This window comes from Diaphorina citri, unplaced genomic scaffold (assembly GCF_000475195.1).
Source record: "Diaphorina citri unplaced genomic scaffold, Diaci psyllid genome assembly version 1.1 scaffold2073, whole genome shotgun sequence".
Classification (NCBI taxonomy): domain Eukaryota; kingdom Metazoa; phylum Arthropoda; class Insecta; order Hemiptera; family Psyllidae; genus Diaphorina; species Diaphorina citri.
This window is the reverse complement of record NW_007379498.1, coordinates 1-51132: the sequence shown is the minus strand read 5'-3', so window position 1 is coordinate 51132 and position 51132 is coordinate 1. Positions and strand designations below refer to the sequence as shown.

Below are 51132 nucleotides of genomic sequence, written 5' to 3'. Positions count from 1 at the left end.
TCTAGGGTCTACATCAAATCGACTCACCTCTGAATCTAGGGTCTACATCAAATCGACTCACCTCTGAATCTAGGGTCTTGTTGAGCACGTAATCTCGCATACTGTTCCGGTGTCATGCAGGTGCATTGGGGTTCTCGGGACCGGTTGGGAGAGGCTGGGGTCGAGAGGGGTTTACGTTTGGTCTTGATCTTGTTACTTTTGCTAGGCGGATCGAGTTTGAGGGAGTAAGACGAAGAAGCTTTGCGCGAAAATTTGAAAGACGGTGACTGTGGGAAAGACAGAAATGAAACGAAAGTTAATAAAGGTAACGCGTATTTTCCTGTCCCATTTGTGTCAATCGTGGGAAACAGGAAAATGGAACATGGCCCTGCCATTGTACGGATCGAGTTTGAGGGAGTAAGACGAAGAAGCTTTGCGCGAAAATTTGAAAGACGGTGACTGTGGGAAAGACAGAAATGAAACGAAAGATAATAAAGGTAACGCGTGTTTTCCTGTCCCATTTGTGTTAATCGTGGGAAATGGGAAAATGGACCATGGCCCTGCCATTGTATTCTCCGGATTCGAAGTCTACCGTGCTAACCACTACAATCTACATGACTACACTTCTGAGGTTGGCATCATTATATAATTTTAATTTCAAATTTCATTTTAACATACGAATTTTATTATTTATACTGTTGGCTAAAACTAAAAAAAAGGTCCCACATTATTCTAGCAATTTGAAAAGGCTTCATGAGTTAATGTCATTTATAATAATTTCGACTTTAATATTTTTAAAAATAATTAATAAACATAAAATGATGATAATAATATTCCAAGTAGTCTTCTCTCATCACATCGTGTTCCCCAGAGGCTCTGAATATGTCAGTGCTTCGGTGGGGTTAAGTAGTTCGGTTTGTTTGATTTACTGTGAGAATATGATCAAGAACCGTGTAGAAATTTATACTGGGTGAATAATCACGAATAAATTAAAATATTATGATGATAATATTGATAAAAGTCCCAGAAGTTCAGTTGCTAAAGCATTGGATTTATTACCGAGGGAACTGGGGTTCGAATACCAGAAACTCCAATTTTGAGACAGATAAAGTCACAGAAATGTCATGCTCAAACTAATTATTTTTATGATGATGCTATGATAAATAAATCAAGTGCATATTACACCTTGCGTATTATGATAATTTATTGCAATATTAAACTGTTGCACTGTTGAGTGTTAAGTAAGAATACTCAGCTTGTTCCCCATCAGGTCGGGAGGGGCGTCTCGTCACCAACTTATGTTTCGGCTGCTCCCAAAGTGCATCTGAGGAGGAATCGGTATTGGTAAAAGTAGGGCCTAAAGGTCAGACACTCACTATCAGGTGGACCTGACAGGTACACCTGATCAGTTCACCATCAGTTCACCTGGTCACGTATACTGGGCACTTGATGAGCACACACACTATCAGGTAGACCTGACAGGTACAGTTGAAAAGGTCTGTTTGTTAGGTCTACCTGATGAGCACACACAATATCAGGTGTACCTGTCATCAGGTCTATCTGAGAGTGAGTGGCTGGCCTAAGTCGCGGAAACAGAGATTTTAAATTGCTCCATACATTTGTAGATTGGTAGAAGCTTAACCCATCCTTTAGGGCTGTCCAGCCCCTACACCTAAGCCTCAGATTGGGCTTTTTAAGTATGGGGTTAAGCTGTTTCCTAGCTAAGCTCTAAGATCCGAGCGATCTTCAGAAGCTCTTTAGTTAGGTTATGGACATCTTGCTGAGGGTTAGCCAACCCTACAGTAAGTCTCCATATTGTGAGGGAGTTACATTCGAAGATGACATGAGTAGCCGTCCATACATAAAAAGTAAACCATAATATTAGTATGATTGTATCATAACAGTATCATATTATGATACTTAATGATATTGAAATGGTTGCGTATACGAGTATGAAGTTTGAAGTGTGCGGAGTTCTTTCTGGAATTGGGGCCAAATAACGTCTTTTGTGGGAATCCCACAATGTCCCATTCCATGTGAAGTTACAAATTATTATTATTATTATTATTATTATTATTTACTCTTTACAGATCTCACAATAATATAGCTACGGAAATACTAGGATATGGATGGTATGAGCTTGGGAAAATATTGAGGGCATTGTTGAACTTTCAGAGGTAAAGTACATCTTGTTCGCCTTATCGAGGTCGGCTTTTTTTCATCAGCTTCTCAATCAGCCCTTGGGTGATTGCTGTTTGGCTGACATTGAGTTTTGGCAACAAAATTCATGCCCATCGCACTCAATCTTTGCTATTTCTTTAGCAAGGGAAATTTCAGGCTGGTATACTTCCTGTTTAAAGCTCCCCAACCAGACTTGCGTAAAATAGGTACATAACATAATAGTAAAAAAAAAAAAAAAAAAAAAACAAACTTTTGAACCCAAATTTTTTCAAGATTTCCCTTGTTTTTTCAGTTTGAAGTTTCTTTCACAGTCAAAAATCCACAATCAAATCGACCCACCTCTGAATTTGAGGGTCTACATCAAATCGACCCACCATCTGAATCTAGGGTCTGACATCAAAGATCGACCCACCTCTGAACTTAGGTCTAACATCAAATCGACCCACCTTCTGAATCTTCAGGGTTACGATGCAAATCGACTCACCCTCCTGAACATCTAGGGGTCTACACAAGAATCGGACTCACCTCGAATCTAAGGAAAAAAAAAAAAAAAAAAAAAAAAAAAAAAAAAAAAACGATACTCTTGAACTCAAATATTCTCGATAGTTTTACAAACTTGATTTTTTAGGACATTTTCAAGATTTCCCTTGTTTTTCAGTTGAAGTTTTTCACAGTCAAAATCCACATCAAATCGACCCACCTCTGAATTTAGGGTCTACATCAAATCGACCCACCTCTGAATCTAGGGTCTACATCAAATCGACCCACCTCTGAATCTAGGGTCTACATCAAATCGACTCACCTCTGAATCTAGGGTCTACATCAAATCGACTCACCTCTGAATCTAGGGTCTTGTTGAGCACGTAATCTCGCATACTGTTCCGGTGTCATGCAGGTGCATTGGGGTTCTCGGGACCGGTTGGGAGAGGCTGGGGTCGAGAGGGGTTTACGTTTGGTCTTGATCTTGTTACTTTTGCTAGGCGGATCGAGTTTGAGGGAGTAAGACGAAGAAGCTTTGCGCGAAAATTTGAAAGACGGTGACTGTGGGAAAGACAGAAATGAAACGAAAGATAATAAAGGTAACGCGTGTTTTCCTGTCCCATTTGTGTTAATCGTGGGAAATGGGAAAATGGACCATGGCCCTGCCATTGTATCATTCCCCCATTTGCGTTTCTTGTCAGCCTCTCTATCAGCCCTAGCTAGGGTGATTGTTTTGGACTGGGCTGACTTTTGATTTTGGCTACAAAATTTTTACTAGTGGATTCCGTCTGCACTCAACCTTTGCTGTTTCTTTACCAACGGAAAGAAATTGATTGAAAATTAATACTAAAAATTAAAGAAATTTATTTCGGAGTAAACTACGAGTGAACTTGAACAATATATAAAATGTAATTGTACTTACGCAACACTCTCTGAACTGTCTAGCATCGATAGGAGAGGTGAAATTCAAGCCCCATGTATCGTTTGTATTGGGATCTTTCCAGTAGACAAAACACTCTGAAGCTTGTCCAATGCGGGTGCCTGTAAGAAAATCACAGAGGAAACAGTTAACTCAACTGACAACAGTTTATGTCAGTAAGGAAGACGTGAACTCAATTAAAAACATGGAACACCAAAGCAAAACACTCTGAAGCTTGTCCAATGCGGGTGCCTGTAAGAAAATCACAGAGGAAACAGTTAACTCAACTGACAACAGTTTATGTCAGAGAGGAAGAAGTGAACTCAATTAAAAACATGGAACACCAAACACCTTAGTAGTCATACAGTGACTTTCAAACCTCTATTAAAAGTATGGTAAGTGTACTACTTACCTGCCTACCATTACATTGAAATGGGGGTCTTTTCTGACCAAATTCTTCTCCTTCAAACATTGCTGTGTCTCTTATGTTCAGCAATGTTTTTATCGGAGTTTACTTACCAGGTTGGACAAGCTTAACGTCCAGGATCTTATCCACTTGACTGTTGTACGCTGTGATGAGGAAGATACAGTTGGGAGCATCCTGAATACAAGTGATGTTGACGGGGACCAAATCTTCCGAAACCTGTTGCCATTTGACGCTCCCCGCCCCACTGGCGGAAACGTGAAACACTTCAGCCCATAGCCTGGGGATGAAAAAGAAAGTCATGAACATGAAATAAAAGAAATCAATAAGAATAAACAATCATGAGCTATAAATTGATAGTAAAATCATTACTAGAGATTTTTTATTATTATTATTTATCCGTTCCGAGAACGAACATTATCCGTTTAGAACAAAATCCGCCTCGGGCGGGAATCGAACCCGTGGCCCAGCGCTTTTAAGGCAGACGCGCTATCAACCAAGCTAACTAGGCTGGCTCTATCAGGTGAAACACAGAACATGTATAAAGGTAACACTGATATTTACCTCAACAAATGGCCATCTCGTCGTTTGGAGGTTTGCCAAGGGGAATCCTCATAGCGGTAGGCTTTCCGCATGAGGGGAGCACAGGAGCAGGCACTCAGCTTGTTCCCCATCAGGTCGGGAGGGGCGTCTCGTCACCAACTTATGTTTCGGCTGCTCCCAAAGTGCATCTGAGGAGGAATCAGTATTGGTAAAAGTAGGGCCACTAGCTATTCAAGTCCTAAGGTCAGACACTCACTATCAGGTGGACCTGACAGGTACACCTGATCAGTTCACCTGGTCACGTATACTTGACACCTGATGAGCACACACACTATCAGGTAGACCTGACAGGTACAGTTGAAAAGGTCTGTTTGTTAGGTCTACCTGATGAGCACACACAATATCAGGTGTACCTGTCATCAGGAGAGTGAGTGGCTGGCCTAAGTCGCGGAAACAGAGATTTTAAATTGCTCCATACATTTGTAGATTCGTAGAAGCTAAACCCATCCTTTGGGGCTGTCCAGCCCCTACACCTAAGCCTCAGTTTGGGCTTTTTGTGTATGGGGTTAAGCTGTTTCCTAGCTAAGCTCGAAGATCCGAGCGATCTTCAGAAGCTCTTTAGTTAGGTTTTGACCATGGACATCTTGCTGAGGGTTAGCCTTCGATCCTGATTAGGCCATTTAATGAGGTTAGGGAACGCAACTAGCACTGCGGCAATCAGATTGGTTAGTGGATGTGCCAAATTTCTAAATGGTGAATTCACAGAAAAAGAAGGGGTGAGAGAAAAAAGTGTTTTTAGTGGATGTGCCAAAATGTGATGAAGAATAGAAGGAGAGAGAGAGAGGAGGAGGAGGAGGAGAAGGAGAAGAAGAAGAAGAAGAAGAAGAAGAAGAAGAAGAAGAAAAAGTTATAGCGAAATCCTTTTTGTCTGGCAATGACCTCTGGTCGTTTGAAAGTGGCCACAGGTCGCCACGCACTCAATAGTCCTTACCTATAAGGCTCAGTGCACCGTAACATTCAATCAACTTTTACCCCGCCGGGACTCGAACCCAGGACTTCCGGAGTGCAATGTGTGAGGCCAAGGAGGTAGCTGACACAAACTTTTCTTAAGATTTTTAGCTGATTTTTCTTTTGCCCTTGGTTGCTATTTTCTATACTATTCTAGAGCAAAACCGGATGAAAAAATGGCCTTATAAGCTTATTCCTGCGTTCCACCTAACCACGTTCCACCTCGAATACACTACGAGATATAGCCCTTTATAAGTTTTATGACTTTACTCTTGAACCACAGCTTCTCAAATATCGAACTCTCTGGATTAGAGCAAAACCGGATGAAAAAATGGCCTTATAAGCTTATTCCTGCGTTCCACCTAACCACGTTCCACCTCGAATACACTACGAGATAAAGCCCTTTATAAGTTTTATGACTTTACTCTTGAACCACAGCTTCTCAAATATCGAACTCTCTGGACTACAAGTCAATCGTACTACCACTACTGATCTACTGAGGCTTGAGTTTTTATCCCCAACCTAACTTAATGCTCATACCAACACCAAAGTTCAAAAGTCATGAGACATAACTTCTCGAACAAGCGTGTTCACATATCTACCCCACCTTCTTGTGTCTGAACTCGTATATTAGAAAGCTTTATGCATAGGTACCTATGTATATTGTATAAATGTATATGACATATCTACCCCACCTTCTTGTGTCTGAACTCGTATATTAGAAAGCTTTATGCATAGGTACCTATGTATATTGTATAAATGTATATGGTTACATAGGTATCTATATTCTAGAGGAAGCAAAAGCTTAGCCACGCCAAGAAAAATGCAGAGCGTGTTAAAGAAACTTAAATAATCTCGTCAAATCCGTAATCACATGCTTTCAGCTGAATGAGTAGCGAAATATAAAGCTGTAAACTACATCGACATGAGTTTCCGTGAATGAAAAAAGCCGTGTCGGTTTTCCTTTCATGTTCATGCTGACCGCCCCACACGCCAAGTTCATTATATAATAAGCTTTATTTACATTAGCAAATTACTAAATGTTTTTTGATCTATGTGAAGGCGCATCAGACAACTATCAGAGCCTAAAACTATTTAAAATAATAATAATAAAATATTGTGAGGGAGTTACATTCGAAGATGACATGAGTAGCCGTCCATACATAAAAAGTAAACCATAATATTAGTATGATTGTATCATAATTTGTATCATAACAGTATCATTTGTATCATAACAGTATCAGATACTTAATGATATTGAAATGGTTGCGTATACGAGTATGAAGTTTGAAGTGTGCGGCGTTCTTTCTGGAATTGGGGCCAAATAACGTCTTTTGTGGGAATCCCACAATGTCCTATTCCATGTGAAGTTGCACTAGTCTTATTGCTAATTGCTCCATGCTCACAATATTGTCATGCACAACTTTTAACAAAGTATAGCTACAACCAGAAAAAAATATAGCACTATGGCTCCAGAATTTACTGAACGGAAACAATATCAATAGATCCCTGTTTATTCAAAGTAGATATTTAATTGTCCTTGTGAGACCAAGTGCACCTCACCTTCCAAGCACGGAGTCTAAAAACATTGAATTTGCCAGGAATCGAACCCGGGACCTGCAGTGCCTGTGTGGAAGGCTAGTGTGATACCCTCAGTCATTTGATCCTTTGATAAATTCTGACATCCGCCATATTTTGATAAATAATAACATCCAAATATGTGAAAATGGCACATCCACTAATTTGCATTGAAACAAGAGTGTGAAATCTGTTCCCTGGGAAATTTTCAAAATCCAAGATTCTATTTTCCCTTTTTTGCCCTTCAGCCGCTCCTCCTCTACCCTCTTCCCTCCCCACCCTTATGATTTCTGACCCCTTGTAGCAGGAGCTATGACCCTATAATAATAGGTTGGACAGATAATGTTACTTAAATGGGGAAATGATTGAAAGTATTAGTTCCCTTTGCAGGAAATTTCGAGACCACTTGAATAGACAGTTTGATTTGAGATTTGTTAGTTTGTCAAAGTGGTTAGGGCTGGGAAGACCCTGCCTGGTAAGCACCTCTGAATTTTTGCTATTACTCTTTTCACTTTGGTAATGCCACCACTGGGTCTCTACTCGATCAAAATAGCTACTCGGTTGTCCTCACGAGGCGAGGTGCACCCTGTATTCCGAGTACAGAGCTAAAAAAACTTCGATTCTGTCTGTAATCGAACCCAGGACCTCCTTCAAATTACACATTTCATTTTCAAAAGCTGCACATACATAATTCATTTTGATTGATGTAGAAAGAGCCTGTTCTAAGCCACATTTAAGTTCTAATTAATAAATCTTCAAAAAATGCATTAATCGTTCTAATGTTTCACCGTAAATAATTACTTCAATACATGGATCCTTGGTTTTCATTCAAATAAACAATAGAATTCAGTGCGGAAAGAACAATAACTGACATTTTTATTAATTTTGTTTTCTCTTTAATTGACAAGCAAACTTGTCTCAACACTCATATAAATTTTCGAATATTTAATTGTTAATTATTTCTCACTCACTCCTCACCTAATGCTGATCATGCTTCTTACTTGCTGCTTCAAGATTCCTTGATGCCTCTCTCCCATTTACGTCAGCATTATTAACCCTTTGATATTGGGCGGAAATATACGGTCGACTCGAAAAATAAATCGTTGACGAACGAGAAACAGGCAAGTTTTAAATTAGAACGAAGAACGATGGAAATATAAAATTGAAGAAGAGATAGCCTAAAGAAAAATCTAAATTGATGAAAGAAAAAAATCTTCAAAATGAGATCAATAAAGAGGAAACTGGCGGAAATATACGGTCGACTCGAAAAATAAATCGTTGACGAACGAGAAACAGGCAAGTTTTAAATTAGAACGAAGAACGATGGAAATATGATGAAATTGAAGAAGAGATAGCCTAAAGAAAAATCTAAATTGATGAAGAAAGAAAAAAATCTTCAAAATGAGATCAATAAAGAGGAAACTGATGTCTAGGTGCAATGGAAGACTCACAAATTGTTTGTTTTGTCGCAAGAGGGTTAAGTCGATACTTGTGTTTTTCAAAACGATGCTAAAAGCATTAAAATGTAACGAGATTTATCCAGTTTTTTGTGAGAAGACAATATTGGGTAAAAAAAGAAAGGAAAATTTAATTATTCATGATATAATGAGAGTTTCAGCTCCGTTGTTTACATATACCAGCATCCAGCACTCAGCGTTGGGAGTTGTCCCTACGTATGAGTCCTATATGACCACATAAAGATACTTACATCGAATCAAGCAATACACAAAACAAGAAAAATTAAAAATAAAGGATTTTCCTACCTGCTCATGGGTTGAGCTGTTGCGAGAATTGAAGAACTTGGCCTGCTGAGCAGAGCTGGTATTTGCTCCCATATCTGAGAACAAAAAAGAACTTTTCTCACTGGAAAAAAAGGGAAAAAATAAATGAAATGAAAATTTCAACACAGAAAGCACGTTTGAAATTTTCTTCACTGCTCACAGACTGAAATGTTGTCAACTAACAAGTAAAGCAGTCGATTTTTCAATTTTCCGCTGGTAGCGCTTTTCCTTACGCATGTCTATTTCGCCAAAGAACTCCTCCCTTACACCAACCTTTTTTTTTCGTTATTTTTTTTCCAAGTTTTCACTACTAAAATTTATGTATACGTTTTATCCTCTTTCGTCCTGGGACTCCTGAGAGTTTTCCTGGAAATCTGTGCTGTACATTTTCATCCTGTAGATATCTGCATCAAGCTCTCATCTATCTTCTCTCGGACACTCCCAGATAATAGAACGACTTGCTTAAAACAAGGATATGGTTCCCTTTTGGTTAAATTTGATTTTTTTTCTCCTGTGCCCTACATATGAGAACTTAGGTAGGTTCAACCTTAGATTCCCATTTTTGGTGTATAGAGTAAACCTCTCTCTCCTGATTCAAAATTGCTGGATCCCATTTGGAACTCGAAGCCTAGAACGACCACTATGGTAACTCTGAAATATCAATGCTCTCCTGCTTCTCAGTGGGACTCGAAATTGTCCCTGTCGGGGGAATAAACGAAAATCCCTGTGCAGTCAGAAGACACAAAACAATATCTACAATACCTCCATAGGGTCCTTTTTTTAGGGCCTCGTTGGTTTTTTTTTTTTTTTTTTTTTTTTTTTTTTTTTTCAGGGTGAGTTCTGCAGTTCATGAACTAGTAATTCATTAGGTGTGGTTCAATTCACAACGTGAAAGTACACCCTTGCTTTTCTATTTAGTAATTTTATAACAAAAATCCGAGTTTTTCTTATCGAATATTCGTACTGCTCTCTCTTCTTCCCTTTCTTCCTCACAGCATGGTCTCTTCCTGCACGTCTCTCCCTTCCTCCTTTTATCAATTTCTCTTTCTCTGCATGTCCTCTAACCTTTCTACACATAGATGTCTCTTTCTTTTCGCACACTGATGTGGTTATCAATTTTCTTCTGTGTTGATTGTAAGCATCTTATACACAACACTATTGTAGATATTGTTTTGTTTCTCCTGACTGCACAGGGATTTTCGTTTATTCCCCCGACAGGGACAATTTCGAGTCCCACTGAGAAGCAGGAGAGCATTGATATTTCAGAGTTACCATAGTGGTCGTTCTAGGCTTCGAGTTCCAAGTGGGATCCAGCAATTTTGAATCAGGAGAGAGAGGTTTACTCTAGACACCAAAAATGGGAATCTAAGGTTGAACCCACCTAAGTTCTCATATGTAGGGCACAGGAGAAAAAAAAATCAAATTTAACCAAAAGGGAAACATATCCTTGTTTTAAGCAAGTCGTTCTATTATCTGGGAGTGTCCGAGAGAAAATAGATGAGAGCTTGATGCAGATATCTACAGGATGAAAATGTACAGCACAGATAACACCCCCAAAAAAAAAAAAAAAAAAAAAAAAAAAAAAAAAAAAAACCCTACGTGGCCCTGAAAAAGGACCCTATGGGGCCCTATTAAAGGACCTTATCGATCCTCCATTAAAATAGTGTTCCCTAAATTCTTATGAGCAATTTGTGTACGGAATTTCGTAAAAACAGCGATCGCAAAACAGGCTGACAGTCTAACCAAAGGATAATTCGTTGATTGAAAAACTTAGTTCAGTTACAAGATGCTAGGTAAGTTGGATTTTCCTTTTCGAAACTGAGACAATTTCCCCTCTTTTAAAGGGAAAATGCGGAAATTAGTTCAACCACTAGGTGGCCTGGTAGCGCCTGTGCTAAATCCAAGACGGCCCGTTCCCAACCATCAAAGATCAATGTTTGAACTGGTTCCAATTCCGAAAGTTTCCCGAAAGGAAAATGCACCTGTACGGCAACTTTCACTCACAAAAAGGATCACAACAGGCCTTCAAAAGGTCAAAGGACCAAAAATTTTAACGGGCAAAAACTTCTTTATGGTTACGGGTGAAGGATATTTCTTAAATTTTATCCAAATAAGACAAACCATTCGTGAATTATGATGAACCAAACAAACAGGCAGACGGACAAACTAAAGAAAATCGAGCCAGAGGCCAGGCATCTTTTTACAGTGTCTTAAAATTCAATCATTTTCAGAAGAAGAAGAACAACAACAACAACAATAACGAGAAAAAGGAAGAAGAAAAAAAGGAGAAAGAAAAAAAAACTAATTTTAAAATTGTATCTTTTCATTCAATTAAAAAAAGTGCAGTCGCGGTGGGGTAGAGAGTAGGTTTTTTAATCAGTAGCTACTGACGCGACTAACGACCACTGGCGGCATTATTGGTGCACAAAGAGTTACTGAAATAAAAAGAATTGCAAAGGAGGCACTTGGCAATCCTGTAATATCCACAAAACCCGTGAAAAAGTTCCTATCGTCCCTGCAAATAACTCACGAGTTATTTTTGAGAGTGTATGAGTGTCTTTTTACACTTCGATCCTGATTAGGCCATTTAATGAGGTTAGGGAACGCAACTAGCACTGCGGCAATCAGATTGGTTAGTGGATGTGCCAAATTTCCAAATGGTGAATTCACAGAAAAAGAAGGGGGTGAGAGAAAAAAGTGTTTTTAGTGGATGTGCCAAAATGTGATGAAGAATAGAAGAAGGGAACTTCTTCATAGTTTTAGAACTGTTTGGTGGGAGACCTATAAACAATGCAGGAGTTGTATTATTTTTGTATACTTATTATATATAAGTAGTATTGAGAAGATTTACTTTATTTCTTCTATGTCCCTTTCGTTCTAAAATTCTGTAAATGGGAAATTGCTCAGTGAGCATACACAAGAGCCGATTTTGTTTAATACATGTAAATGAGATGGATTTGCTATTAGCAGGTATACAGACAGCAAAAAGGAGAAGAGAAGACAAGCAAAACTTGACACTGTATATCCGATTTACCTAATTATTACCTATGGTCTCTTTGTTTGAAGAAAATCTGGAACTAGCTTTTGGACCACTTTTTTACTGGGCCGATTGACTTGAATTGAACTTAGAACATCCTACCGAAGAATTCGATGATTCAGTACTAATTAATAAACAGCTGTTTCCCCTTTTATTCTTCTTTTGTAACTACAAGAATTTGGATTAACCCTTTGGAAAAAGCAACTTTTCTATCGCCATCGAAAGCGACCCTCGTCATTGCAAGGGCTACTCGGTCCGCTCATTTTCTTAGTAATTCGCTCCCTGTTGCTCTATGGATTTCATTTGTTCTAAATGGGTTTCAAATCGACATTGTTTTTACATTCTTACCCCCATTCATTCTTTTCTAAAAACAGACGATTTTTATCGTTTCTTATTCAGTCATTATTGGAGGATTTTGTAAGATAGTAGCACTCCTTAAAGGATTTACAAAAGGGTTTTGTGATTGTTGAACTTTTTCAGGAATCAGGCTGGTTCAAACTCAAAGAGAGCTTAGCTTGGGTTCGATTCCTATAAGCGGAAAAAAAATTGAACTTGTTTTTTGGAATTCGACTGCATTTTTATGGGTAATCAGTAGCACTCCTTAAAGGATTTACAAAAGGGTTTTGTGATTGTTGAACTTTTTCAGGAATCAGGCTGGTTCAAACTCAAAGAGAGCTTGGGTTCGATTCCTATATTCGGAAAAAATTGAACTTGTTTTTTAGAATTCGACTGCATTTTTATGGGTAATTTCATGTTTACCCAGCATCTACATATGTTGACTGGGTTTGGGTAATAAGTCCGAGTATTGTGACTCTTCTCGTCCATTTGGTAAGGGACATTACAAACACTACAAGAAGTCCTTGATAGAAGACATTTGCTCAATACTTAAGCAAATAAGTTGAAATGCGCCTTCAGAAGAACCAGACAAAAAATCTTCTCAGAATCAAACCCGCGCCCTCCTCCTTACAAGGAGAGCGCCCTAAAGACAAACTGTCACGACCACCCAGTATGGCGACTTCTCTTACACATAATTAAAATTATCTCACATGACATTCAAAAGGATTCCAAGACCCTTTTTGAAGCATAAACCTTAAATCCGCAGGCTTAGAAGCGCACAGCTGTGAATGAAGTTACGGGGGAAAGACCTACCGAAAGAATCTGGTGTGAACACTGTACATGTGTTTTTTGCGCATCTTTTTCCTCGACAGGTTAGGAATATTTTCATTTTTTTTGGTTTCTTCTTCCTTTCCCTGTACATGTGTTTTTTGCGCATCTTTTTCCTCGACAGGTTAGGAATATTTTCATTTTTTTTGGTTTCTTCTTCCTTTCCTTTTTTTTTTAAATCATTTTTGAATACAACAGACAGCTTTCCCCCGAGAAAAAAATCTCATCTAGCCAACATAGAAACGTAAATTTCCGAAAAATTAGAGCTAGAATAATTAATGAATACAAGCCGTGTGGATTTAAGTTCTCGTAAACTTTATTTATTGTTCAAATTAATTTCTGTGATGATAAATTTTGCAAATTATTATTATTTTAGTTGAATAATTCTAAGTGTTATCGAGTAAGGTAAAACCCCTTACACCTAATTTTAGCTTAAATTGCAACTTTTTCTTACATTTTCACGGGTTATAATTCTACACCTCTCCTAGTAGTTATTGAACTCACTCGTATTTTACTCTGGTTTTTCACAAATTTTTTGAACATGACAATTTTTGCTCAAAACTATTAATCCTAAAGTCCGTGAGTAACTTTAGCTTAAATTGCAACTTTTTCTTACATTTTCACGGGTTATAATTCTACACCTCTCCTAGTAGTTATTGAACTCACTCGTATTTTACTTTGGTTTTTCACAAATTTTTTGAACATGACAATTTTTGCTCAAAACTATTAATCCTAAAGTCCGTGAGTAACTTTCTCGTCAATATAAAAAAAAAACATACCTACTACATAAGTAGATTCAAATTTATACCTACCTACCTACCCTGGAATATCTCATAGAAACGATTCCACAAACTACAAGAGAATTTAATTATGGCAGCCTTTTTAAATAATTTAATTTAATATAAGGACAGGCGCGCTTACTGGAACTTGGCCTGGCGTACTGCCGTGCATTCAGATACCTTATTGTTACTGTTAGCTGAGACTAAAAAGTCTCATTTTTCATTTAAATACCAAGGAATAACCGGAAACGCCTAAAATCAAGAAAATTGTAGGATACTTAAAAATATTTCTTGTAATAAATCGAACAGGAGGAAATAAAGACAAGACAAGACAAGACACTTTCTGTGATGATAAATTTTTACTAAAATTTCTCACTTTTGATTTACCTACTTTCTTCTTCTATAATTTTCTAGACATTTTAAAAAACACAAAAGTAAATCAGGGAAGGACCAGAATTATTTTCGTCTAAGGACATAACGTTGTGGGGACCAGAGAGGCAGAGACCAATCTAAAAGTTTATCTTAAACTTCAAGTATTGAAAATTAGAAATGGATCTTATCTTTTGATATCCCCAATTCATATTAGATGTTGGTCTTTTCAGTCATTATTAGGAAAGGTCAAGAAGTCAATAGGATATTGTTTTAGATTTTAATATGGGAACTTTTGAGTTTTGAAATGTATGATAAAAGGGCATGGGTGTATCTATGGAGTGTCAAACATTTTCAGAAATAAATAGAAAGAAGAAAAAAAGTAGGTAATCTATTTTATTTTATTATAAAAAAAGAAAAAAAAAATCGGAGACAGTTGAAATCTCTTCTTGTAATTTCTTTTTCCCATTGCCTTGGGAAATGTTATTTGGGACAATTTATTTGTTCGGACTTAAGCACCGAAATCGTCAGGCACCAAAACCACGACCGACCAATTCCCTAAGAGTGTCTGGAGAAAGAAGGAATTTATTGAAAACCCTAGGATAAAAGCTATTTTAGCTATTGATTTCACAGTGTGTCGTCATGGTAACTGTACATGTGTTTTTTCTGAGCAATTTCCCATTTACAGAATTTTAGAACGAAAGGGACATAGAAGAAATAAAGTAAATCTTCTCAATACTACTTATAATAAGTATACAAAAATAATACAACTCCTGCATTGTTTATAGGTCTCCCACCAAACAGTTCTAAAACTATGAAGAAGTTCCCTTCATCTTGACAGGATTACCTCATTTGGGAGAATTTAGAATCTTAATGTTCGTTATATCCCTTCGAATAGTTTTGAATTTTGCGGGACAGTTTTGTTTTTAAGTTAATTATTTTTTCCAAACTTGTAATTTATTTTAATTTTTTCCCTCCCAAAGTTTTGTTTTTCTTGATTGAGAGTAATTATTTAAGTGAATCAACGGAATATAGGAATTACTTTGAGTTTCATATAATTACTTTTTTATTATTATTTTTTACTGTGCAAAATTTTGACAAAAGAGCCGACAGTAATTGTGAGTGCGATATTTTATAATATAAAATCTTAAAACCTAATTAACTATTTTTGCAGTAATGGCTTTTAGAGAAAAGTGAACCAACGGAATATAGGAATTACTTTGAGTTTCATATAATTACTTTTTTATTATTATTTTTTACTGTGCAAAATTTTGACAAAAGAGCCGAAACAATACCGACAGTATTTGAGTGCGACATTTTATAATATAAAATCTTAAAACCTAATTAATTATTTTTGCAGTAATGGCTTTTAGAGAAAAGTGAAAATCGTTACACTCATGGACTTTTAAGACATAGGTTCAACTTTTTCCATTTGGCTTTTAAATACAACGAAGATTTGTCACTAGTATTTTCATAATTCGATCAAAATGAGTGACGTTGATCATTCACCCTACACAGAAGTGGACGAAAATAAAAGTGAAACCATCTACCGAAGTGAAAACATGGACATGTATGGAGTGAAAAATGAAAACCCGGAAATCAGTGTTAACGTTGAAAAAGACATACCCGAAGACAATTTAGATCACAATCTGAACTCGAAAAATCTTCTCATCCTGGAACAAATGAAATCAGAAACAGCACATCCTTATCTAACCGATTATTTCTACACGGAAGTGGATCAAAATAAAAGTGAAAATATCTACCGAAGTGAAAACCTAGACATGTATGGGACTCTTGTAAAAACTGAAAAGCCGGAAGAGGAAAATTACTACATGGATGAAGGTGATATAATGAATAACAAGCGAAGGAAACGGTCTATCTCATCCTCATCCAAATCATCAAGTGGCGATATGAAAATCCGGAGGAAATATCCACAAACCTACGGCGAACTTCATAGTCAAAGGATTCTGGCCAATGTGAGGGAAAGACAGCGGACTCAAAGTTTAAACGAAGCTTTCACGTCATTGAGGAAACTGATTCCAGCTTTACCATCGGATAAGCTGTCCAAGATACAAACGTTGAAGCTAGCATCCAGGTATATTCATTTCCTATGTGAGATACTGCATGGATCAGAAGATGGTGACGGGAATAATACCGAAATTGTTGATCAGGATCGAGAACTTTTCAACGGCATATCACCAGGTAAGGAATTTCAGTTTTGCCCCTTGTAAATTTTAATCGAAAATTCTCTTAAAACCCCAATATGTTTAACCTATTTTCATCCCCCGTGGTCAAAACTCCCTTGTTTTCCTACCTAAGGATGGTAAAAAAAGGCATAATCTACATTTTAAAATGACTGATTAAAATTCTCAAGTTCTAAACAACTATTCTCCATAAATTTCACAATTCAAACTAACAACAGCCATTAGATGCTGTAGGTGTTTTGGCGTCTCCACTAATATTTTCCCATTTGCAAGGGATAGGGAATATCTGAGAAAATAAAACTTCACAAATATCTTATGAAGTGTCTGAAAACATACTTAGATATACTTAAACATACGGCTTTGAGAATGTAGGTACTCGTATGAAACTAAATACCTAAATGCTTAAAGATGTTTTTAGGTAGGATGTCTGAAAATATGGCAAATTTATTCGAGCTATTTTGATGAAACTTTCAGGGCGTATCTTTCAAATGTTTTTAAACTTATCAGTCATGGACAATAGACATACGCGTGTCGTGTCGTGTCGCAGGAAAACTTGTAAAGGAACAGACAAAAGATATGCATAATGCAAATGCCAAATAACTTAAATTTTGACGCCAAATTTTTGTAATTTCCATTCATTGGTACATTGCTTTTTGTTGGGTATGTGGAAAAAGACTATTAATAATTCTTTGAGCTATTTTGATGAAACTTTCAGGGCGTATCTTTCAAATGTTTTTAAACTTATCAGTCATGGACAATAGACATACGCGTGTCGTGTCGCAGGAAAACTTGTAAAGGAACAGACAAAAGATATGCATAATGCAAATGCCAAATAACTTGAATTTTGACGCCAAATTTTTGTAATTTCTATTCATTGGTGCATTGCTTTTTGTTGGGTATGTGGAAAAAGACTATTAATAATTCTTTAACCTACCCAGTATTATTAGGAGTCCATTTATTATTATGATCTGTTTTCCTCGCTTTTTTCCTTTTCCTCTGTCTCTTCTATTGCAGTTTTATGACCCTAAATGAGGAAAGCAAGTCCAAATAATAGCTATTCAGTAGAGACGCCAATAAACATTACCCATTACCAAGCTCAATATTTATGTATCTGCTGAAAGTGTAATTTACTCGTAAGATATCCGTTTATAACTTAATTAATTATTGAATTGTTTGATTTATTAGGCAGCTGTAAAAATACTCATTGTATTTTCAAATGATCTTCAAATGGGATGTCCATTTTTTGTCATTATTTTTAAGAATGGTGTCTTTTCAAAAGTCATTAATTTTAGCGTTGCTTTTTCTCCTTTTCAGGAGGACCAAATTTCGAATCCAACAATTCCAACATGAAGCTTACAATAAACAATTACAACATGGCGCATGAGAAGCTAAGCTACGCTTTCAGTGTTTGGCGAATGGAAGGAGAGTGGTGTAATGGGACTCAGGATTCAGATCAACAATAAGAATAACTGTGAATATTCTGCAATGAATTCCATTTTGATTTTTAAAGGTCTAAATTTGTGATTATTATTTTTAAGTTGTGTATATTGATTGCCAAGGGTTTTAAACCAAAATGATTTTGTAATGAGTAGGAAGTTGTTGTAAAATTGATTTTTTTCTTCTTCTTTTTTTTTCAATGAAGTTGATTTTTTGATTTTCATGTCACCTGCGCGGGCACCTACTGTACTTAAATGCTGAAATGAAATGATTTATTTATGCTTTTCTTTTCCTTTTTGTATAAATTTACGATCTCATAACTCTTCGGTTGATTCATTTTTGAGGGATAGATAGGTAGGTGTGTATTGTGAATGTAGGGATTTATAAAAAATAACTTTGTATTTACAAGCAATAACAGATTGATAACTTTGAAAGAAAGATTTGTTTATAAATATGGGTAGAAGAAGGGGAATTTTGTCAACGTACCATTTATTCTTTCATCAAATTTGAATGGGCATGTTGCGAATTTTGGCAACAGGATTTTTTCTTTTCTGTTTTTAACTCTTTATAGGTACATACTCAATTCAACAATTAGGCACTCATCACCCATCTATTCCACGGCAATTCTCGTCATATTTTGTCTTCTTTGTACTTATTCTTAGAAACGGAAAATAAAAATTTGTTTATGTTTAGTAAATAAAAGGCGTTGTTTTTTTCCTCCATCCAATATTCGAATACTATGTATAATTAGACTTGGGAAGCTAATAATGTTCGAATCGTAAGAACTGCATGAAGATATGAGAATCCTCATAAATATGACGTCGATAAGGAGAAACGAGATATTATAATAACATAGAAGTGAAGAAAAGAGAACGAAAAAAAATCTGGTGTGAACATCACACGACTTTCCTTATCCTATTGAATGATGCTTATTTGAGTGTTCTTCTATTGTAACTTTTACAAAATCTCTAAACGTTTAGTCGATATAGCTGCAAACCACCAAATAGCGGCCAACATACCAAGCGTTGCACCGATCTAAACCATCCTTGTCACATTTGACAGCTGCATACCAAATTTCAAGCTCTTACCGTTCTCGAGATAATCATTTTGTTTACAGACAGACACACACACGGACCAACTCTGGATGGCTGAAACTTTGGATTCAGGCTCTAGGGACCTCAAAAAGTGTTTTGGCACTAAAAACTGACCATCGAAATTTTGACCCGATTACATTACTTTCCTTCCTATAGGATAAGGAAAGTAAAAAAAGAAAGAAAGAAAAAAAAAAACATAAAATACATTTATTACACCCCAGCTTGGTGGTTTTATTTCTTCGACTTCTTATTTCCTGTCAGTCAGCTGTGTGAGGCTGCTCGGGTAGCGGACTCATCTTAGAATGAGATTGTCTTTAATTAGATCCAAATGTGAAGAATATTGTTTTAGCTCTCACATTTTTTTCTCATAAACCTTTCACTGCTAAAAAAGAAGTTCTAAATTTTAGAAGAAGAAGAGGAGGGGGAGGAGGAGGAAGAATGTATTACTATTAACATAAATGCATAATAGCTGTGGAATTTCATTATGTGAGAAATGAATATTAAGTACTTTTAATGAGGAAAACTCTGACTTCTTAGGGTACATTGTTTCGGGAACATTATCCAACTAAGAGATCAAATTAAAATCAACATGAAAGCTATTATTTTCTGTCATCTGAAAGCTCGCAAGCCCTACCATAAGAATCAGTCTAACGGAGGAATCGACGTAAACGACTTGCCAGAAAAAGTGCCATACAAAAGGAGTAAGTCATTTTGAACCTATATTAGGTACGTTTAGTCTGGTTTTACTTCATTGCACCAGCAATCAATTTTTCGCTTTCAAATGGGTTTTAGCGACTTTGCATGGGAAAATTCCACAATGGGAGCTTTTAATGTCTCTAAACACTAAAAGTTTACAGTCCCCGATTTTAATTACGCTAAGAAAGACCTTGTGTAGTAAACGGACACTAATATACAGGGTGTTCTAATGACAGATATCCCTAGGGAAATTAACCCGTAAAACGAACCATAAAAGCGTCATATCCTCAAGTCATAAACGTTGTCTCTTTCTGTAATTTAATTTTGCAGTTTTTCTGTTTCCGCAGTCTGTAGTAAAATATTGATTGGTAGAACTGGAGTAAAATGGAATAAGGTAGAATTTCCTAACATGGGAAAATCGGAAGCACACCCTATATGCAATTTTACGATAGAAAATGTGTTCAAAAAGTATCTTTTTTATGGCTTCAATGAGATATAATTCAACAAAAGCCAGTCTGGATCTTTTATTTTCTAATTACAACCGTATAATAAGGGATTCACTTGACCATACTATGGAGCGAATGGAAATAAACGACTCTTTATTTACAACAAATCTTTCTATTGTTTCAATGGACTGTAATTAATGTATCATTAAACGCTTAAGAGCATTGAACAAATAAATTAAATAGTAAAAAAATTCATTCCAAATAGTAACACATGCGAGTAGGTATATTCTTCTTTTGTTTGCATTCTGAACCCTTGTAACATGCCCAACAAATAAGTTATAAGAACGGGTTACCCTGTCAATTATCACAATATGGAGATGAGAAAAATTAAAAGACGTCTTCATTTGATCAGAGAAAGTTAGTCAAGAAAACCTAACATGAAGAACTCTACCGCATTACCTATCAATATCTTTCTTTTTAGTCCTTTGACATCATCTACTTACGAGTATTCTCAAAATATTCCAGCAATTTCTTCATGCACATTAAGAATACGTAGCTATCTATTTATCAATCCCAGGCAATGGAAACATAGATGACAATGAAAATACAAATCCAGAACATGATGCAAAAGAACGAAGAATTAAATTACGTGTGACCCCTGGCAATGGAAACATAGATGACAGTGAAAATACAAATCCAGAACATGATGCAAAAGAACGAAGAAATAAATTACGTGTGATCCCAGGCAATGGAAACATAGATGACAATGAAACTACAAATCCAGAACATGATGCAAAAGAACGAAAAATTAAATTACGTGTGACCCCTGGCAATGGAAACATAGATGACAATGAAACTACAAATCCAGAACATGATGCAAAAGAACGAAAAATTAAATTACGTGTGACCCCTGGCAATGAAAACATAGATGACAGTGAAAATACAAATCCAGAACATGATGCAAAAGAACGAAGAAAAAAATTACGTGTGACCCCAGGCAATGAAAACATAGATGACAGTGAAAATACAAATCCAGAACATGATGCAAAAGAACGAAGAAATAAATTACGTGTGACCCCAGGCAATGAAAACATAGATGACAGTGAAAATACAAATCCAGAACATGATGCAAAAGAACGAAGAAAAAAATTACGTGTGACCCCAGGCAATGAAAACATAGATGACAGTGAAAATACAAATCCAGAACATGATGCAAAAGAACGAAGAAAAAAATTACGTGTGACCCCAGGCAATGAAAACATAGATGACAGTGAAAATACAAATCCAGAACATGATGCAAAAGAACGAAGAAAAAAATTACGTGTGACCCCAGGCAATGAAAACATAGATGACAGTGAAAATACAAATCCAGAACATGATGCAAAAGAACGAAGAAAAAAATTACGTGTGACCCCAGGCAATGAAAACATAGATGACAGTGAAAATACAAATCCAGAACATGATGCAAAAGAACGAAGAAAAAAATTACGTGTGACCCCAGGCAATGAAAACATAGATGACAGTGAAAATACAAATCCAGAACATGATGCAAAAGAACGAAGAAAAAAATTACGTGTGACCCCAGGCAATGAAAACATAGATGACAGTGAAAATACAAATCCAGAACATGATGCAAAAGAACGAAGAAAAAAATTACGTGTGACCCCAGGCACATTAGATCTACGTCACCATGCCTTCTGGTCGAAACAAGATGAAAATTTTCTTTTTTTTTTTTTTTTTTTTTGTCATAAATCATATCCGTGTCAACTATTATTGCTGGATGGCATGCAGTTATTACGACACTCAAAGAACTGTGTGTGCTTTAAATATTGGTACACACTTGAATATTTGCCGAGGTTTTCGACATTTCCAATCCGCCACTCACTCTCGGACTGTCTGATAGATTGTGGTCTGTCATGTTTTTATTAATCGTTGCCTACCTTCAAAATAAGTATAAGTGTATATGAGACAAATGTCCCCGAAGAATTGAAGGTTTAGAAACAGGTAATCCATACTCGTTATTTTGATACATATTTTGTAGTTTTGTTTGTTTTGTTTTGCTTTGTGCATGCATTATTTTGCTCTAATGTGTCCAGTGCAAAGATACTTATTTTGAAAGTTCTAATGTCGAGGTCTGTCTCTCAAGTTTTGAGGCACCCGTTACCATTTATACTTTTTTACGGTCTCCTTTTCCTTCTTTCTTAAACAAATATTTAACCGTGCACTTTTAGCTGGCGGAAAAAATATCGTAAATATCAAATAACAAAAATGAACGAGTTAAAGTTTTTCTTGTTATTTTCAATTTTGTGGATTAACTACAAACCGCTTGTCTCGACAATTTTGCCCTTTAACAAAATGGCCCCAGCAGGTAAGATGTCAAATTTTTACGTTTTATTTTCTTCTCTTTTTTCTCATACCTACTTATAGTCTTTAGGATTATTAACCCATTATACTCATTATAGGTAGTAAGAACGTTGTATTTTTCCAGGTATTGTACCTATACCTATTTAAGTATTCATGGTAAGTATATCCATTACTTCTGGCAGAATTTTCACTTTTTCTTCTTTTTAATTTACCAATTTAAGGATGAAAAATATCGTTATTCTCCATTATTTCTTCCCCTCCCCCTCAAAACAAAATAAGGAAACCAAAGTAGTTTCCTGAGAAGCATAGTCGCGTATTATTGTAACAAATCCCCTCACCCTATAATAATTGCAGTTTATTTTCCTGTCTTATAATTCCAGGTCTCCCCAGTATATCCTGTTTGCTATTGGGGAGCACAGGCTGCAGTTTTGTATGTGGCGCGTCTAATAAAATTGCTACTGGCAAATGTGTGCAGACTACTTGGGCTCGTTGGAAAGAGTGTCAGTGTGTTGAGCGAGACAATGTACAGCAAAATTTCGCATTGCGTTTGAACAAGATACGCATTGATCTGCTCATACTCTTATCAAAGTCCGGCAAATATAGGCCCTTATCGGATTGGATCAGAGTAGTTTTCAGTCAGAATAATTTGGACCAAAGGAATCGTATTAAAATAGATAAAACGACATTGTATGCATTATTGGGTGCTCTTGACACACTTGTAAAATTCGATGTAGACTTCTATAAGAATCTATTTTCCGGTTTAGCTTGGGACAAGAATGTTCCAGAAGAAAAAATACATGCCGCAGCAAACAAAGTAGTTGCCAATTTTAATAGGGATAACAGAGATGCAAATTTGAAACTATTACATGAGGTTCTGATTGACCTTTTCGGCGGATCTCCTTTGTCGTACAACCCCACATACATAGAAACATTGCTTGGAAATTTATTACCAAACTTGGAAAATAGTCAAGTAGAAGATTCTGCTAAATCAACAACGCCCGAAACTAATCTGGCTACACTGAATTCGAACACCCAGGAAAAAACCAGAAGCTTATTTGATTTGGGTTATCCTAAGAACTATTTCCACACTAAGGAAATATCTCCTTTGAGGAATACTCCAAAGAACTTTGTAAAGCTCATTAAACTTGTATTTTCTGATATTTGGCCTAAAGGTTCTCCTGACAATCGAATTCCATTGAACAGAGATAATACGAAAATTTTATTAAACATTTTAACTTCTCAACCAGATTTCTCAATCCCAGACACTCAGCTAGACATTATTATCGAAAATGTCAAGACAAAATTGAAACTATCGGATTCCCTCCCATTGAATGAAGACAGTATAAATAATGTCCTTCGCATTATTTCAAACCACAAAGTCAACTCTCTGAACGAACTTGATAAATCTATGGACACGATTGTAACTGAACTAAAATCAAACAAGAATAACAGATCTCTAACATCTCGCTCTACTAGAGACTGGAAATATACTCCATCTGTCTCTGACAATAAAGTTGAAGAAGAGACATCCAAATCTACCATTCCGAGCATCCGCAAAAATAATAATAGACTTACTCTTATAAACCCAGCAAAAGAACGAAGAAATACACTACGTCTAATCCCAGGTAATAAAAATATAGATGACAGTGAAAATATAAATCCAGAACATGATGCAAAAGAACGAAGAATTAAATTACGTGTGACCCCAGGCAAAGAAAATTCAAATCCAGAACAAGGAGCAAAAGAACGAAGAATTAAATTACGTGTGACCCCAGGCAATGACAACATAGATGACAATGAAACTACAAATCCAGAACATGATTCTAAAGGACGAAGAATTAAATTACGTGTGATCCCAGGCAATGAAAACATAGATGACAATGAAACTACAAATCCAGAACATGATTCTAAAGGACGAAGAATTAAATTACGTGTGATCCCAGGCAATGAAAACATAGATGACAATGAAACTACAAATCCAGAACATGATTCTAAAGGACGAAGAATTATTTTACGTGTGATCCCAGGTAATGAAAACGTAGATGACAGTGAAAATACAAATCCAGAACATGATTCTAAAGGACGAAGAATTAAATTATGTGTGACCCCAGGTAATGAAAACATAGATGACAATGAAACTACAAATCCAGAACATGATTCTAAAGGACGAAGAATTAAATTACGTGTGATCCCAGGTGTAAAAGAGTAACCCGTCGCTTCGCTCCGGATTTCTGCTAGTAAATCCTTAAGGCATGGCCGTTCATGTCACTCATCCATTTAGTGGTATCGCTCGGCGTATAGTTTAACAAAAACGAACCGGAAAATAGCCTATAACCTTCACGGGAGTGCAAGCAATAAGTTCACAAAGTTTCATAGCAATCGGATGAGCGGTTTGGCCAGGCATAAAGTTCGAACAAACACACACACATTCATTTTTATATATTATTAGACTAGCCGAAATCCTTCGCTTCGCTCCGGATTTCTGCTAGTAAATCCTTAAGGCATGGCCGTTCATGTCACATAAGTTGACAAAGTTTCATAGCAAAATCGGATGAGCAGTTTGGCCAGGCATAAAGTTCGAACACACACATTCATTTTTATATATTAGATTATTATTAATATTACACACTGTCTTTTCGGGGAGTGTACCTGCCAGCGCCAGATCTCTTCATCTCTATCAGTATGGAAAATGACATCAATGGAATGCATTCATTAGGTAAAGTCAAGTATGTAATCGGTGAACGCTTCAAGTAAATCAAACAACACCGCATAGTCACACACCTAATCAGACGGGGCGATCACAAGATGGGCTAGGATACAGGTTGAAGGTCCCGGAATCGAATCTGACTTTCGCAGTGGTGTATATCTCCCCCTCTCCCTGATAGGTTTCACTCCAGGATTTTGTCGAAGAGGAGGGCGGGCCCCCTCGCCTCCCTACATACGGTCCTGCTCTGGGGGCCCTCTGTGGATTAATAGCGGATTGACAGAGGAGTTGGTTGCTCCAAATGATTGGAGCAAGGTCGAGGTTCCCGAAAAAAACACAAAATGGCGGATATCTCCGTTATTCTGGGCATTTCGAAAAAGTGGTCGGGGAACTTTTTGTAGCCCTTGACCTGTAGTATTCGCCATTTTCGGGTTGACATCGATTAATGCAACACCCTGTAGGTATAGTAAGCACAGTATTTGTCTTTCGGTGTCTGGCCTTCACACGTGATAAACAACAGGTAGGTAATTCAACTTCATTAGATCTACGTCACCATGACTTCTGGTCGAAACAAGATGAAAATTTTCCTATTTTTTTTTTTTTGTCATAAATCATATCCGTGTCAACTATTATTGCTGGATGGCATGCAGTTATTACGACACTCAAAGAACTGTGTGTGCTTTAAATATTGGTAATACACACTTGAATATTTGCCGAGGTTTTCGACATTTCCAATCCGCCACTCACTCTCGGACTGTCTGATAGATCATAAATCATATCCGTGTCAACTATTATTGCTGGATGGCATGCAGTTATTACGACACTCAAAGAACTGTGTGTGCTTTAAATATTGGTACACACTTGAATATTTGCCGAGGTTTTCGACATTTCCAATCCGCCACTCACTCTCGGACTGTCTGATAGATTGTGGTCTGTCATGTTTTTATTAATCGTTGCCTACCTTCAAAATAAGTATAAGTGTATATGAGACAAATGTCCCCGAAGAATTGAAGGTTTAGAAACAGGTAATCCATACTCGTTATTTTGATACTTATTTTGTAGTTTTGTTTGTTTTGTTTTGTTTTGCTTTGCTTTGTGCATGCATTATTTTGCTCTAATGTGTCCAGTGCAAAGATACTTATTTTGAAAGCTCTAATGTCGAGGTCTGTCTCTCAAGTTTTGAGGCACCCGTTACCATTTATACTTTTTTACGGTCTCCTTTTCCTTCTTTCTTAAACAAATATTTAACCGTGCACTTTTAGCTGGCGGAAAAAATATCGTAAATATCAAATAACAAAAATGAACGAGTTAAAGTTTTTCTTGTTATTTTCAATTTTGTGGATTAACTACAAACCGCTTGTCTCGACAATTTTGCCCTTTAACAAAATGGCCCCAGCAGGTAAGATGTCAAATTTTTACGTTTTATTTTCTTATCGTTCTCTTTTTTCTCATACCTACTTATAGTCTTTAGGATTATTAACCCATTATACTCATTATAGGTAGTAAGAACTTTGTATTTTTCCAGGTATTGTATACCTATTTAAGTATTCATGGTAAGTATATCCATTACTTCTGGCAGAATTTTCACTTTTTCTTCTTTTTAATTTACCAATTTAAGGATGAAAAATATCGTTATTCTCCATTATTTCTTCCCCTCCCCCTCAAAACAAAATAAGGAAACCAAAGTAGTTTCCTGAGAAGCATAGTCGCGTATTATTGTAACAAATCCCCTCACCCTATAATAATTGCAGTTTATTTTCCTGTCTTATAATTCCAGGTCTCCCCAGTATATCCTGTTTGCTATTGGGGAGCACAGGCTGCAGTTTTGTAGAAATAAATTACGTGTGACCCCAGGCAATGAAAACATAGATGACAGTGAAAATACAAATCCAGAACATGATGCAAAAGAACGAAGAAATAAATTACGTGTGACCCCAGGCAATGAAAACATAGATGACAGTGAAAATACAAATCCAGAACATGATTCTAAAGGACGAAGAATTAAATTACGTGTGACCCCAGGCAATGAAAAAGAAAACAAGGATGGAGAATCAGAGAGCAAAACGAGTGAAAAAACAAGTTCTTCTCACAGTTCTATAAAAGGCACCCAGGTTCATAAGGAACCTCCAGATGACAAAACGAAGAAAAAGGATCTTGATCAATCATCATTGAACAAAATGAACATAGACCCATCATTATTACGTCCTATGAAAACCAAAGATGGAAGCACTGCTTATTATATAGAAATGGATGATGATGAAGAAGATGATGACGATGAAGATGATGAAGAAGAAGAGGAGGAAGAAGAAGAACAACAACAACAAGTTGTACATACGAAGAAAACAATCCAAACGAAGAAAAAGGTCTAAAAACAATCAAAAAAGCTCAAGAATTGAATAAATATTTCAAACTTCACAGCAGCCATCAAGACATTGGTACTGTAGATATGTAGGTACCTACCTACTTTGTTTTAGCGGGGGTGAGATATTAAATTGGAAAAAAATATTCATACTTTCGTAAATAGGTATATATTATCTTTTATTATTGTTAAATAGATTTTCTCATTTTGGTAAAATCTTCTTTGTTTCTGGATTTTTTTTTTTCTGATACCTATATAGATATAGAGGTTAAAGGTCTCGGGTTTCAGAGTTGACGTTTCGGTTATGGCCTGGTAAACAGAAGTCCGGGTCAACTCCAGCCGAGATAGAATTTTGTCAACATTATTAGATACCTAGGTGAGTACCTATTGGAAAATTCGATCAAAATAATGAGACTTGACAATACGTATGCAGGTTAGGTATAATTTACCTCGAGGTCAATAAGTTTATGTCTTATTGACTATCGCGATACTCAATGGCCTGGTAAACAGAAGTCCATACTCAACGCTACATCGCGTTTTAACTTTTAGGTTTACCTAATCTTGATTTTTGGGCTTAGGTTACTTTTGGACATGCAATCATGTATAAGGACCCTTAGGGATAAAGTTACGTTAACATTTATCTCCAGAACACATGCATTTTCAGCATAAAACGTAAAGGCGACAAGTTAGCAAGTGTAAACGAATCTTTATAGAGCTAACATTTGCTCATAGAGAGCGGCAGTATCGAGATCTTGTCACCATGTTGCCAAATGTATTCTTTATCTTTACCTGTACGGAAATTCAACCTGTACATCTTTTCTCGTTTCTCAAACTCGGGATCTTAGCAATACATTTATTTATTTTATTTTCCATGGCTAATAAATAAATTTATTTCTTTTACCATGTAGGTAAATAGTTTACCTTAGGTATTAAAAATAACCAAAATACCTATAGTAAATTAATATTTTTTGTGGATCAGGTAATAAAAAGGTCGAAGTAAAATTTGATTTTTTTTTTTTTTTTCCTTTTTTTTTTTTTTTTTTTTTTTTTTTTTTGAAGTAGTCATTTTTGGAATTTCATGAGGATTGACTCAATATTCATAGGTTTGGTTTTGAAGCCTACAACGCGCTACACGCAACGAATATAACGATCATCAAAAGACCAGATTAGAAGACCAAGGCGCAATACAGTGAAACGCGTTTCACTAGTGTGCATTGCGCCCAAGTTGAGAGACATGTAATGTATACAGGGCTTTAGAACGGTACGGATAAAACAGGATAATTCAATGCACAAGTTGCTGAAATTGAGCACATCACGTTTGACATACATCCACCTACTCCGTACTAGGTGTGAACAACAGAAAATAGAATGCATACCTAATGACAATATTATCAGTGCTACTTGAAATAGTACTGCTAGGCACTAGCACAAGACTGAATTGAACAGCAAACGTAGATAGACCGACATGTATTTAGATTTTTTTTCAACATAAACCATTTATAGTAAAATTTGTACGCTGTTTGACCTGCATGGTAATCTGGCAACACTGGTAAGACTGGGAAGTTATAAGTTATCATCATTATCAAGAGAGTTGAATTTCAAATCTTCACATATTTCTTTCAGTTTAGTTTAGTTTCAGTTTAAATACCATTTAGTTCTTCTTTTCGGGGAATACAGCTCAGACCTTGTGTTTTGTGTTACTAACAATTTATTTCGATTCTCAGTTTTAATCTTGAAGAAAAGTCAAAGCTCCCCATCGGCAAACTTGAACTGGACTCCTCAATCTGTGAAGTTCAAAGTTTTTGGCCTAAACTATCTCAATATCTATATTGAACATGCTATCTCTGCACACAATAGAATAGCTCTTGTCAAGAAGATCAACTTTTAGCCAACTTTTAATTCAACTTTGACAACTCCAAACTCAATATGACTGAGCCAGATACTCCTTTGGTTGAATTGATCAATGCAAATTTGATCATTGATGTTCCCGTTACTGATCCTGGAACTGTCAATACTGTAAGTTACAAAGCTACCTTTAAATGTATACCTACCTACATGGTTTGAATGACACTTTAAATAGATAATATAGTACATTCTACTTTGTTATAAATGGCCAAAGAAATCTCTCACACAACTTGATGTAAATTTTTTTAAAAAAAGGTAGGTACTTGTGCAGAAGTCATATCCATGGAATATTGCTACCAAAGGAACTGGCACAAACGAGCAGTGACCAGTGTTATTATAGGGTTAGGTTAAACGCAAGAAGGAGTTTTCACAAGTAGAGCAGTGATTAGTGTTATTATAGGGTTAGGTTAGATACAAAAAGGAGCTTTTTTTCCATGGACGTGACTTCTGCATAATTACAAAAAAAAAAAAAAAAAATGACTGTGATACTTAGCTTAAAAATTAAGTATATTGGTTTGGTATTTTTTGTAGTGATTGTAGGTAATAAGTACTTATTGTAACATCTGTTTAGTATGAAAGTTATATTAATATTTAGAAGGGAAGTTTTACCATTTTTCCAACAAATTGATAGGAGTTAACTGTGTCTGGGAGAGTGGCAGGCCAGTAAACATACTTGTGTATTTTAACATGAACTGTTTCAGCAGATTTGTCTCCTTTTTACTTTGCATACCCTTCCTATAGGATGAAAAGTAGGTAATATAATAATCAGTTTTTTCCACTGGTATTGCTGCAATTGGGTTATTTTTCATCTTAAAATATGATTTCTAAAGCCAATTAACCATATAGCTACCTACTACCTATGAGGTTTTTTTTTTTTTTTTTTTTTTTTTTTTTTTTTTTTTTTTTTTTTCAATTTACTTAAATCTTAGTATAGCCTAGTTCTTCATTTTAAAGCCCCCTTTTATCAGTCCTTTTTACAATACCTACTAATTCCAGCTAGTTGCTAATGATAAGGAAATTAGTCTCATATTAGATACAAAGCAAGAGCGCCGAATGATAAGAGATGTGTTAAGCATGAATGCTTCTCACAAATTTTCTGCCTTACTTAATAGACTACTCTAAATTTTCTGACTTCACTTGGATTTGAACCTCCAGCTTCAAGCCCAAACCACCGCACTAACACTGCCACGAACTCGGCCCCTTGTAATAAAGCACCCATTATATTTTCTGTCTCTCTCTCCCACGCGCTCTTTCTTTTGTAATATAGCCCCCGTAAATGCTGTAGCTTTAAATATCACAGACCTTAAAATCCTTTGCGCCTAACTTACCTAACAACTTATTATTAATCTAAAATTTAATTTAGTTTTCACATTATAAAAGCTCTTCTTTACACGTCTCTGCTATTAGGACTCTCTTCTGGTTTATATTTCTAAAATAAAGCTAAAGCTAATGAAATGATTGTCCTTTTCCAGGAATCTAAAACATCTTCCTCTGGGAAGAAGTCTAGTCGGTATCGAGCTCGTTCTATGTCAGCCTCCTCCACGGACTCTTTCAGTTCAGGTATGCTTAAGACTATCCCTTAAAGCCCTTAAGACTATCCCTTAAAGCCCTTAAGACTATCCCTTAAAGCCGTTAAGACTATCCCTTAAAGCCCTTAAGACTATCCCTCAAAGCCCTTTAGACTATCTCTTAAAGCCGTTAAGACTATCCCTTAAAACCCTTAAGACTATTTCTTAAAACCCTTAAGACTATCCTTTAAAACCCTTAAGACATGTTCATAATGCCAGCCTAATCGCTCACCTTTAAATTCACTATGAAACATTTTATTAGCCACCCTGGGACTTGTTTGTACATACTATTTTACTAGGTATTTAATTGTATGAACGCCTGAAAATATTTAGATATGCAATGTGCTAATATCAAACAGTAAGGAAAGATCATTGAAAAAATTTTATTTGAATATATTACTTCTATATCCATTTAATATCGACTATGTTTGGAAATTTCCAGTTTCCGCTTACCAAATTTATCGTATCGCCCAGGTTTAAAATTAAATATTTTTCAAAAGGGCAGCATCAAAGGCCAAACAAGGCTTAATAATATTCAAAATAAATCCTTTGATGTCACTCCAATAATTATACTTACTAGTAATATTGAAAAATAGTCTGGCTGGGGGATGTTAAACAGGGAGTAGACCAGCTTAGTCTGGCTGGGGGACTTTAAACAGGGAGTATACCAGCCTGAATTTCCCTTGCTAAAAAAATAGCAAAGGTTAAGTGCGAAGGGCATCCACTCGTAAAATTTGTAGCCAAAACCAAATGTCAGCCCAAAGCAATCACCCTAGTTGGGGCTGATTTGCCCCCGCCCCCCGAAGAAAAAAAATCCCCTTTTTTTTTTTTTTTTTTTTTTTTTTTTTTTTTCCACATTAAGTTGGTAGGTAAGTTAGGTAACTAGTTCAGGTGACATACCTACTTACCTTCTTTTCAATTGTAATTTACAAATTGAAAGATTTTACATATTTGTCTCTCTGACAAGTTTTTGCTTCTTATCTTCACGGCTGTCATGTGTGAGATAATGAAGCAAATCTTTTTACTGTTCATCTTTCTACATTTCGTGAGAGTACAAAAATCTTTCTCATTTACATGCTGTTATCAGCGTATGAATACGTAGGTATACGTAGGTATTATCCCATATTACACACAGAAACCATAACCATAAACTAGGTGTAAGTGTAATTATACCTTGTATTTGTACTTACTATTCAGAGAACTATTTGAGTAATGTGCCAGTAGTAATGAACCTTATCTCTGCAGTTTTTTAGTTTAAGTACACATTGTTAAAAAAAATAGGTTTCCAATGGAAGGTTTTTATTTAAGAATGGCTTATCCCTACTTGGACCCTTTTTGGGTAGAACAGCTTTTCTTATGTAGATATGTAGAATGGTTTTTATTTATTTATTTATTTACATTTACATACATGTGCACTACCTATCTAATACACATTTCAACTGGCCTAGCTAAAATGTTGTTGAGACTCAGTCCCAATAAGAATCATGGTGATATGTTCTCCAGTATTTACCAAAATTCAAGAGCTTTTGTAGAAGCCTCCCAATACTTTTCAATGGAAATCAAAAACTTGAGCTTTAATGAAGACTCAATTTTTGTCAGTCTTCCTCTTCGCCTTTTCCCATGTTCAGATGGGATCGGCGTTTGCCGTCGGCCTCTCAATCAGTTTTAGAGTGATCGCTTTGAGGCCAATTGGTTTTGGCTAAACAAAATTTTGCGAGTGGGATGCCCTTCGCACTCAACCTTCGTTATTGATTTAGCGTAGGGAAATTTGGACTAGACTACTCCCTGTTTATAGTCCCTCAGCCAGACTATTTTCGTCAGTAAGACTTTTTTTTTATTTATTATTATTATTTTTTTTTTAATGTTCCAAGATTTAACCCAGTGAGTTACCTTCAACATTCTGAACCAATACCAACGAGAAAATCAACCTAGTTTGGCCATAGATTGGTAGGTATCTACCACATACAAATAAGACCATTGTCAGTACTTGGCAGAAGGTGAATGAGTACCATACCCATACATGTGATTCATTAGCAATGTAGTCCGTACTATTACTAGCTACCGAATACTGGGTAGACTGAAACCAGACACTTGGTCTTTTTTTTTACCCAAAATTCTGTAAATATACCTATTACCTACCTAAGTAGACATAAGTAAATGTAAATCCCTGAAAGGTACTGAATTATATTTCAAAGGCTTTTAATGTGTACATTGCATACAAAGGCTCTTCATGACCTCACTTGTAAATAAATAAATTTAAAAAAAAACAATGGCTCATTAGAAGTAAATACTTACCTATTGAAAAAAAGGTTTTCTAACTAATTTCTTCTCAGCTTTCAACACAACAACAAGCATCCATGATGAAGTATATCTAGTTTCTGAAAAAGGTGTTTCATCAAGAGAATCCTGTCTAGAAAACAAGCCTATGAATTTTTGCGATGGTCAGGGGGGGGGGTGAACTTTTTCTCTAGTGTAGAAACCTAATCTTCCTCCCTAGATTGCGATTTCTGGCCATTTTGTTGAGTGACACTGTATACTCATCTGTAACGCATCAATGAGAGTTAAATTGTTTGCTCGATAGTAAACCAATGCATGTTCCACATCCACATGTGAACAATACCATGTTTAGAGAATTAACTAATATCTATTTGTCTACCTGGTCTACCTGACTACGGGTATTTTTAATTAGTATCTCTCTGTCTCTTACTTTTACAATTTTAAACCATTTTGTATATTTGTATTTCCATATATTTTGTTTATTTTTATCCTGACTTGTGTAAACAATAACCTATATTGATATACATTGAATAAATATTTGATTTGATTTGATTTGATTTGATTTGAATAGCATTTTTATAGTCTACCGCGGCTGTTCCACTACCTAACTTCTTCTGGGCCTTCAACATAGTAAAGAGTCTCCATGTTTTGTTTCAGAAATGCCTGGCATCATGGCGTTAAGGAAACGTGCTGGGGACGATAAACCCCTCAAGAATGCCCGGATCGTTGGATGTACCCACATCAACGCTCAGACCGCTGTGAGTATAAGCTTAACTTAGAATTACTCTATTTATACTGTTGGCTAGGACTAGCTTTCCATTACGCTGGTTCTCCGGACAAAATTCGCAGTAATGTAATCGGGTCAAATTTTCGATGGTCAGTTTTTAGTGCCAAAACACGTTCTGAGGTTAAAGCTTGACTGGTGTGCATCGTTTGTATCAACTCTCCAAGGCTGGAAAGCTTACAGTGCCTGCAATGAATGTCAATGATTCCGTCACCAAAACCAAGTTCGACAACTTGTACATGTGCCGGGAATCTATCATCGATAGGTAACCATTTGCTTTCTCTTTCCTTTCATCCGTAGGGACAATATATGTAGATGTTCGGGACCATAATCTGTGTTTAAGCTTGATTTAAGATTAACTCTTGTATTCAGTTATCTAATTGGCTAAAAGTTTGAAATCAACCCATCAGAATGTTTAATCCAAAAGTTAATCTTATTCATGAACCAAGGTTAAACTAAAATTGTGCTCAGTGATTTATTAGGATGGAATATTGCATGTATGATCAAGGTACCGTGGTATGGTTAGCATATAGAATATTGTATTTTTAGTCAACTTGGTTTAGTTTGGATCTTGAATGATGCTAAATTATACCTTGTTTGTTTATCCTGTTAAGACTGTTGGTACTGAAAAAACTACGCCCTCATTTTCTGCCCAAGTAAATCGGTCTCAACAAACAACTCTTGGGATTTTTTTCCAGCTTGAAAAGGTCCACGGATGTAATGTTTGGAGGAAAGCAGGTAGTTCTCTGTGGCTACGGAGAAGTTGGTAAGGGTTGCTGTCAATCACTCAAAGGTCTCGGCTGTGTTATTTATATCACTGAAATCGATCCCATCTGTGCTTTGCAAGCTTGGTAAGTAATCTCATCTGTGCTTTGCAAGCTTGGTAAGTAATCTCATCTGTGCTTTGTAAGCTTGGTAAGTAATCTCATCTGTGCTTTGTAAGCTTGGTAAGTAATCTCATCTGTGCTTTGTAAGCTTGGTAAGTAATCTCATCTGTGCTTTGTAAGCTTGGTAAGTAATCTCATCTGTGCTTTGTAAGCTTGGTAAGTAATCTCATCTGTGCTTTGTAAGCTTGGTAAGTAATCTCATCTGTGCTTTGTAAGCTTGGTAAGTAATCTCATCTGTGCTTTGTAAGCTTGGTAAGTAATCTCATCTGTGCTTTGTAAGCTTGGTAAGTAATCTCATCTGTGCTTTGCAAGCTTGGTAAGTAATACCATTTGTGCTTTGCAGCCCCCCGGACTACATGTCAAAACGTACTACCTTTGAGATATTGGATATTGGGCTTGGCTAAGGATATTTGCTTCTTATACCTATGTATTTTGGGAACCATCAGGCCTATGGGAATTCCGCAGGGGCCTTTATGCTGAGTTCTACAATATTGATTGAACCTCTAGTTGTCAGCCTAGTTAGCTTGGTTGGTAGCGCTAGGCCGCGGGTTCAATTCCCGCCCGGGGCGGATTTTTTTAACAGATAATGTTCATTCTCGAAACGGCTGGCTTTCTACTATCCTCTCTTTCTTTTCTCTTCGATTTCGGGACGAAAAGACCTTAGCAGTTAGTTACAGTTCCCTCCATCAAACTTCGAAAAAACTCTAGTTCTTTCCAATCATTACCAATTTCTTTTCCCCAGTATGGATGGCTTCAGTGTTGTCAAATTGAACGAGGTGATCAGAACGGTAGACATTGTAGTAACGGCAACTGGCAACAAGAATGTGGTCACCCGAGAGCATATGGACAAGATGAAGAACGGCTGTGTGGTGTGCAACATGGGACATTCCAATACTGAAATCGATGTGGTAAGTCACAACAAATCCTATAACCATATTATTATTTATTTATTGTTCAAGTTGTAAATGGCCCTGAAAAATGGCCGAAAATTTTTAATCAAGCAAGGCTTTTTAATTATACAATTCACACCTATTCTGTGCCAAGTACATAAGACCTTGTTTAGACCGCGGGAGTAAAGGGACTTTTTAGTCTCATTCTGGCAGTATACACAGGGTATATTCTATTCCTCGATTCTCGACCCAGGAACACTTTTGATCGAAAACATAAAACGAAACTCACTGTCAACTCTGGGACCTTGTATCATGTTCTACTGCACACATTGATTCAATGGAGCAGTTGTATTTGGGAGCTTATACCGTGACGTCAGAGTTTAAGATTTACCGGTATTTTTTAAATCGATTTATCTCCGGATCTAGAAGTCGCAGAATTAAAAAAAGAGAAATTCCCTAGCTCCTCATTTTTCTGCTATTTGACCTAGTAATCTCACCCAAGTAAGCAAGTAAGCGCAACTGTTCTATTGAATTCAGTTTACTTTTATTGTGACATTTATGACAACATTTGATCTTTGTTTCCTTCGAAAAATTACAGAACAGTCTCCGAACTCCAGATCTCACTTGGGAGAAGGTTAGATCTCAGGTAGACCATGTGATTTGGCCTGATGGAAAGCGCATCGTCCTACTGGCAGAAGGACGACTGGTCAATCTAAGTTGCTCAAGTTTACCATCATTCGTCGTATCCATCACTGCCTGTACACAGGTAATATATTTCGGGGAAAATATACAATAATTGGTAGTTGTTCAGGAGTCACGTCAATGGAAAATAGCTATAAAAAGGAGCTGTCACAAATAAGCAGTGACCAGTGTTATTATAGGGTTAGGTTAAACACAAAAAAGAGCTTATAGGGTTAGGTTAAACACAAAAAGGAGCTTTCGCAATTTGAGCAGTGACCAGTTTTATATTTTGTAATATGTTGATCAATACATATTTTATCCGTGCCGGTTCGGTTCCAGCCGAGGATTGTAACTTACCGTCATTTATTTGAGAATTCGACTGCATAACTGGAGCTCTAATGCCTGCCACTCATTCTCAGACCGTCTGACAGAACTAGGTCTCACAGATCGCCGTCTGTCACACAGTCTGAGCATGAATGTCTGACCTGAGTCTCAAGCTTTTTCCGTCACACACGTTAAGACGGTTTGAGTTTGATTGGCGGGCAGAAGGGTTAGGTGATTAAGAACGCCTCCGGCGTTAACCTCGCTTTGTGGTTACCTTCCTCTCCAGAGTCTATTTGGTACCCACTAGCCGGTGCACCTTTTACAGAAGGGGATCTTTTTACCCCGAATGGCTTATGATGACTTTGTGTTGATCCATTTTTAGGCATTTTTCATGCATTTGATTTTTAACACGATTTACTGTGTACCTATTTAAAATTCTATTTATGCCCAAGTACAGTAACTAAGAAACTGGAGATTCACGAACCCGATAGATGAGATTAACACAGTGCAGTGTACACTGGGTTTCAAGAAGCGCGTTTCTCCAGTATGCATTCGGTCTAACCCTTTAATTATTCACCAGGCCCTGGCATTGATAGAACTATTCAACGCTCCTTCCGGCCGATACAAGTCAGATGTCTATTTACTTCCCAAGAAGATGGACGAATATGTCGCCAGCCTTCATCTTCCCACGTTCGATGCTCATTTAACTGAACTAAGTGATGAACAAGCAAAGTACATGGGCTTGAACAAAGCGGGGCCCTTCAAGCCAAGCTATTATAGGTAAGATAATCAGCTTGACTCCATATACAAGCCCACTGGGGGAAAAGAAATAGATCAGTTGCGCTTACTTGGGTGATGTTTCAAAGTCATAGAGCAGGACAAATGAGGACCAACGGAATTTTTCTTTTTCTTCTACGACTTCTAGATCCCGAGATAAATCAATTTAAAAATGCCGGTATATCTTGAATTCTGAAGTCACGGCATACGCTCCCGTACGCGATGACGTCACATCAAATGTCCCGAGCAGAGCTCCCTCGCAGGCAACACATTAATCTGTTTGTGCGCATACGTTTCTGCGCATCTCTTGAAGTCTGACGTCCTGAACTCTGACGGAAAATAAAAATTGAATTTTCGACCTTTTACAGTTAGTTTTTCGGAGTTTTGACCTCAGATTTGGATTCTCCCAACTTTTTACATAGGAATCGACCATTTATTTATAATTTTTACCCATTTGCAACTGCTCCATTGGTGTGTTATTGATTGGAAAGAACCAGAGGTTCAATCAATGTTGGAACTCAGCCTAAGGGCCACTACGAAGTTCCCATAGGTCTCAGCTGAACTCCATACACAAAAAGCCCACTCCGAGGCTTAGGTGTAGGGGCAAACAGCCGCAAAAGATGGGTTAAGGTTAAGCTTGTACAAATCTACGACGGATCGGTAAAATACCTATCTGCTGCAAAACCTAAGGCTAGCCTTTAAGCCTTTCGCGCCGAGACCATCTGACAGACCACAGTTTCACAAACCTAGGTCTGTCAGTCTTAACGTGGGTGGCAAAAAAAAAAAGCTTGAGAAAAAGTTGTGAATTCGTAATAATTTCCTAAAATCTAACATGTTCTCTTTCTTCTGATTTCAGGTATTAAACCAACCACACTCAGCAAATTGATTCTACACTTTTAATTTAGACAATTTCAATGAAAAAAGACAAATTTATTTAGTATTGGACGCATTATTTTATTATTAATTTATCACTGTTTTGCCTGTTCTTTGTTGCGAAATTTGTGGTATCGTTTTTGAAGAAGGTTTCTGTTTCGTTTTCAATCAAGATCGATATCTTGAAAGATATACAGGTATACTAATATAAGGCCGATAGTATTATTGTCCTTCTTTCTGCTCACTTGAATGTGATATCCTAAAAGACACTGGAACGTTGTCACTTGTGTTTGAGTAAATACTCATGGTGGAAGGCACTTTGGGATTCTGTGGAGCTCGTAACTAATAACTAAAATAAAGTCTTACGTAGAATCGCAAGTTCTCGTTTCCTCTAATTTCCATCTCGGAAGGTATACAACCTCCGAATTCTTGACCAGCACCTGAGAACTTTGTCTAACTGATGAGTTCAAATAAGAACGAAACGCGTCGGCTGCTCACAGGGCTGCAAAATTCTGCGAAAGTACACATCCTTCCAAAAGTCAGAAAATGGACTAATATAAAGTGAAAATGACACTGTAGACCTGGGCCCTGTTCCTAAAATTACCCTGGGCCCTGTTCCAGAAATGACACTGCACTCCCCAGTCCTCACTGTTTTATAAAGTGTATTCTTGAGTGTTTGCTTAAACTTGAGTGACAACTATGAATTCCACCCTTAGGTTAAGTAATTGAACTCCGTAACACCGGGATCCACAAAGTGAGTTTAGTTTAAACTCAGTTTAAGTTTAACTCTCGGATGAAGCATTCTGATTGGCTGATTTTTAAAAAAATTCTAAAATTTTAGCCAGATTGTCTGAACCGAGATTAAAACCTAAACGGAGTTTAAACTCACTTTGTGGCCCTGGACCTAAATATAAGCAGATCCGGTCAGATAGTATTAGATCAAATGCTTTCTGTAAATCTTTTGATAACCCTGATCGGTGTGCTTGACAATTTTGTTTAATTCTATTATTTGTTAGGTTTTTTTTTTTTTTTTTTTTTTTTTTTTTTTCGCTTATCATTGCTATATTTTGTCAACCGTCTTTGAAAACTTTTGCTGGATTTCACCAATGACTTAATGAGAGATTTCACTAATGGGATTGGTAAGTAATCTCATCTGTGCTTTGTAAGCTTGGTAAGTAATCTCATCTGTGCTTTGCAAGCTTGGTAAGTAATACCATTTGTGCTTTGCAGCCCCCCGGACTACATGTCAAAACGTACTACCTTTGAGATATTGGATATTGGGCTTGGCTAAGGATATTTGCTTCTTATACCTATGTATTTTGGGAACCATCAGGCCTATGGGAATTCCGCAGGGGCCTTTATGCTGAGTTCTACAATATTGATTGAACCTCTAGTTGTCAGCCTAGTTAGCTTGGTTGGTAGCGCTAGGCCGCGGGTTCAATTCCCGCCCGGGGCGGATTTTTTTAACAGATAATGTTCATTCTCGAAACGGCTGGCTTTCTACTATCCTCTCTTTCTTTTCTCTTCGATTTCGGGACGAAAAGACCTTAGCAGTTAGTTACAGTTCCCTCCATCAAACTTCGAAAAAACTCTAGTTCTTTCCAATCATTACCAATTTCTTTTCCCCAGTATGGATGGCTTCAGTGTTGTCAAATTGAACGAGGTGATCAGAACGGTAGACATTGTAGTAACGGCAACTGGCAACAAGAATGTGGTCACCCGAGAGCATATGGACAAGATGAAGAACGGCTGTGTGGTGTGCAACATGGGACATTCCAATACTGAAATCGATGTGGTAAGTCACAACAAATCCTATAACCATATTATTATTTATTTATTGTTCAAGTTGTAAATGGCCCTGAAAAATGGCCGAAAATTTTTAATCAAGCAAGGCTTTTTAATTATACAATTCACACCTATTCTGTGCCAAGTACATAAGACCTTGTTTAGACCGCGGGAGTAAAGGGACTTTTTAGTCTCATTCTGGCAGTATACACAGGGTATATTCTATTCCTCGATTCTCGACCCAGGAACACTTTTGATCGAAAACATAAAACGAAACTCACTGTCAACTCTGGGACCTTGTATCATGTTCTACTGCACACATTGATTCAATGGAGCAGTTGTATTTGGGAGCTTATACCGTGACGTCAGAGTTTAAGATTTACCGGTATTTTTTAAATCGATTTATCTCCGGATCTAGAAGTCGCAGAATTAAAAAAAGAGAAATTCCCTAGCTCCTCATTTTTCTGCTATTTGACCTAGTAATCTCACCCAAGTAAGCAAGTAAGCGCAACTGTTCTATTGAATTCAGTTTACTTTTATTGTGACATTTATGACAACATTTGATCTTTGTTTCCTTCGAAAAATTACAGAACAGTCTCCGAACTCCAGATCTCACTTGGGAGAAGGTTAGATCTCAGGTAGACCATGTGATTTGGCCTGATGGAAAGCGCATCGTCCTACTGGCAGAAGGACGACTGGTCAATCTAAGTTGCTCAAGTTTACCATCATTCGTCGTATCCATCACTGCCTGTACACAGGTAATATATTTCGGGGAAATTATACAATAATTGGTACTTGTTCAGGATTAAATCATGAAAGTAATGCGAAAGCGGTTCGAAGAGGAAAGATTTGGTACTTGTTCAGAAGTCACGTCAATGGAAAATAGCTCTAAAAATGAGCTGTCACAAATGAGCAGTGACCAGTGTTATTATAGGGTTAGGTTAAACACAAAAAAGAGCTTATAGGGTTAGGTTAAACACAAAAAGGAGCTTTCACAATTTGAGCAGTGACCAGTTTTATATTTTGTAATATGTTGATCAATACATATTTTATCCGTGCCGGTTCGGTTCCTAAATATGTGTGTTAATTTCTCGAAGAGTAGTGACGTCAGACTTCAAGAAATGATGCGCAGAAACGTATGCGCACAAAGACATTAATGTGTCGCCTGCGAGGGAGCTTTGCTCGGGACATTTGATGTGACGTCATTGCGTACGGGAGCGTATGCCGTGACGTCAGAGTTCAAGATTTACCGGTATTTTTTAAATGGATTTATCTCAGGCTCTAGAAGTCGTAGAAGAAAAAGAAAAAATCCCTAGTTCCTCATTTTTTTCTTCTCTTTGACTTTAAAACATCACCTGAGTCAGCGCAACTGCTCTATTAGAAAAAGGCTAGGAAGAAGAAGATTGGTTGACTTTTAAAAAAATCAAAAATTTTAATCAATCAGATTGCTTAATCCAAGAGTTAAACTTAAACTGAGTCTAAACTTTATTGTGGCTCCGACCATAAATGTTACATGTAACACTAGAAAATATTCGCTAAGAATAGTTTTCCGGACTCCTATTTCTTCATGGATGGAAATAATGTCGCCAAAAATGAATTCTAATTCAAGCATATTTTATTGTACCTACCTACAAAATAATAAAATTATTTTAAACAAATAAATAACATTGTGAAGTCTTTTTCCTTATTCAAGTCAGCAAAAGGTAAGCAGGTAAATCTTCATTAGCAAGTAACATAACCGTTACCTGAGTAAGAGGACGTGGGTTCAAATCCCTGTCTTGGACCCCCTGCAGAAAATTAATTTTTTGACATTTGACCATAAATATAGGCGTTCAAGAAAAGGCTTGTCTTGGCCTTCTGCACAAACGCAATTTAATAGTGTCCTCTACCACCTAACCCTTAGAGCTCTTCTATTATGTGGTCAAAAAATTCGTTCTCTTATTTGCCAGGCGAGCGCCCTGACCAATACGTCACGGATGTATTCTGCCAAGTTGTATATTTTTCAACTTATAAAGGGTGTACAACTTAGTTCCCCTTGCATAATTAGAGAAGTGTATGGAAGTTCATAAAGATTAGCTTTACACGTGTCCACGTCTCAATGAAGAGGGTTAAAAATAATAATAATATCAGTGAACTAATAATAATATTGGGTTAATAATAAAACCTAATGGGTCTGCGGCGTTAGCCGAAGTAGGTAAGAAAAGTCTTTATCCCGGTAAGACAAGATAAATTCTTCGTTCAGTTTACAGTACCGTATTGGTTATTGGTAGAAGTAGGGACATCGGCTATTTCAGCCCTATGTCAACCTATTAAGACTAGATCTTTTGTGTCTTTACCTTAGTTTTATGAAAGAGCTCTAGAATATTAATCAAGGCTAGGGTTCTTTTTTTCGTCCTTTATCTTCAAAAGAGCCAAAATCTTCTCTCTTGGTATGGAAGGTCATGCCGTCATTTGCCTCTGATTTGGTAAGATATTAAACTTACTTAGGTACTTACCTCTTTGCTCTGTTTGCATTTTTTTTTTTTTTTTCATATCCTCAAGAGAGACAAAAGCTCTTTGATCCCTTGCTATCATTTGCGATTTGCCTCTAATTTGGCCAAGTACCTATTGAACTCTCTTACTTCCTCTTATACAGGGTTGCCAGTTTTCGCGTGGCGTGGGGAGACCGAGGAAGACTTCTGGTGGTGTATAGACAAGTGTGTCAACTCGTGGCAACCCAACATGATTCTGGATGATGGAGGAGATGCTACGCACTGGATGTTGAAGAAATACCCGACCATGTTTAAGGCTATCAAAGGTAAAGAAACAATAATTTAACGATTTAGTGAATTCTGTCAGCCTAGATAGCTTGGAGAGAGTCTGCCTTGTAAGCGCTAGGTCGCGGGTTCGATTTCCGCCCGGTGCTGATTTTATCCTGAACAGATAAGGTTCGTTCTCGGATGAATTTTTGTTTTAGTGTGTCCGTTTCCGTCAGTCATAGGGGTCGATTGGATTTGAACACATCACATGCCTTCAGGGCCACTCAATTTGTTAAGGGTCTAGGTTTACCTTGCCCTTGGGATCAATTTAATTTGAAGAAACTATTTACTGATGATGAATCTATTCTATTGTATTCAATTCTTAAACCCATATTTATGAACAAAATATTCTTGGTCTCAAATTAGACTGAAGACAATTTTGGGCAGATGTTTGTAATTGGTGCTTCAGTGCTACTTGAGAGCCAGCATTTTTGTTCATAAATAAATAAATATGTGTGTTAATTTCTGACGTGAACTTACAGGTATAGTGGAAGAAAGCTTGACTGGTGTGCATCGTTTGTATCAACTCTCCAAGGCTGGAAAGCTTACAGTGCCTGCAATGAATGTCAATGATTCCGTCACTAAAACCAAGTTCGACAACTTGTACATGTGCCGGGAATCTATCATCGATAGGTAACCATTTGCTTTCTCTTCTTTCCTTTCATCCGTAGGGACAATATATGTAGATGTTCGGGACCATAATCTGTGTTTAAGCTTGATTTAAGATTAACTCTTGTATTCCTAATGGGTGGGAACAATAATAACACTTCCCATTGCACAGATGCTAAAATTAGTGTCGAGTTTTTTTTTCGATATCTTTAGGATTCGAACCCAGCTCTCCTGCTATTTGTATCAAAAATAAGAGGATGATCGAACTATTTTACCATATTTTCGGTTTTCATGAAGGCCCTTCAATCCCTTAATCTACGGAGGAAAATATATGTATTCTCTCATTTTTAAAGGGTTTTGTAGAAGGGTATTTTTGGCTGAAGAAAACAGTAAATTCAATTAAGGAGGAGTATTATAGGATAGAATATATGTACCTAACTATACCTACCTAGGTATCTCGAAAAAGAAACATTGCACAATTATCTTTTTATGTGAACGAGAAATTTATTGCGGAAAAAAGCCCGGGTAACAATATTTATCCTGAAAAGATTTTCTACTAACTCCGTGTACTGTTGGAAACTTGTAAACATTACGAAATTAAATTATGAACAATTAGGAGCTCGCTGAGCAAATAAAGAATTAAGGAGCTAAGTTTGTTAATCGCAAAGGCTGTAGAAAATGCCACAATCCCCCCTCCATGATAAGCACAATGTTTGGATTTCGAGAGCGAATAAAATTGTTCAAAGGGTTAAATAATGTATTAGTATGTATTATTACACTAAGGGTTGAAAGCTGTATTTATAAGATAAGGCATTTTTATTTAACACATTTCCCCTCCTCCTCCCCCTCCCCTTACTCTATCCTCCAATATGTACTGTATCATTTTACAATGTTTATATAAGTTCCTAACTTTCCCTGTTTTGTAGCGCGTACCTTTGTATTCAGTTTTCGGTGTTGAATTTAATTTTGTCGGTAACTTTTTCCCCTGTTTTGGGCCGAAAATGAACGAGATTATACGAGCGATAATTTTGCAAAATTATGGCATAGAGAATATTCTTCTCATTCATATTTGAATAAAGAGGATGGTGTGGGTGGTATCTCAATGTTCCATGGACAAACAGAGTGAAACTGCGAATTTTAAAGAGCTTTTAAGTTGAAAATGAGGTTTGTGTTGTGATAAAGGGATTTTGGAACCTAGATTATAATCATTAGTTGCCTATTTCCTATTGGTAATAGTTATAAAGAAAAAAAGTAAAAAAGGAACTTATTCCAAAATTCCCATTAACTACTTTGCACAAAATAGGTACAGTCTCAATACTTGTTAGCGGAGTTGCTAAAGTTTCCAATATTCATTAATGGAGACGCTAAAAATCTCAATACTAGTTGGGAGAGATTTTATGTACCTATTTTATATAGGTATTAGTTTATTTTATTAGTGGAGATGCCGAAGCTCCCCCTATTTATTAGTGGAGATGTCAGAACTCAATACATACCTTTTCGTTAGTGGAGATGTCAAAACTCCCTATACTTGTTTATTCTTTTGACTTTTGAGAGACACCTACATGTACACATTACCTTCTAATGTCAACCTTAGGGATGTCTCATGTAAAAGCAGGTGTAAAGATGATTTTTTTTCTGGTTATAATGAATCGGAAATCCCCCTAATCCAAGGCTGAAACAAGGGGAACACATCCCTAGAAACGACTTGTCGGGCAACATTTTTCTAACTTTGCAACCAAACGAAACCAAACTTTTCCAATGTGAAAGAAATATGAACGTTCAATTCTCTTAATGCTACGAGGCTCACAGATCATAACTTTACAATTCTTTTTGAGGCGTTCCGGTAAAAATTAGCTCATCAAGAAGAAGACGGAGAAAAAAATCCGCTTAGAAATTGAACCCGTGACTCTCAGGTCAAAATTCTTACAGTTCAACCACCAGACCACAAAGGTCGACTTCGCTTAGATCTATAAAATTAAGTCTGAGGCGTCTCCTCGTTAAACACAAATGTTGACTTTTTGACTTTAAATCGATTCACCCTTAAAAGAACATGCCTTTTGACTATTGATGCACCCTTAAACCTGGAGAATGAAAATATTAAAATATTACCTACTTTTGTAAACAGAATATCCCAGTGTGAAGCAATCACAACATGTCCCTATCAATTAGAAAACATAAATTTTATCGTAAACATTGTTGTAACCATCAATAGATTTACAACAGAAAGGCTTTGCGGTTTGTTTGTTCCTTTTCAGTGTCTTGGTGTATTCTATGTTGACCTCCCATATCGTTTTAACACCCTAGTGTGGGTTCGAGCTGTGGCGTTACTTAAGAACTAAATGTGTAATAGCAGGTAATATATCAAAGAAAATGACCTCTTTGGTCCTTACCTGTGTGAGAACTTAAAATACATAAACAGGTCTTGGGGGACCTTCATCCGACCTGATGTTCCTTCAGGAGACATTTCTAATTCTCCTTATGATTCACCTGAAGCCCAAACCTTTTAGGATAGCGTTCTAAGGAAAATGAAAAATCTTTTCATGTTCTTTTTTGATGCATTTTTAATTTTTACCCAGCTCAAATTTTCTCCAGAAAATGAGTACACTACCTTCTTTCTGATAGGCTGGACACAGATCAGTACCAATTTTTAAATTTAAATGATCGAAAACGCTCTGGTAATCTCGTGTGTCTATTCATGTGAATATGTCCGACTACCAGATCCTAACTGATGTTTGACATGGACAACACCTAAATTAAATACCTACCTACATGTAACTGCTTTGCTATATTGGATTCAACAACATCCAAATTAAATACTACGGCTCCAGATATGTACAATGTACATACAGTAGAACCCCAATTTTATTAACTTCGTTTATATGAACTCCCGGTTATATGAACTTGAAAATCTGAGCTTTTTATTTATTTTTTACTCGAAAATTAGTTTTTTTCTGATAATGCAAACGAAAATTTCCGATTTTTTATTTCAACCCTCACAGAAATTGTAAACAATAATGCTAATGTGAACATATTTATTTTGTCCTTTTAGTTACATAATTTGTCATTAAAAGGACAAAAAATAAGCATTTCCTGTCAAAAATTTGCCATGTTTTCTTTGTTTTCTAATGTAACACCGATTTTATGAACTTTTACATGGCACCCCGATTTGATGAACTACCCTTGGTCCCAATTAGTTCATAAAATCGGGGTTCTACTGTACATCATTCTTCGAAAGAACACTGAAACACCGATATTAAGCATCGAACGTGGTTGTTTTAAGGACGGGTGACCGAGGTACGTGCTGTTAGCTCGATTAGGATTCTCAGTCATAAAAGGACGATTGAGCTGTTTACCATCGAAATTATGGCACTCGTATTTAGCTTCAGAGCGAAAGCCGTATTGTAGACATTTCTTCTTCTAGGTAATTTGAAAATAAAGAATTTCACGTTTGGTTAAAATGTGGGAAAACGAGTTATCAAGAAATGTATTTAGAAATCAAAACCCATTGTGACAATCAAGTAGGTTTGTCATGGAATTCACAGTTTATAATTTTGTTCATAATCAAATTGAAATCAAGAACGCAATGAGAGGTGACAACCTTGATCTGTAGACATTTCTTCTTCTAGGTAATTTGAAAATAAAGAATTTCACGTTTGCTTAAAATGTGGGAAAACGAGTTATCAAGAAATGTATTTAGAAATCAAAACCCATTGTGACAATTAAGTAGGTTTGTCATGGAATTCACAGTTTATAATTTTGTTCATAATCAAATTGAAATCAAGAACGCAATGAGAGGTAACAACCTTGATTCTTTTGGAAAATTCTCAAGAAATCATTTCTTTTTTTATCTGATCAACAACCAATCCGGTTGGAATGTCTCAGATTTATACCGAGATAGTCCGGCTAATTATATTATTATACCAGTATTAGTAAAAAAAAAAACAGTAAAAAAAAACAAGAGTCTAATCAGAGTTTATGTATTTTCACAAGAAAATCGAGAAGTTTACCTTTATTTAAAAATCATTTGCTAATTGCATTGTAACCCCCTGGAAAACTTTCTATACAACTCTTCTGTACATTCTTTTTTAACGCCATACTTGAAGCCACATGGCTTACAACGCTTTCTTTTTTTTAGACTTTTCAAATCCCTCTATAAGATGTTCTCTTTTGACCATTTCTATCAACATCCTGAATTCATTGAGACAGCCCTAAGATGAGTGAAAAAAGAAAACAAACACACGGATTTTAAATAAACTTTGAGGATTTTTTTAATAGTAAGGATTGTTTACAAAAAAGATGTTTTGTAGCATTCTAAAAATTATAAACCTTAGCATTTATCATACACAAGAGCGGATCCAGAAGAAGGTTGGGAAATAAAGTTCCATTTCCAAACAAACGGATTTTTAATTTGAACACAGATTTTCGTAAAAAGTTTTATTCGAAACTTGAACAAACAAATTGTTCTTACATTTAGAAAAAAAAACTTTGTTTACAATGAACTTAGGTACCTATGTAAGTGCAAGATAAATAAAAAGTAGGTACCTATTTTTTAAAACTATTAGGTACCTAGTACCTATACCTAGAAAATGTAGATATGATTTATTTGATTTATAATATCTGTATATTCCCATTATTTATATTATATTATGGATCCGCCCTTGTTATACATAATTATTATACATAGTGCGGTATATTTTAATGGACATTTTATGAAGGATAATAAAATACATAGCTAGGTAATAAAAGAGAAAATTGTTTTCTTCTTGTCGAATAAACATTATTTCTTTATTAATTTATCATTGTTTTGTAATTAGGTAATAGTTAGCTAGTGGATGTTCAACTTGAACTTTTGTGGGCCTTTTTCTAAATCAATTGATTTTTTTTTTTTTTTGTAGGTAATATTTGTTCGGAAAATTTGTCAAAGAGGTACCTATTGTACCCAATGATATTGAAATTTCTTCTTTACTTTGAAAGTTTTAAAATGATTATTTTTTTGTCCTTCACCCATACCGCACTTTGTATTAGAGAACAATAAATATAATTTAGTCTTGTACTTGTACTAACACAGTAATATGTACGAACTCGGTGATACATCGAGATTTCGACAGACTATTCATGAACTTTTAAACTCTACATTACGCCCTATCCTCACAATACCTACTGTACATGATGGCCGAAATTTATGTATAAAGAAAATCTGCAAATTTAGTTTTCCTATTAGCCAGTACTTGAAAAGCTTTACAATATTAATCAATTTTATTATTATTTAATTTATTTATTCTAGAACTGCCAGAAAAATTTAGCTTTAGAACCCACGTCACTTTTTGCTATAGGTGGTTCCAACCATTAAAAGTTAAAAAGGATCTCGTACTTGGTTGAATGTCCAAAATACAATTCGACTGTCAAATATGAGACCTTTCAATTAAATAAAAGTTTGAAGTAACTAAAAGGACTTTGGTCCGGGGTCATAGTTTTATCGAAGTAGAAATAGGCATGAAAATGTGGCTGTTGAATTCAGCGATAGAATTGGGAGCCAACGAAAAAGGGGTTAAAATGAATGTCGGAAGGAAATTGAAATTTACAAGATGTATATAATGATTTTTTAATTTATTATTTGTTTCATTAAGGCCAACAGCCTACTTATAACAACAGGGAAAACAAGGAAAAGTAATGTACCTACATAAAAGAAAATTAAAATTATCATTTCTTGGGTGGTTTACTCATGAAGATAGAATCGGTTCGCAGAACTTTTTTTTTACATAAGTAGCGAATGTCAAAACTCGTCAATCTTGTCATACTTCCAGTGTTTCACTATAGTAGGACATTAGTTCTGATCAGACCAGCAATAAAGCACCTTCTATAAGCCTTATTGGTATAATGATACCACCGCTGGGGCTGCATCATTCTGAGATTACTTACAAAAGTGAGTTTGTTTCGCATTGATACGTGTACTATGCATTCACTGACGGCCTCGTAAATTTTGATTTAGTCTTGGTAACCTGTATACTTGATGAACAGAACTCAAAGTCAGTTTTGATTTCAACAGGTCCTATTAGCATTGAAGTGTGTACTAATTACCCAGATACGAAGTACTCGAAACTATATATGTGACTGCAGAGAAGGAATCTTTTAATTGTTACATATCCCTCTAAATATAAATAGTAGATATGTGAATAAAATGGGAATGTAACACGGCAAATAAAAGAGCTTTGGACCACACACGTTACTCATATGACACAGCCTGTTTAGTACTGAGAGGCATTGCAATTAAATCAACAAGACCAACTCTCATCTCATCTTGAACTTATTTATGTACCTACGTGTTGCTCTTTTGTAATTGTAAGAACATCTTTTGTACATCAAACGAGTACATCTTTTGTACACGATAACTGTTTGAAGTTATAGAAAAGGCATGATTGCTACTGTGGTATTTGACAGATTGATCAAATGAAAATCCTTGTTTGGAAGATTTAATTAACAACAAAAATCATTTGAAAGTTCTCGGCATAAGCATGATGGAATTGAAGGTGAAATTATCTCATTCGTTTGATCAATATTATTGTCCTTGTATACTCCATAACAAGTGATACTTTTCGGGCCCAAAATCAGAAGGGAAACCTAGTGTTATTGGTAAAAGTAGATTGATTTAAGAACTTTGAACACGATGTACTTTTATTTACAATCATAAATAGGAAAATAGCTAGTTTAATTATTTTGATTATTGCTATTTGCTTTGTTCAATAAAGATAACTCCATTTCCATCTCTTCATCAGACATAGGAACTGTGCTATGGTTGTAAAGACCTTGTGCCATTAACTGCAGTGCCAAAGGATTCTTCTGGCCGCTTGCCTTTTTAATTTTCGCCCGCTTATTTTGAAACCATATTTTAATTTGGGCTTCATTTAATCCTAATTCATTGGCTAGCTCTTGTCTCCTTCTCTCAGTAAGATATCTATTTTCCGTGAATTCAACTTTCAATCTGGATAGTTGCTCACCACTGAATGCTGTCCGCGGTCTTTTCTCTTTTGATCTCTTATCTTTCCCCGATTTGATTCTTCTTGATCTAGGACCTGCAACAAAGAAAAGATTGTAAAATTAGTGGAGGAAAATTAGGAAATAATTTCCAAACGGAAAGACGAGGAACAGCATCAAAGTAAACGTACAGCAATTCCAAAATCATATGAGATTACAATTCCCTTCTTACTTCTGACGAACATACAAAGAATGTATGCTTTATTTATCTAAGTGTAAGTAATAAAAGATACAAAAACTAATTTCTTCCATTCCAAACCTAATGGAAATATGATTACAAGCTAGACACATCATCAAACACGGATACAGACGTTAGCTCAGAGCTGGGAGATGTAAGAAACAAATCTGATAGGAGGCTTAGCTATGTCTGTGTGTAAAGAAAGATGAACCTGGATG

General features: G+C 36.3%; 6 protein-coding genes across 6 annotated transcripts; 4 read left to right on the top strand and 2 right to left on the bottom strand.

Moving 5' to 3' along the window:
- Positions 1-2967: 2967 nt before the first annotated feature.
- Positions 2968-9057, bottom strand: LOC103518104. The gene is made up of 5 exons (XM_026829989.1): positions 8876-9057; positions 4548-4714; positions 4079-4263; positions 3563-3681; positions 2968-3201 (listed from the first exon to the last, which is right to left on the bottom strand). Exons 2-5 carry the CDS (start codon positions 4655-4657, stop codon positions 2983-2985), a joined length of 633 nt encoding a protein of 210 aa, XP_026685790.1. The 5' UTR covers positions 4658-4714; positions 8876-9057; the 3' UTR covers positions 2968-2982.
- Positions 9058-15496: 6439 nt separating this feature from the next.
- Positions 15497-18546, top strand: LOC103518098. The gene is made up of 2 exons (XM_008483156.3): positions 15497-16444; positions 17761-18546. Exons 1-2 carry the CDS (start codon positions 15730-15732, stop codon positions 17907-17909), a joined length of 864 nt encoding a protein of 287 aa, XP_008481378.3. The 5' UTR covers positions 15497-15729; the 3' UTR covers positions 17910-18546.
- Positions 18547-19566: 1020 nt separating this feature from the next.
- Positions 19567-27679, top strand: LOC103518103 (myb-like protein X). Its single transcript, XM_026829988.1, has 3 exons — positions 19567-19678; positions 20697-21788; positions 27042-27679. Exons 1-3 carry the CDS (start codon positions 19567-19569, stop codon positions 27554-27556), a joined length of 1719 nt encoding a protein of 572 aa, XP_026685789.1. The 3' UTR covers positions 27557-27679.
- A 6276-nt stretch (positions 27680-33955) lies between these two features.
- Positions 33956-43754, top strand: LOC103518100 (putative adenosylhomocysteinase 2). The gene is made up of 11 exons (XM_026829987.1): positions 33956-34054; positions 34248-34345; positions 34779-34931; positions 35710-35875; positions 36456-36623; positions 37443-37642; positions 40142-40307; positions 40888-41055; positions 42458-42491; positions 42933-43094; positions 43578-43754. The coding sequence occupies exons 1-11, from the start codon at positions 33956-33958 to the stop codon at positions 43730-43732; spliced, it is 1569 nt and encodes a 522-aa protein (XP_026685788.1). The 3' UTR covers positions 43733-43754.
- Positions 34213-37646, top strand: LOC103518102 (S-adenosylhomocysteine hydrolase-like protein 1). Its single transcript, XM_026829986.1, has 5 exons — positions 34213-34345; positions 34779-34931; positions 35710-35875; positions 36456-36623; positions 37443-37646. Exons 1-5 carry the CDS (start codon positions 34272-34274, stop codon positions 37644-37646), a joined length of 765 nt encoding a protein of 254 aa, XP_026685787.1. The 5' UTR covers positions 34213-34271.
- A 6648-nt stretch (positions 43755-50402) lies between the features above and the next one.
- LOC103518099 (homeobox protein E60-like) lies at positions 50403-50774 on the bottom strand (the record flags this gene model as incomplete). The annotated part of the gene is made up of 1 exon (XM_008483157.3): positions 50403-50774. A coding segment is annotated over one exon (365 nt), but the record flags the coding sequence as incomplete, so codon positions are not given.
- Positions 50775-51132: the final 358 nt, after the last annotated feature.

What these genes read in the sequence shown, in the direction of transcription:
- LOC103518104 (XM_026829989.1), bottom strand. Translation starts at nt 4,657, where the DNA reads ATGGGGAACAAGCTGAGTGCCTGCTCCTGTGCTCCCCTCATGCGGAAA. An exon ending in CGAGATGGCCATTTGTTGAG is followed by an intron (nt 4,264 to 4,547) that starts GTAAATATCAGT and finishes TTTCATCCCCAG; the next exon opens with GCTATGGGCTGAAGTGTTTC. An exon ending in GACAGTTCAGAGAGTGTTGC is followed by an intron (nt 3,202 to 3,562) that starts GTAAGTACAATT and finishes TCTTTCCCACAG; the next exon opens with TCACCGTCTTTCAAATTTTC.
- LOC103518098 (XM_008483156.3), top strand. Translation starts at nt 15,730, where the DNA reads ATGAGTGACGTTGATCATTCACCCTACACAGAAGTGGACGAAAATAAA. An exon ending in TTTCAACGGCATATCACCAG is followed by an intron (nt 16,445 to 17,760) that starts GTAAGGAATTTC and finishes TCTCCTTTTCAG; the next exon opens with GAGGACCAAATTTCGAATCC.
- LOC103518103 (XM_026829988.1), top strand. Translation starts at nt 19,567, where the DNA reads ATGAAAGCTATTATTTTCTGTCATCTGAAAGCTCGCAAGCCCTACCAT. An exon ending in AAAAGTGCCATACAAAAGGA is followed by an intron (nt 19,679 to 20,696) that starts GTAAGTCATTTT and finishes TATCAATCCCAG; the next exon opens with GCAATGGAAACATAGATGAC. An exon ending in AAAATTACGTGTGACCCCAG is followed by an intron (nt 21,789 to 27,041) that starts GCACATTAGATC and finishes GTGTGACCCCAG; the next exon opens with GCAATGAAAACATAGATGAC.
- LOC103518100 (XM_026829987.1), top strand. Translation starts at nt 33,956, where the DNA reads ATGCCTGGCATCATGGCGTTAAGGAAACGTGCTGGGGACGATAAACCC. An exon ending in CGGGAATCTATCATCGATAG is followed by an intron (nt 34,346 to 34,778) that starts GTAACCATTTGC and finishes ATTTTTTTCCAG; the next exon opens with CTTGAAAAGGTCCACGGATG. An exon ending in CCATCACTGCCTGTACACAG is followed by an intron (nt 41,056 to 42,457) that starts GTAATATATTTC and finishes GGGTTAATAATA; the next exon opens with AAACCTAATGGGTCTGCGGC.
- LOC103518102 (XM_026829986.1), top strand. Translation starts at nt 34,272, where the DNA reads ATGAATGTCAATGATTCCGTCACCAAAACCAAGTTCGACAACTTGTAC. An exon ending in CGGGAATCTATCATCGATAG is followed by an intron (nt 34,346 to 34,778) that starts GTAACCATTTGC and finishes ATTTTTTTCCAG; the next exon opens with CTTGAAAAGGTCCACGGATG. An exon ending in CCAATACTGAAATCGATGTG is followed by an intron (nt 35,876 to 36,455) that starts GTAAGTCACAAC and finishes GAAAAATTACAG; the next exon opens with AACAGTCTCCGAACTCCAGA.